The sequence below is a fragment of the Myxine glutinosa genome, chromosome 10 (genome assembly GCF_964187855.1).
Source record: "Myxine glutinosa chromosome 10, kmMyxGlut1.1, whole genome shotgun sequence".
NCBI classification, from domain to species: domain Eukaryota; kingdom Metazoa; phylum Chordata; class Myxini; order Myxiniformes; family Myxinidae; genus Myxine; species Myxine glutinosa.
The window spans coordinates 39,529,829-39,601,917 of record NC_136270.1 but is presented as its reverse complement, the minus strand read 5'-3'; positions in this window follow the sequence as shown (position 1 = coordinate 39,601,917).

The following is a 72,089-nucleotide window of genomic DNA, read 5'->3' as shown; positions in this document are numbered from 1 at the left end:
AACATGCGTGCAAACAACAACAACAAAAAAAAACTTTGAAACCACGTGGCAGTAACGACCACAGAACCCCCCCCTCTATTTACATGAATGGTTTGGTCCATTCGCAACGACCACAGAACCCCCCCCCCCTCTATTTACATGCAATGGTTTGGTCCATTCGCAACGCCAAAGCGAACGGCGAACGGCTAAATCGCCATAGCTCGGTAAGTACGTGTCCGATTAATTTCAAACCTTGAAAAGGCACATCCTCGGGTCCCCAGCAATATACCTGGCAAGTTTAAAGTATATCGGACCCGTGGTTGTCGAGAAACAGCGGTCACAGACAAACAAACAAACGTACAAACGTACAAACGTACAAACGTACAAACAAACACACAGAGATTACTGGAATTATAGATAGATGTACATTGGATTGGCAGGACAGGCCAGAGGTATGCACATTCACATCTGATCTGTCTAGCCTGTAGTGGGGCGGCTTAGCCCAAATATTCAAAAGAATTGTGCATTTTGTGAAACAAGCACCAAATTTGGCACAAATGTACATTAATATGTTGCGAACATTTTCAGATATTGGGCCACTTGAAATTCCGTAATTTTTTTTTTCAAATTTTTTCAAATTTCGTAATTTCAAATTTTTCGGGTGACACCGTCACAATTTCGGTCTTCGAGGCCGGCCGATAGGCAAAGTGTGACCGGAAGGGACGAGGTTCTCCTGACCACGTGGCCCTCGATCTGGGAAGCGAGAGGCGTTCCATTAGTGGACGCGCCCCTCACGCCCGACTTTTGGGCGGCCCCGGCAGGCCGTTTGTTTTGACGTTCCGTGACAGGCCCCGCACCCCCACCTCCGGGCCGACCGGAAGCTTGTGCTGAGTACATCATACCTGAACAACTCAGTGAGGCAGAACACAGCAGTGCACACCAGGGTGACCCCTTCAGTGCATAAACCAATTAACCTGTCCACTGCAGGGCATATAGAAATGAAGTTATTTTCTGCATATAATAATAATATAAGTTCAGTTCTATATAACAATTTCTGTTATCACCACTACCACTACAACTACCACTACTACAAGCTTTGTCTGGAATTTTGTGGACTAACAGACAAACAGACATACAGACAAGCTGGGATCAAAACATTACCTCCTTCCACCATTGAGTGTAGAGGTAAACATCATGGAAATTATATCATGCCCTAGATTTAATTCATGCTTACCCGTGTATTTGCTTCACTGGTTCACAAGGTCTTTTGCATACATGTAATTCAGACTCTCGTCTTCATTGCTGACCACACAATGTTCGCAACATATTAATGTACATTTGTGCCAAATTTGGTGCTTGTATCACAAAATGCACAATTCTTTTGAATATTTGGGCTAAGCCGCCCCACTATATCGGCCGGCCTCGAAGACCGAAATTGTGACGGTGTCACCCGAAAAATTTGAAATTACGAAATTTGAAAAAATTTGAAAAAAAAATTACGGAATTTCAAGTGGCCCAATATCTGAAAATGTTCGCAACATATTAATGTACATTTGTGCCAAATTTGGTGCTTGTATCACAAAATGCACAACAGGTTTGCTATGCAGCTACACTACTGAGTTTGAATCTCGGCGGAGCTAGATACTCCTGGTATTTCGCAGGCAGCGTGAATCATCAATGGGTGTTCCGAAGGATGTACATTAAATTTGGCATCTATCTGCCAGCATTCGTTGGTGGACTTTACAGATGCCACTTTGAAGATTTTTTTTGAAAGGCAACGTGGAATTTTTAACGTCCTCCAGTGAATGCGTCCAGGTGGGACAACTGGCAACACACCTCTTTTGAAGGATGGCGTAACTTACTCATTGATGTGCTTCCATGTTTACAGAACAGTTTATAATTGAATCGGGAATCAAATCCAGCCAGACTGGGCAGGTCAAAGACGAGTACCCTCTGATCTATCCCATCATGCCATTGCAACAAAGAAAACGGGCATCTTTAAATTGATGAAGGTGCAATATTCATTTTACTGAGATGAGAGTTTGAGGAAGAGCGACAAAGGGTGGAGGATCTGAAAAATAAGTGTGAAGATCTGAAAAATAAGTGTGAAGATCTGAAAATAAGTGTGAAGATCTGAAAAATAAGTGTGAAGATCTGAAAAATAAGTGTGAAGATCTGAAAATAAGTGTGAAGATCTGAAAAATAAGTGTGAAGATCTGAAAAATAAGTGTGAAGATCTGAAAAATAAGTGTGAAGATCTGAAAAATAAGTGTGAAGATCTGAAAAATAAATGTGACGATCTGAAAAATAAGTGTGAAGATCTGAAAATAAGTGTGAAGATCTGAAAAATAAGTGTGAAGATCTGAAAAATAAGTGTGAAGATCTGAAAAATAAGTGTGAAGATCTGAAAAATAAGTGTGAAGATCTGAAAAATAAGTGTGAAGATCTGAAAAATAAGTGTGAAGATCTGAAAAATAAGTGTGACGATCTGAAAAATAAGTGTGAAGATCTGAAAAATAAGTGTGATGATCTGAAAAATAAGTGTGAAGATCTGAAAAATAAGTGTGAAGATCTGAAAAATAAGTGTGATGATCTGAAAAATAAGTGTGAAGATCTGAAAAATAAGTGTGAAGATCTGAAAAATAAGTGTGACGATCTGAAAAATAAGTGTGAAGATCTGAAAAATAAGTGTGAAGATCTGAAAAATAAGTGTGAAGACCTGAAAATAAGTGTGAAGATCTGAAAAATAAGTGTGAAGATCTGAAAAATAAGTGTGAAGATCTGAAAAATAAGTGTGAAGATCTGAAAAATAAGTGTGACGATCTGAAAAATAAGTGTGAAGATCTGAAAAATAAGTGTGAAGATCTGAAAAATAAGTGTGAAGACCTGAAAAATAAGTGTGAAGATCTGAAAAATAAGTGTGAAGATCTGAAAAATAAGTGTGAAGATCTGAAAAATAAGTGTGAAGATCTGAAAAATAAGTGTGAAGATCTGAAAAATAAGTGTGAAGATCTGAAAAATAAGTGTGAAGATCTGAAAAATAAGTGTGAAGATCTGAAAAATAAGTGTGAAGATCTGAAAAATAAGTGTGAAGATCTGAAAAATAAGTGTGAAGATCTGAAAAATAAGTGTGAAGATCTGAAAAATAAGTGGCAAGATCTGAAAAATAAGTGTGGAGATCTGAAAAATAAGTGTGAAGATCTGAAAAATAAGTGTGAAGATCTGAAAAATAAGTGTGAAGATCTGAAAAATAAGTGGGAAGATCTGAAAAATAAGTGGGAAGATCTGAAAAATAAGTGTGAAGATCTGAAAAATAAGTGTGAAGATCTGAAAAATAAGTGTGAAGATCTGAAAAATAAGTGTGAAGATCTGAAAAATAAGTGTGAAGATCTGAAAAATAAGTGTGAAGATCTGAAAAATAAGTGTGTCGATCTGAAAAATAAGTGTGAAGATCTGAAAAATAAGTGTGAAGATCTGAAAAATAAGTGTGAAGATCTGAAAAATAAGTGTGAAGATCTGAAAAATAAGTGTGAAGGGGAACAGGTAAACAAAGATGCACAGACAAATATTGCCATAAGTGTGATTGGAGAACTTTGCATTGTCAAGAAAGTCTAATATTAAACGCAGAGGACCATGGAACGGTGACTGGTTGCATTCTTGAAGGACCAGAGGGAATAAACGTACTCAGGGAGGCAATTCCACAGACGAGAGTAGAGGACGAGGAAAAATTAAAACAGAAAACAATTCGGATAACGAGGAAATACTTATTAGAATTCCTAATTGTAATGATAGATAAAACGTTACATTACAGAGCTGCACTGAGAGCAGAATGAACGAATTGTGCTGGAACACAGAGTACTCTAATTCGCTCGCCTGGAACGAAGTTCAGGGGAGCTTATGCGATGGGGGCCTTGTCCGTCCGTCAGTCGTCCGTCAGTCCGCCAGTCCGTCCGTTCCTTCCGTCTGTCAGTCCGTAAACACTTCAAACTTCTTCTCCGAAACCGCTGATGGGATTGCGACCAAATTTGGCATAAATGATATTTGTTGTGTTGTGACTAAAGTTTGTTCACGGTATTAAAAAAATTGAGGTCTAAAGGTGTCTACCGGGGGTCAAAGTGGATCCAGGTTTGACCCCGCCCTCCTCCACCCCCCCCCCCCCCCCCAAATAGATATTTGCTTTTTCTCTGAAACTTCACGCACTATTTCGATGAACTTCACCACAACCTTCACCACCCGTGATGTACCAAAGTTTGTTCATGGCATTAAAAAATCTGCCCCTTTGGGGCCCAACGGGGGTTTGCCCCCCAAAATAGGTATTTGTTTTTTTCTCAGAACCTACACACACAAATTTGATGAAACGTCACCATAACCTTCATTATCCGTGATGTACCAATGTTTGTTCAAAGCATTGGAAAAATTTGGGTCTGAGGAGGTACACTACCAGTCAAAAGTTTGAGAACACCTCAATTTTTCCAGTTTTTATTGAAATTCACGTAGTTTAATGTCTCAGTGTACTCTGAAATTAAGCATAGAACAAATAAACAATTGGAGATGAAAAAGAAATCGTAGAATCATTTTGTTTAACAAAATTTGATTAGAATTTTTGACTCGGCAAAGTAGCTACCTTTTGCAGATATAACCGCCGAACACACTCGTGGCATTCTTTATACAATGGAAATCAAATATTGTTCGGGAAGTTCTTCCCAACACTGTTGCAGAAGTTCCCACAAATGTGTTGCACTTGTAGGTTGCTTTGCTTTCACCCTTCTGTCCAGTTCATCCCAAACCAGCTCGATGGGGTTTAAGTCTGGAGACTGTGCTGGCCATTCCATGATTTGAAGCCTACCGTCTTGTTCTTTTCCTCGAAGGTAGTTTTGATATAGCCTGGAGGTGTGTTTAGGGTCATTATCTTGCTGTAGGATGAACCCCTGACCAACTTGGCGTATACCAGAGGGTATTGCATGGCGCTGCAAAATGCTGTGGTAGCCCTTTTGGTTCAGGGTGCCAGTCACTCTGTGCAAGTCGCCGACTCTGGATCCAGCAAAAGAGCCCCAGACCATCACGCTTCCTCCTCCATCTTTGACAGTTGGTGTCACACACTGAGGAACCATCCTTTCGCCTACTCGACAGTGTACAAAAACCCTGCGTGATGAACCAAAGATTTCAAATTTTGATTCATCTGTCCATAAGACCTTCTTCCAGTCTTCAGTTGTCCACTGGCGGTGCTTCATGGCCCAGGCAAGCCTCTTTTTCTTATTTTGCCATCTTAGCAATGGCTTTCTTACTGCCACTCGACCTGTCAAACCTGCAGCTCGAAGTTTTCTCTTCACAGTTGAAACTGAGACTTGCTTACTTCGACCAGTGTTAAGCTGTGCTTGAAGCTGTTGTCCTGTGAGCCGCCTATCACGCAAGCTGTTGACTCTCAGAAACTTGTCTTCTGATTCTGTTGTGGCTTTGGGTCTACCAGACCTCTTCCTGTCAGAGTTTCCTCCAGTTTCCAATATACTACTTCCTGCAGTGCAATATTGTCCAAATAATTCTTCAGAGGGTGTAATAACAGGCTGTTCCAATACTGCTTTTATACAGACAGGGGGTTTCTAATCAAGTAATCAGCAGAGGTTGGGACACATGTAGGAATTGTTTGCATTAACTTTCCAGGCTTAATTAACTTACATTGCTGCAGAACAGCTGTAAGTTGTTAACCCATTACTTGTTCCCTGAAGAAGGCCTTTTTTTTTTACAATATAACTGTGCAATTTACATTATTTTCCCGTTTTTGCTCACCTAAACTTTTTTTTTTTTTACCTCGAGCAGTTTACTGCTTACCTTTGTACCATTTCAGGTTATTTACGGGACATTAAACTGCGTAAATTTCAATAAAAAGTGGAAAAATTGAGGTGTTCTAAAACTTTTGACCGGTAGTGTACAAGGGGTGGGAGGGGAGGGGTGGGGTAAGGGGGTTGCCCCGCAAAATAGTTTTTTTTTGTTTGTTTATTTAAAGTCTTATGATTATGTTAGTATGATTCCACATACTGCCCTGTGTTCTAGCAAACATTGAAATTGGTTTAAAATACCTTTAGGCAGTGCAGTATACTGTATATTCTTCCAGGTGAGCACCAGGGGTATTGCCGCTATGTTTTTTTTATTTATTGTGCTGGAACGAAAAATCTCTAATTTTAGATCTTACCGGTACATGCTTTGTTGACAATACCAAGGAGTTTTGTTTAACTTGAGTGACCTGATCCATGTCATATTGCACACATGTGACACCACTCTGTTTAGAGGTAGTCACACAATGTTATACAATGTCACACATCGTCACACAATGGCACACCTGAGCTCCTCACCACATACAAGGCTTTCATCTGCAACTCAATTAGTAAGGGAAACATATGAAAATCTGTTAACTAAATTGTTACCAAAAAATTTCTTCACCAATATGTTTGTAAAGGTGTGTAATAACATGTGTTAAAATGTTGAAGGTCAACTCCCGTGGGAAACCCAGAAAAAAAGCTGTTGAATTCGGGTACCGAAAAATTATTTTCGAGAATTTTTATTTTTTAAAATCGGCCCTTAAGTAACTTGTGAGGGGTCAAATAAGGGTTTTTCATGATTCTGAGTTGATTGGTAACATTTATATTTCACCACAGACACTCCTTTGTGGAAAAATAATTTCTAAATATATCTCATTTTCTACTCTGCAGGACATGGAGTCTAGCAATATGGATGAAGACGTTACTCCACCTGTGCTCAATTGCTTCATCTGTGCACGCTCGGATACACCAGCTGAAAGGCTCATACAGGCAACTCCAAAGGGATACTCAACTATATTGAAACAAGCAGAAACTGTCGAAAATGTTACTGTTGTGGAACGTATGAAGGAGGCTCAAAAGGAAGGAAAACTGAGGTACCACCAGAAGTGTAAAAATGATCTGTACAACAACTTTGTTGCAACCACCAAGAAGTCAGCTCAAGCATCAAAGGCAGAGAAAGAGTCATCAAAGTTGAAGAGAAGACGCACTACTTGTGAGTTCAGTTCATCAACTGGCTGCAGTTCTAGAAGATCACAGTCAGTTGACCTCCTGTATAAGGATGTATGCATTCTTTGCAACCAACCAGCCCAGCTCTACAAAAATAATCCAGCACAAGCTAGAAGGAAATACAGAGGGCCAGATAATTTGACTGCAGATACACTGAAGGCAAGCTTGCTGAAGACAGCACGGAGTCGCGGGGATGACTGGGGCACTGAAGTCACTGGACGCCTGGAAGGGATCAACGACTTGGTAGCAGAAGAAACACTGTACCATTTGCGATGCAAACTTATGTTTGCGAGAGGTGACAGTTTGTCCAAGACTGATGAGGAAGGAAAAAGGAAGAGAGGACAGAGGAGTATTGATGAGGAGCGAGAGGCAGTTTTTATTGAATTCTGCGAATGGTTAGACTCAGAATTAGAGCATGGGGTAATGAACATGGACCAAGTCCATGAAAAGCTGCAGGAGTTTGATCAGTCACCAGAGAAGAGCCTTTCTTATTCAAAGCATTGGCTAAAGATAAAACTTCTAGAGAAATACGAAGACACCTTGTATTTCACAACACAGGAAAGAAGGGCAGATGTACTCTGTCTCAAAGATGGCACCGACAATATTCTGCGAGGGCATCATGCTAATCTTGACCATGGAGATGAGAAGACTCAGATCATAAAGACGGCACTCAAGTTCATATCCAATGATATTGCCTTGATTGATTTAGGTCCAAAGTCATACCCCACCACACACAGTATGACTGACATCGATAGTCAGCTGACACTTGTTCCTGCAAGCCTTCAGATGTTCTTGAGACCGATTGTCAAGACAGACGAAAGAGTTGCCGTTTGGGGGCAGAATTTTATTAAGGCCTGTCGACCTCGGTCTGGAGTATTGCCACACCAAATGGGACTTGCCATACAACTTGATCATAGATTTGGGTCAAAATGGATGCTCAACAAGTTCCACCGGCTGGGATACACTGAGTCTTACACGGAGACACAAAACTACAAATACTGCTTCCTTAATAGTAGGAGTGGAGATGATGTTCCAGATACTTCTGGCACTCTTGACACCATTGTGGAGGAAACCGATGAACAGATCAATGATGAGGTTGCGGTTGATGCTGCGCTTGAGGATCAATCAGTGATGACAGCCAAAGTGCCAGCCAGTGAAAGTGAATTGTCAAGTAATGATCAGGTGGTCTTTATGGAGGTTGGGGAAACAAACAATGCAGTCACTCAGTTTGTTGGAGACAATATAGATTTAAACATTGTCTCTATTCACGGAAACACTCCCTTTCACTCAATGGGTTGGATCGAAGTCACCTCTCCGGCACCACCTTTGCCAGATCCACAGACAACAGCAGCTTTCCCCCGGGTGAAGTTGAAGGCACTCGACAAAGCTAAGATCCTGAGAGGAACTGAAGTAAAGATTATTCCATTTACGAACAGGAAACAGATAGGAACGAACGCGATCATGTTTCTCCCCCTCGCTGAGCTTTCCTCCTCCCTGGCTCATGATCAGCCACTCCTCACTCCAGGTGACACACTCTGGGCAGCGGGGTGGGTGATCAAAGCCAACGATCCTGAGTTCCCACACTCCAACTGGAATGGCTGGATGAAGAGAATCCATGCTAATGATGCAAAGCAGAGCACACAGATCGAGTTCCTCCCAGTTATTGAAGGAGACCCTAATGACCTCAACACCATCTTCACCACTCTGAAAGAGTGCATACGGCGTGCTGGGGTCGCTATAGTGACCTTTGATCTTCCGATTTGGCTGAAGGCTGTGAATATAATAAAGCAGGCAAATCTACCCGTCATTCCAAGGTTGGGTGGTTTTCACCTGCTGAAGTCTTATCTTGGATCAATGGGTAACATCATGGAAGATTCTGGACTACTAGATGTGATCCAGTTGATCTATCCGGCGATGACCGGCGATGCAGCTGCAAGAAGAATGGGGTCACGTGCATCTCGGCCTGTGGAGTCTGTAATGGCATTACATGCAGAAACTGCAGTCATGATGTTGTTGAGTCTGAAGAAGACATAGACAATGACTGTTGAAACTTCTGACATTGTGAATGAGAAATAACTCTTGAGTATATTATATATGTATGTGAAATAAAAGCTACTTTGTGTGTAAATGTAAAAGTGAAAATATAAATGTTAACAATCAACTCAGAATCATGAAAAACCCTTATTTGACCCCTCATAAGTTACTTAAGGGCCGATTTAAAAAAATAAAAATTGTCGAAAAATTTTTTTCGGTACCCGAATTCAACAGCTTTTTTTCTGGGTTTCCCACGGGAGTTGAACTTCAACATTTTAACACATGTTATTACACACCTTTACAAACATATTGGTGAAGAAATTTTTTGGTAACAATTTAGTTAACAGATTTGTGAAATATCTCATAAAATGCCCTTACTAAATGGAATACTGCTCTCCCGTCTGGGCTGGTGCTCCTGCCTCACACCGAGCTCGTCTTCACGCTGTTGAAACCAAAGCGTTCAGAATCATTGGAATCTCCCGCGATGACGCTAACTCCGAGGGCCTTTTGCTCACTCACCGCAGGCAGGTTGGTGGTCTTTCTGTCTTCTACCGACTCCTCTCCGGCCTTGCGCCTCCAGCTCTCACTGTGCTCTTTCCCCCAAATATTCCTACAGGTCGCACAAGATCTGCCAGCAACCCTCTGATGGTTAATTTGCTGAAATCTAGGCTCGCTGCTCACCTTCACTCCTTCATTCCTCTTTTCTCCCGCCTCTGGAACAAACTCCCTCACTCTCTTCAATCCCACTCCTCCCTCCAGGTCTTTAAAACTGCTGTTCACCACCATCTCTCATCTTCCCCCATCCAAAACCTCGATCTTTTCTACCCCCGTTAATTCACCCAGATCCACTTTTTTGAAATACCAACTTCTTTCCTGGAAGTCCTTGCAGTGTCCATGTGTTTCATACTTCTCCCACCCCCCCCCCCCCCTTCCCATGCCTCCTATCCCCAAGCCCTCTCCCTCCTACAGATCTCCCGATGTCCCTGCTCTCAAATGTTGTATTTGTGTGCTTCCCTCTCTCTCTCCCCATCTTGTCTCCCGCTCCCCTTATTATATGTTTCATGTGTCCGTTTTTTTTTTGTGATTAATGTTAGCTCTTTCACGTGTCTCGATCTTGTATACAAAAAAAACAACGCGGTTTTCCTTTCCTCTTCTCTCAGCCCCCTTCCTGCTGTGTTTGTTCTTGTACACAGCTTGTTCACCCCTATGTGTCCTCTCCCTCCCCTTAGACTGTCGTTCTTCTCCTCGCCCATTCCGCTTCCAAGTGTCCCTTTGTCATGTCCTCCTACCTTGTAGTCGTTGTGTTTCCCTGCTTTTCATTGTTCTTTCTGTTCCGCTCGCTTCTGTGTTCTACCTCTCCTTCCCTGTAGTCAAGTTGCCTTGACTTTGTCTGCAATACAAAATAGAATGTCTCTCTCTTTTAGAACCCATATAGATATAACGTCTCACTGTGCCTCTTCGAAAAGATTAGCCCAATGTGTGCCAATGCCCCGGCCAAATTGCAAATGTCTGCCATAATGTACAAGGGTACTACATCTCGTGGCGTAGCCAGCAGAACCTCGGTAATGATGCAATCAGCAGGGCAGTCTAATACGCTTTCAGGAAATTGATTAAAAATGAAATAATTAAGGAAGCCATCAACACCTTTTTACATGAAATTATGATTAAAATGACGTCAAACGAACAAGCAGGTGCACATAGAAAGGTTGATGATTCTGTTTAAAGGAAACATTGCACTTTGCTCAATTGATAATGTTCTCGCATTTCTAACGGACTCGAAGTAAGACCCCTGGGATAACTACAAGGGACAGACAGCTTTCCAGTAAATATACGGGAAGTCATTCATGTGTCAACACACCGTATCCATTGATGGAATGGCGGTAAAGAAGCTTTGGAACTGGATCTGAAGTTTCTTTTACAAATCCCAGGATTTCCTTACACTGTAAAAATATAACTGTAGAATGTGTATAAACTCTAATACAAATGATAGATAAGTCGAGTTTCAAATAGCTTTACAATAGGTTTAGGTTTTTACATCCTGATAGGAGGTGGCTCAGGCTTTCTATTTCTATCTTACATCTGTCTGACTCAGTCCCACCATTTTCTTAAAGTCATTAGTAGGGAGTGATTCACTCCCTCCAGTGATTCGCTCCTGTCTGACTCCAGAAGTCTGGATGCAGAAAAAAATAAAAAAACATATTTTACTTTTATACATTTCTCTGCTCTTTTATTGTTCTCCCAGTTGTTGGTGTATACTTGTTGATACTTTGTCTTGTATTTTTCTGTTGCTGTTTTTGTTTCATGTGTGACATGTAGTTTCATGTGTGCGCATTTGTTTGTGACATATTTGGTGGCCATCCTCTACTCCGAGGTATTTGTATAATGATTCATTGTCTCGCTCCTCTATTGTTGTATCTAATGGAATTTTTTTTAATGTTGTCCCTTTTTGTTGGTCTACCCTTTGTGAATGTGCATTTGGCACACTTATCTTGGCCAAATTCCATTTGAATGTCGGCAGTGTATTGTTTCATTAATTTGAGTTGTTCTGCCAATTATTTGTCGTTCATTATGAAGAGCTTTAAATCATGCATGTGCAGTAGGTGTTACCTTTCCTCTTTCTTTGGACATCCTTTTATTTGAAGGTTTGGGTGGATCCGTATCCTTGCTCATTAATGAGGTTTCCCAGTGTGTCCAGAGCCGGGGAAAGGCTGTCACCCTGGAAGATCCCACGTCATATCTTCACTCCTGGTATTTCGGTTTTTCCTTCCGAGTGCTGCAATATCAATGTTGTATTCCAGAGGTCCATTGCTTTCTCAATAAATTTGATTATTTTGGGGTTGATCTTGCACATTTGCATGCATTTTATCATCCATGAATGTAATACACGATGAAATGTTTTCATTTTTATAGTTGATCCAGGCTGTGGACAACTTGGTCATTCGCATTTTACAGTTTTTGAGTATGGCCTTGTTTAGTAGTTGGTGATCTATTGTTCCGTAGCATCCTTTCTTGCATCCAGTACGTTCTTCCTCTCGGCCTCCTTGCTGTGCTTGATGATGGCATGTCATTTATTTGACGATTCCCATTTGAACTTTGTATGTTGTTGGTAAACATGTTATTGGTCTATACTTCTGAGGTAGTTGGATTTATTCAGATTTTGGGATTAAGAAGGTGTTACCTTTTGTGAGCCACTCATCCATTACCTTTATTCTTGGATAAATTTGTGTGTGTGTTTTGTGATTGTATGTTTGTGTTATAAATCTATATCATTAAAACGCTTATTTCTGAAGTTTGTAATCGGAACTTCTCTCCAGATATTGCTCCTGTCGCCCTAAGATATGTGTGATACTATGTAGTTATGACTAACCCTTCCATATAAGCATACCTATGTCTCCAAATGTCTATAAGTGTGGAATAAATGCTGAAAATTAGTGAAAAGTTTTGAATAACCCACGCCATTTTGTTTTACGCACAGCGAGACGCTGCACTTGATACCGAGGAGAAGAAGAAGACGTCCCGATGTGTGCCGGACTCGCAGCGACTCGAGAGGCATGCTACGCCTTTTAATACAAATATAAATGCGATCAGAAATGTAAAGGGGATACTTACCAGTAACCACACGGTAAGAGACAATACTGCAGTTGAATACAAAGCGATATTCAGGAGATCCGGCAGAATGAATGTTGGTGCCAACTGACACAATTATTTTGAAAGGAAGCGGAAAGGAAGAGGAAGCGCAAGTTAGTTTGTATGAACATGAACACTATTTATGCCCGTGATTTTAACGGGTTACCGCTAGTTGGTGGATTAATCGGAAAAACCCGAACAGAGACCAACATTTTGACTTAACTTGTGTTGCTTAACATTGTAACTGATTTACATATCGAGGTGCACACAACAGTGTTGGAGGACATTATATATTATATTAATATTATCATAAAGATAAATTTTTGCTGCTCCTGTCCCATCCATATCTGTAAAGCAAACTTTATATTACCGTACACAAATGGGTTTATCATGACCAGCTGGTAAATTGCCTTTCATCAGCTCCCCAGTTAGAGCCATATCATAAACTGCAAAACAATATGAGAATATTTCTGTTCCTGGTGCCATAAAGGCTTGATTACCATTCATCCAGTATGTGCTAAGGGCATGCTCCACTGGGAGGAAAACAGAAGAGGGCGGTAGAGTTAGATGCTGCAAGACCTGGAGTATAACGTTGGAGTAAGTAATTTTGCTTTTTGAAAGAGAATGATGTGAAATAAATGAAGAACGAAACTTTTCTGGTATAGTTACTCCTTTAATTAACTAAACTCTCATTGATCCTGCATGAGATGCACATTTGACTGGTTTCAATTTGAGTAACACATCATCTGATCATATTTAATCTTTACCCATGATGGTTTCACTTCATTTAAAACCAATTAATGCAACATGTTGTAAAACTATTAGGGACTTCTCTCCCGTACATCCTCAATCAACATCCCGAACATACTCCTTCAACATCCCATACATCCTCCATCAACATCCCATACATCCTCCATCAACATCCCATACATCCTCCATCAACATCCCATACATCCTCCATCAACATCCCGTACATCCTCCATCAACATCCCGTACATCCTCCATCAACATCCCATACATCCTCCATCAACATCCCGAACATCCTCCATCAACATCCCGTACATCCTCCATCAACATCCCGAACATCCTCCATCAACATCCCGTACATCCTCCATCAACATCCCATACATCCTTCATCAACATCCCATACATCCTCCATCAACATCCCATACATCCTCCATCAACATCCCATACATCCTCCATCAACATCCCATACATCCTCCATCAACATCCCATACATCCTCCATCAACATCCCATACATCCTCCATCAACATCCCATACATCCTCCATCAACATCCCATACATCCTCCATCAACATCCCATACATCCTCCATCAACATCCCGAACATCCTCCTTCAACATCCCATACATCCTCCATCAACATCCTGTACATCCTCCATCAACATCCCATACATCCTCCATCAACATCCCATACATCCTCCATCAACATCCCGTACATCCTCCATCAACATCCCATACATCCTCCATCAACATCCCATACATCCTCCATCAACATCCCATACATCCTCATTCAACATCCCATACATCCTCCATCAACATCCCATACATCCTCCATCAACATCCCATACATCCTCCATCAACATCCCATACATCCTCCATCAACATCCCGAACATCCTCCTTCAAAATCCCATACATCCTCCATCAACATCCCGTACATCCTCCATCAACATCCCGTACATCCTCCATCAACATCCCATACATCCTCCATCAACATCCCATACATCCTCCATCAACATCCCATACATCCTCCATCAACATCCCATACATCCTCCATCAACATCCCATACATCCTCCATCAACATCCCATACATCCTCCATCAACATCCCGTACATCCTCCATCAACATCCCGTACATCCTCCATCAACATCCTGTACATCCTCCATCAACATCCTGTACATCCTCCATCAACATCCCGTACATCCTCCATCAACATCCTGTACATCTTCCATCAACATTACTGACATCCTCCTTCGACCTCCCCCCCCACCCCCTCATCCCCATCCCCCTGCAAAAATATTCTGTATAAATTATACAGAACTCAGTAATACAAATTCTGCAAGCCATTTTTCAGAGGTACCACCATTCCCTTTTCCATGTACATCTTTCGACCTCACTCACTTAAAACTGCAATCTCTCTGGTGGTGAGTCTGCTGGGGGCGCTGCATCTCCGTGCACGCTGTTTTTCGAATGAGGATGTAACGCTGGATATTCTATCTGCATATAAGGTTGCAGATGTCAGTTAAAATATTCCACCGAGTTATGAAAAGCGTAGGCCATTGTGTGCCATACGTATAGGTTATAGTGATGTGCATTTTAAGTTGGTAGCAAGAGTGGAGCGAACTATTGCATTAGTATGTATACACAAAGAATTAAGTTAAGCACCCCCCCGTTTTTTTACAACCTCGCACATTACAAGTTTGTTGTCGTCAAAACAGTGTAATATACCCATGATATTGCTATATTTTCTGGAGAAGTGATATTATGGTCACATAAAAACATAACAATCATGCCGTTTTCAATATTTTATTCTGAATAATTTAAGGTGAAATTTTTTGGGAATTTTAGGCATATTTTCACCTCAATTTAAGTATGGAGCTATAGGTCCATCACGGACAGTGTGGATGACGTTTATGTTTTCTAACATACAGTCATTGTTCTGAGAAGACCTCTAGCGATCTTTGCGTCAATAACGTGTGTAGGACCCACGTGATCGGATCACTGACTCAACCCTACGTCTCATAGACCCTGTAAGCCGTCGTATGCGTTGCTGTGGCAGGTTGTTCCATTCCCGATGTAATGCACGTTCCAATTCATCCAGATTGGCTATTGGAGGGACCATCTTCGCAATTTGTCGTCCCAACATGTCCCAAACGTGCTCGAGGGGGTTCAGGTCAGGACTGTACGCAGGCCAGGGGATGGTTGTCACAGCACCTTGCTCCATCCGATCACGTGGGTCCTACACACGTTATTGACGCAAAGATCGCTAGAGGTCTTCTCAGAACAATGACTGTACGTTAGAAAACATAAACGTCATCCACACTGTCCGTGATGGACCTATAGCTCCATACTTAAATTGAGGTGAAAATATGCCTAAAATTCCCAAAAAATTTCACCTTAAATTATTCAGAATAAAATATTGAAAACGGCATGATTGTTATGTTTTTATGTGACCATAATATCACTTCTCCAGAAAATATAGCAATATCATGGGTATATTACACTGTTTTGACGACAACAACCTTGTAATGTGCGAGGTTGTAAAAAAACGGGGGGGTGCTTAACTTAATTCTTTGTGTATATATATATATGTAATATAACAGAATCTTGTTTCTCACAGTCTGAGAATCCTTCAGGTGCTTTTTTGCAAACTCCAAGCGGCCTTCATGTGTCTTTCACTGAGGAGAAGCTTCCGTCTGGCCACTCTGCCAGAAAGCCCAGATCGGTGGAGTGTTGCAGTGATGGTTGTCCTTCTGGAAGTTTCCCCAATCTCCACACAGGATCTCTGGAGCTCAGCCAGAGTGACCATCGGGTTCTTGGTCACCTCTCTTACCAAGGCCCTTCTCCCCCGATTGCTCAGTTTGGCCGGGCGGCCAGCTCTAGGAAGAGTCCTGGTTGTTCCAAACTTCTTCCATTTAAGAATTATGGAGGCCACTGTGCTCTTGGGAACTAGTGGGGGGGCCAATGTTTTCCCGTTGAATTCAAATGTTAATTTGTGGACACTGGTTGGGTTGTCTTTAGGGATGATAGAAGTTGTAGAAAAAATATGTCTCCATTTTTTTCAAGTTCTTTATAGCGGCCATTTTGGATTATCAAAATGGCGTTTGTTGAAAACCGAAATTGTCATTATCTTGGCTTCTAAATGACCTAGAGTGTTAATTTTGGTGTCCAAATGTACATATTTGCGGATACTTAATCCAATAAACACACATTTATACACCTACATATGATCAAAAGGGTTCTTATGGCAGCCATCTTGGATTTTCACGCACTTATGCCAACACATATATATATTTTTTTCCATCATTTTCACTTCTAAATCACATAAAGGCTGGACTTTAGTGTTCAAATGTGCACTTATAATGTCTTTGTGCAGTATTTTTAGTTGGCAGTGTTCATTGTTACATTGAAGGATCTCCATCCTCCTCATCATCAGTGTTATCGATTCCCATGGGGCGCTCCTGACCCGTGTTACCACACACCTCTTCATCTGCCCCACACATACACATCTCAGAACAGTTGAGATGCTGAGACCTGCATGAGCAGTGAGACATGCATTGGGTCTTCTTGCAGTTACATTTGATTAGATGTGTGATGGCAGCTGGGGCTGGAGGGTCCTTGGTTGTGATGGGCACCAGCTGATCTCCTTCTGCTCTCCATCCATGTTCTGTTGGTTGTGGAAGCTGGGGGTCCGGTACATCAGCCTGATGCCACACCATGGCCTGGAAATGTGCACGAGCAATGGCTTCATGTAAAGCTCCCCGTGTTGGTGGCAGCTTCTGTGCCTCTAGCTGTTTCTTGGTAAACAGTCTCCACCTCAGCTTGCCCACATCCACAACTGTAGTACGAGGCTCATACAGCTGGCATACAAATGCCTCAATGTCACTTTCTGTGTCAGCTCTCAGCTCCTCAGAGGCCCCAAGGTCATGAAACGCAGATACCACCTCAACAGAGCACCTATTGAGGGCTTGCCAACATGTGAGCTTTCCCTTGCCGGCAAACCGACCAGTCTGGTCTGCTCCCGTGAATGCATGGAATCCTGGTAGGGCTGCAGCCTTCCTGACACCAAGTTCATGTACTATTGGTTCCAGTGAGATTTGCCTCTTCTTGTTCCCCACACCCGTGATGAAGTATGTGTTCATGGTACCGGTGGAGTGCTAGGCCTAGAGGTCGAAGAGGGCTTGGACAGTGGTGATGTGGGCCTCCAAAGCCCTCTTCATGTGCTTGGCTTCCAGTATTTGTCTGGTCGTTGTTGGGCCATAGATATCAGCCTCAGACCAAGCCTCGTCAAGACCACTGTCCTCTATGGCATTCCCAGCAGCCCTCAGTGCAGCCATCACAGTGTGCATCTCCCCTAGTCGCAGTACCCACTTGCCTTTGCAGTCATCTCTGGTCATCTCCAGCTGTTTGGCTCGCTCATACAGGGCCATGTCTAAGGTGATCACTGTCTTCCTATCGGGACCCATGACCATGCAGTTGATTTGCTGTGTCTGTTTCAAGACTGTTATCAGTGTTTGCCATTCATGGGCTGGTGCTGCTACCAATGGCAGGGCGTTGACCTCTGTCAGAGGCTTCGAAGAGGAGAGCAGTGAGTTGTAGGCTGTCCAAGTTGGGATATCGTGATGCTTGATCCTACTGCCAGGTGGTTGTTTTGGATCGTGGACGAGTGACCCAACAGGGTCAGCATGCTGGGGTTCTGCAGCTTGCAGCTGGTCATCTGGTGGGATGATGTCGTCTTGTACGTCCTCAGCTTCAGCTGTTCGCATGATTGTGCGTGAAAGTAGCCACACTGTGTCCGTCGCAGAGTACGGCTTGGTGACATCTGGGTTTGACCGTGTCTTGAAGCTATACGTGGTACCTGTGGCAGATTGTTTGTTTGGTGCTTGGCAAGGAACAAAGTCTGGAGCAGTCAGAACCTTGAGTGAGCGGTGTCTGGCCTTTCGGTCATGTAGTGTCAGTGTTCTATGTTCATCTGTGGAGGGTGCATGTTCCCGTCGTTGGTAGAGTGCCCAGGCTGTAGCATGGAGTGTCCGCTTCCCATCAGGTGTGTCTTCATTGAAGTCACTGTTGTCCACTGCAAAGAAGACAAACGTCCCTATGCGCATGGTTCTTGGAAAGTATACACCCTGTTCTGTCGTAGACTCTATGACTGAGTTGGCCAGCTGTGTCTCCAACCGCAAGATCCGACTATAATCAACAGACAGACCGAACCCATGCAGGAAATCCAGAAGCTTCTTGTTTCTGGTGGACTGATGGACTACAATGGCAACGGCAAGCTGCTGTGGCCATTCTAAGCGATGGCGGAATGGTGCATCTGGCTCTTTGGGCTTGTACGTGACTTGGCGTTTTGACTTGTAGCCGTACATGATGTTCTGACTGATGGTTATAACATCTCGATGAATAGTGGCTGAGCGCATAGTCTCTGGCTCAATGCTCGTGGCTGGTCCTTCCAGTAGCCAGCGGAGGAAAGCATAGAGTACTTTGGGTACATGCTTTTCAGCATCATCAGTGTTCATTTCTCCTTCAAATTGCCATGGGTGCTTGTTCTGACAAGCAATGGCACTGCGGAGAACAGAGGCACTCTCAAACAGTTGTTCGATGTTTTTTTCATTTGTCTTCGTCATTGCATCTTCGACAGCTGCATCACGCACGGCAGTGGAGAATACACAGTCTGACTCGTTTCGACGTTTTGGTTTCATGAAGTGAACGTCATCAATGTGAGAGTTGATTTTCTCCTTCATGCCTTGGGTAGTAGGTGATGGGACATTGTGCACACCATTATTGTCAAGAATCCTGGAGTAAACCGACTTCAGGTCAGACATGTTGAGAATTTCACCAGCTTGGAGTAGAGAGCGAACAAGGCTGACAAACTCAATGTCTGCGGCTATTTTGATAACATTAGTTTCTTGCAGTATGTGTTCTTTGTCATCACTTGATGTCCCACTCTTGGGAGCACGTTGGACATTCTGCACCCAGCATGGGAGATGATACTTGACGTCGATCGCATGAGCATCATGTGCACTGATGGCAGCACTCAGCTGAACTTTCCACTTGTGGTTGCTGCCTTCTTCAACAGCTTTCTTCAGCTGTTTACCTGCGTTGAATGTGCATACAACATGTACACTTTCCTTAGTGACCTCTTGACAGAAGAAACAAAGGTCTCTGTTGAATGGAGTTGATGATGAACGTCTCGTCTTGCGTAGAACCTGAGGTACTTGCAGCGGCAGGTGCAGAAGAAGGACGTCCACACCTCTTATGAAGATGCTGGGTGTCGCCATGTTCGCAGGCTTTCTGGTGGCGAACTCTAGCACGCTCCAGGTGAGCAGTGTTGCATGTAGATCCATAACATGCCCGGTGCCACTTTGCTTTATTGTTCCTCAAGTCAGTGGCAGTGAAACAGCTTAATCGTTCGCTGATCTGTTTGAAGTCGGCATCACCATATCGTGCCCTCTCCTGGATGAACTGGAGAAACTTTGCATATGAGCCCAGTGCTGGCTCAGTCACTAGTGCTAGTGCACCTTGGGGATCCTGGCACTGAATGCAAAGTGTGAAATCAGTTTCTTTGTTGGTTTTCTTGCTTTTTGGCTCCATCATAGCTCAGGGTCACGAATCTGGAACATACAAATAACAAATAACAATTAAGATAGATGTGCATTAAGTTAGATTTTGGACACTGATTCGGCTGTGCCATAAAAACCTATTTTTATCCCTTGTAGGTTATTAAAGAAGGTTTCATTCAATTCTCTATCCCCAAAAATGTACAACTGGACACCAGAATCGAAACTCTAGGTCATTTAGAAGCCAAGATAATGGAATTTTACGTTTTCGACATCCGCCATTTTGAAAATCCAAAATGGCCGCCATAAAGAACTTGAAACAATTGGAGACATATTTTTTCTAGAACTTATATCATCCCTAAAGACAGCCCAACCAGTGTCCAAAAATTAACAAGCAATTTCACCGGGCATTTCAATCTGCTACATTGGCCCCCCCACTAAACCTTCAATGCAGCAGAAATTTTTTTGTAGGCTTCCCCAGATCTGTGCCTCGACACAATCCTGTCTCTGAGCTCCGCAGGCAGTTACTTCGACCTCATGGCTTGGTTTTTGCTCTGATATGCATTGTCAGCTGTGAGACCTTATGTAGACAGGTGGGTGCCTTTCCAAATCATGTCCAATCAATTGAATTTACCACAGGTGGACTCCAATCAAGGTGGAGAAACATCTCAAAGATGATCAAGAGAAATGGGAGGCACCTGAGCTAAATTTCAAGTGTCATAGCAAAGGGTATGAATACTTATGTCAATGTGATATTTCAGTTTTTTCTTTTTAATAAATTTGCAAAACTTTCTAAAATCCTGTTTTATCTTTGTCATTATGGGGTATTGAGTGTAGATTGATGAGGAAAAAAAATGAATTTAAACTATTTCAACATAAGGCTGCAACATAACAAAATGTGAAAAAGGTGAAGGGGTCTGAATACTTTCTGAATGCAACACACACACACACACACACACACACACACACACACACACACACACACACACACACACACACACACACACACACACACACACACACACACACACACACACACACACACACACACACACACACACACACACACACACACACACACACGTTTAAAGGTTTTTTTTTTGTGGATTAATGGTTGCGGTCTTGCGGAGTTGTCACAGGCATCATTGGCCAATTGGCCTCCTCGTGTTGTACTGTCTGGTGTGGTCCTCATCATCCTTCTGGTATTGTAACGTCTTCGGCCTTAGAAGAAAATGAGAAACAGCTTTACAGATCTCTGATGTTCGTTTATTTATATGCAACTGACATATGTTCGGGTACCGTGTGAAATGAAATGGACATCTACGAGCTATTCTATAGATTTCTTATGTGTTCTGTTCCATTTTGGCCAGAAATTGGAAGCAAAGCACAGATTCATTGAGGCTCCCTTCAATCCCACTCCACCCTCCAGGTCTTTAAAACAGCTGTTCACCACCATCTCCTATCTTTCCCCATCCAAAACCTTGATCTTTTCTACCCCCGCTAATTCACCCCAGATCCACCTTGTTTGAAATTCCAACTTCTTTCCTAGAAGTCCCGGCAGTGTCCATATGTTTTATACCTCTCCCACCCCCCCTTCCCATGCCTCCCCCCCCCCAAAGCCCTCTCCCTCCCACAGATCTCTCGATGTCCCTGCTCTCCGATGTTGTGTTTGTGTTCCTCCCCTCTCGCCCCATCTTGTCTACCGCTCCCCATGTTATATGTTTTATGTGTCGGTTTGTCTTTCTGTGTGATTAATGTTCGCTCTTTCACGAGCCTCGATCTTGTATACAAAAAAAAAAAAAAAAAGCCTCAATATTTGAGGATTTCTTTTTCTTCTGATATTTATATGAATATGCAAGTGTTTTGTGAGCATGTTATGGGGGGAGTGGTTAAATCTATGGTTGTGCCTGGCTCAGAGGGTCTGCATGACTGCGGTGAAGTCTACCGTTTGGTGCAAGTGAGGTTTAAAAGAGAAAATCAATACCTAATTTTGTCCCCCAGCCAAGAAGCAGATTTCCCTGGAGATCTCTTTTTTTTTTTTTTCTAGCAGTGTACCTGGGTGGCTGCTCTGTCTTCTTTCAGGAGAAAAGATTCCTTTTTTATCTTTTATTTTCCACCTGCATTCGCTGTTGGTCAGTAAGCAGATCCATGTTTAGAAACGATGGATGGAATCAACAGAATGTTAATTGTGTCATGGTAACTGCCATAGGAAGGAAGGAGAAGCTGACGTTTCAAGTGTTAACCCTTACCCTTTGGAGGAAAAAAAGCAATAGAGACACTCCAACGAAGGGCTTTCTAATGTTTGTAAAACTGCAGTCTGTGGTGCCGAGTGCAGGATAGGTTTTATTTATTTATTTATTTATATTCAACAGTGTATATTTAAGTTTGTGTGTCCCCATTTCCCTGTTTGTGTCTTTTTGTCTCGCTTGGACTGTTCCAAACCACTTGGCCCATTCGCATTTCTCCACATATTCATTCAATAGCGAGGTACCCATGCTACTACATTCGGGTGGCAGCCCACAATCTCAAAAAACATGTTTGGAGAAATTTTATGAAAACTCCCACTCGCTTTAGGACACATGCAGAGACACCAAAGCACACAGAAAATTTGGTGGGGCTGGCCCCAAAACTTTGGGAGTCGTATTGTGAATAATCAATGCACATTTAATGATGATGAAGTTGATAACAATGACGATGGTGATGGTGTTGGTTGGGGAGGTGGATTGGCTCGTACGTGCCATGATGAAGGAAATGGGCTATCACAGGAGAATAGCAAAAAGTGTCAGGGACAGTTCGTGCATGACTTGGGGGCAAAAAATTTACTGTAGCTGATCCCACCAAAAGTTGTGTAATGTTTCTACAGACTTGGCATTTAATATGGAATTATTTTTTTTGTGGGGGTGAACTTACTTTTCAAGATGACTTAGAACCAAAAGTTCATTGGAATTATGTTGAAATTATCCGAGATTTTGTTAATGTGACCTTTAAAAGAAACAAAAACCACATTTGACATTTCGAAGCAAATAAATTGATCCTTGAAAGTGATGTAAACTGATATCGAACTCAATTCACGTACAGTACTGTGTTAAACTTCTGTACGTTTTCCAGAAGTATCTCTTTATTTTGCACATTAGCCAAAAAAAATTTCAACAAAAACAAAAGCTAAATTATGACTGGGATTACAGACAGTAAAATTACAGTTCAGTACTCTGTGTAACCCCCACGAGCATTCAGGAGAGCACGTACACGTCGAGGCATGCTGTTCACGAGATTTGCCAAGGTTTGGACAGGAATCGCTTGCCATGCAGTGACAATAGCCTGCTGCAATTCACGCACAGAGGTCGGCTGCTGGTCCAAGTGGTCGATTTGACGCGTTAATTCTGCCCACAAGTTCTCTATTGGATTCATATCCGGGGACAGGGCAGGCCACTCCATATGCTCTACCCCACGGTCAGCAAGAAAGTGTTGGATCATGCGAGCACGATCAGGCCGTGCATTGTCATCTTGGAAGACAAAGTTTCCTCGAAAGGCTGCACGAGCAAATGGAAGCAATGTTTCTTCCAGAATGACCCTGTACTTGAACTGGTTCAAGTTTCCATTCAGAACAACCAGGTCAGTTTTGCCCCCTGCATGAAAAGCAGCCCAAATGGTCACCCCACCACCTCCGGCTTGGACTCTTGGCACTATACAATCTTCGTTGTGGGCTTCATGCAATTGTCTGCGCACTCGGACGCGGCCATCTTGACGATAGACCAGAAATCTAGACTCGTCACTGAATGTCACGTGATTCCAGTGTCCTGGCTGCCATTGATGGTGCTCTCTGGCCCACTGCAATCGGCGCTGGCTGTGTTGTCTGGTCAGGCGTGGCTTTCTCAGGGGACGCCAGGCACGATAGCCTGCTTGAACCAGTCGTTGGTTGACTAGCCTTCTGGATACAGGCACATTTGTCAGTTGCTGCCACTCAGCCCTAAGCCGATTAGCTGAGTTGGTACGGCCATTCCAGACTAACCGGTGCAGCTGGCGATCATCTCTCCTTGTGGTTCTGCTTGGACGTCCTGGCCTCGGCATTGGAGTAGGGACACCCCTCTGAGCATTTCGTTTCAGGATCTTTGACACCTGACCTTGAGTGATGCCATACTGCCGAGCAATAGCACGCTGTTTCATGCCAGAATTTCGTAAAGCCACCACTCCATGACAAACAGCATTGTCAAGTTGACGGAACATCTCCAGAGGAAGCGGCAATAACTTTTGTAGACGTGCAGCAGTTGTTTTCCACTAATACAGAGCCAACAACCCTTATATACCCGATTGTGAAGCCAATCGTCAAATGTACCTGTCCTTACATTTTGTCACGCCACCTGTGATATAATCCTCTTATTGACTTCTTGCTGTGAAAGACAATCAGTGACATGGTTCTTTCAACAAAGACATCACCGAAGGGTAAAAGAAACTCACCAGATTGATATACTGAGTTCAGAAAGTAAACCCAAGTCAAGAAAAAAAAAAATTCCATATTAAATGCCAAGTCTGTATATGCGGTCAATGGCGAAACTGCAAATGCCAATCCGTGAATGTGTTTCCACGCGAAAAATTGCACCGATAATTGAAATTGCACCGATATTTTGGGTTGAAACCGATAATTTCAATTGTATGGAGAAATTGCCGAAGTTGCGAATGTGTTTACAAACAGTGAGGGAGAGAGAGAGAGAGAGAGAGAGGGAGGGAGGGGGAGAGAGGGGGAGAGAGGGGAGAGGGAGAGAGGGAGAGAGAGACTTTGACTTTTGAGGTCCTTTTATTGCAAAAACTAGCGTGACTTGGCGCGCACTGTGCGCCTCACCATACGTCGTTTCAGAGGGGTAGGCATCTTTGACCATTTCAGTGTCTTTTGGGTCTTCATGGTATTTTGGGTCTTCAGGGCCATTTCGGTCTTGAGGGTCTTTTGGATCCTCTGGGCGTTTAAGGGTATTTTGGGTCTTTGAGGTGTTTTTGGGTCATCAGGGTCTTTTGGGTCTTTGGTGTCTTCAGAGGCTTTTGGGTCTTTGGTGTCTTCGGTGTCTTTTGGGTCTTCGGGGTGTTTTGGGTCTTTGAGGTGTTTGGGGTATGTTGGGTCTTTGGGGGTCTTCAGGGTATTTTGGGTCTTCAGGGGTCTTGGTGGTCTGAAGGGTCTTGGGGAAATTAAAGGGTCGTCAAAGGTTCGAGGGGTCTCAGCAGTCTTAACGCAATTAAGATGGTTAATTAAGAGGGTGGTAATTTTATTTGACGAAGAAGAAGACGTTTTCGTCGCATATAAACATACATAGCGAACCATATACATTTGCTCTATTATAATAAGATATAAAAGTGTGTATGTACAATTTACAAATCCCAAAAAATCCCAATAAAACAGGAGAGAATAATAAAGCAAGGAAACAACAAGTATAACAATCATTCCATTTTTACAAAACATAAAATAAAGCAATACCACCAAAAATATAGAAAGACTTGATTATTTATTAAAGAGATAATACCAACTCATTTTGGCGAACTTCACAGACATTTTCCACACTATTTTTCCACAAACACATCAAGTTCAGCCATGGTCTTGGAAAAATTAAATTCAAGTTTTAACCTTGCAGAAACAAGTGTACTGAAAAACGTCATGACGTTGCATTGGTGAAGAGGTTTACCGTTACACTTCTCCTTTCTGGACAAGTATGTAGCAGGTTTTGCTGTTGCCACAAAAAAACACAACAGTTCATCTTTTTTTCTTGTGTGCATTTCTTTTTGAACCCAAAAATAAAGGAGCGAAAAGTAAATCTGAAATTCGATTTGTGTGACAAGTTTAACCAGTTAAATAATGGAAAAAGTCTTTCACACCCAATAAAAAAGTGAAATACATCCTCATTTACAGAGCAAAAGGGGCAGCATGCAGATATTGGGGCAAAATTCCTCACATATGTGTTGCATGGGATGATCCAGTGGGCAATGCGCCACTGGAGGTCTCCTGTTCCTTTGGTGATTTGTTTACAATACATCGCTTCCCATACAGCTTCAGTGGGGAGCCCTGCAGGGAGTAGTCTCTTCCAGCGTGCTACTTCGTTTAACGGAGAAACACCGAGAATTAGGGACACGCAACAACGATACAGGCTCTTGCTGCTTGCAGCTTGCAACTCATTTGTCCCTGTGCTAACAGGTGGAAGTTCTCTGGGGGAGCAGTCAAAAATCAGTTTAGGGAAGTATGACTCATCAGGATGTCCATGTGTATTCTGAGTCCATAATACCCGTAGCTGATGATCCTTTTGTACGACTTTCCTCAATATTAAGCCGATTGTCCTCTTGGACCGAATTCCTGTCATATTTGAAATTTTTTCCACAGTCTTCCACCCGACATGAGAGTCTGACCGTAGGTGCCATACTTTGTTCATGCCTGCATCAATGAAACGTTGGCACAAATCACGGCTCTTGAATACATCAGGGAAGATAGGGCTGAAAAACAGTGGTTCAACTTCAAACATCCCTGGGGAGTATGTGTCCACTTTGTGACTCACTGTAAGACCTTTCCAGGCATTGAGAAGGCTCTGGTGGAATATAGGGAGCGTTGATGTATTCACATCCTTGAGGTGGGTCAGAAATACTTCAAGACCATAGCTGAGTCTGCCCACCTGTGGCAAAATATGGCAGGCCAATGAGTAGTTTGGCAGGTGCTCAACATACAGAAGGCGCTGAATGGAGCACAAGCGAATTGCCATGAGGCGGGATTTCACGTGAACAAGGCCTTGGCCTCCTTCAGATGAAGTATGGCATATTACGTTTGGCCACAGCCAATTATGGCCTCCCCAAAAAAAGTCCACAAGTTTGGCCTGGATCATTCTAAGCAGCACTTCCTGCAATTGTAGGCAAATAAATCGATGCCATAAAGTTTCAGCAACTAAGACACGGCCCATAAATGAAAGGTGCGGTAGGGCTCTTTTCCACAGGTTCAGTCTCCTCTCCATTTCTCCAATCAAGCCTTCCCAATTCTTTTCTACAAATTGTGTGGAACCAAGGGACACACCAAGGTAGTCGATAACACCTGCCTTCCATTTAAGGTTTTCCGGAAGAGGAGGTAGATGTGTCGAGACAGGGAGGCAACTATTAAGGTAAGGCACCCAAATAGCTTTGCTTTTCCTCCAATTAACTTTCAGGGAAGAAGCCTGGAAAAAGGTTCTCAAGGATTTAACAAGAGTGTAGCGGTTACCGCTGGATGCACACAATCGCCTTGCACCGGCCAGAACACGGCCATACGCGCCTCTCCCGGGCATGCCCGGACTCACTGTTCCCGGGCACGCCCGAACCTCCCGGGCACGCCCGGTCTCGTCTTTCCCGGGCATGCCCGCTCTCGCCTTTCCAGGGCTCGCCCAGAGCGTCCGGGCATGCCCGCTATCGCCTTTTCAGGGCTCGCCCAGAGCGTCTGGGCATGCCCGCTATCGCCTTTCCAGGGCTCGCCCAGAGCGTCCGGGCATGCCCGCTATCGCCTTTCCAGGGCTCGCCCAGAGCGTCCGGGCATGCCCGCTCTCGCCTTTCCAGTGCTCGTCCAGAGCGCCCGGGCACGCCCAGCCTCGACTTGCCAGGCCGCAGCCAAACACGCCCGGGCAGGTCCAGACTCGCCTTTCCAAGGCTCGCCCTTGACACCCGGGCATGCCCGGTATAGCTTTTGCCGGGCAAACTTCCCGACATAAATGTGTATATATACTGAAACGCAAAAGAAACTTACCACCTTTGAAACCTTTAAATATCAACAATAACACTGCGTGTAGTAAATGTGTGAACTTATTTGTGGACAATAGTGTCCTCACTGTCAGACAAAACGGTCACGGATGGTCACTTGAACCTTCAATGGTCACTTCATAGCACAGCTGTTGAACAGCCGTTTTGACTGTCAGTGATTAGCCAAGGGGTACGGGATGATTTTAATGAGCTGCACGTGATGTCTTGATATTGGCTTTAAAAAGGCCAGTGCAAAATGGGCATTTCAATCAACATGCCACGATTGTCAAGGGATCAACGGCAGCGTGCCCTGGGCATGCTGCAAGGCGGACTAAGCTACCGTGAGGTGGCACGTCGCCTTGGCTGTTCACACCAGACGATATCGGCCCTGGTGGACAGAGACACCCTCCACAACTCTGCAGATGACAGACCTCGATCAGGGAGGCCAAGAGTCACCACTGCAAGGCAGGACAGGCAGATGGTCCGAAGTCACCTGCGGGATCGATTCCGTCCAGCATCCCGCACTGCGGCAGAAACTCCGGGGCGTGCAAACCCACGGATCTCCAATGATACTGCACGAAGACGACTGCATGACTATGGCCTGACTACCAGAAGACCATACAGAGGCCCCGTGATGACGGCTGCCCATCGCCGCAACCGACAGAGATGGTGCCAGCAGCATCAGCGGTGGACCTTGGCGCAGTGGAACGAGGTCGCTTTCAGCGATGAGTCAAGGTTCTGTGTGGACAGTCCTGATGGGCGTGAGCGTGTCTGGAGAAGAACTGGCGAGCGATATGCCGATTGTTGCGTGCGTCAAGCCAACAGGTGGGGTGGCCCAAGTGTGATGGTGTGGGCCGCCATATCAGGCCGGTACAGGACGCCACTGGTGGTTGTGGATGGGAATCTTAACGCCCAGCGGTATGTGGATAACATCCTGCGACCTCATCTGCTGCCATTCCTGCTAGAACACCCAGAACTGAGAACCTTTCAGCATGACAATGCTCGTCCCCATGTTGCTCGCTTTACCACTGCATTTCTCCAAGGCGAGAACATCAACACCATGCAGTGGCCTGTGCTCTCCCCTGACCTGAATCCCATAGAGCACCTGTGGGATGAGCTTGGGAGATGCGTAGTTGGCAGGGCCAGGACACGGGCAGAGCTGCTTCAGACATTGAGGACTGAGTGGGACAGAATCCAGCAGCAATCCATCCAAAGACTGGTAGGCAGTATACGCCGATGATGCACTGCCTGTATCCAAAACAATGGTGGCCACACACGCTATTGAAAGGGGACTGACATTGCACCCTGTGCTGTTCTGTACTGTAGAACAAACTGATGAGATGGTGTATCTTGGTCAAAAACTTGACATGTCATCAATAAAATGCCAATGTTTCAATTAGCAATTGTTGGTTTGTTTTATTTTGAACTGTTACAATTTTATTACATTTCAAACAAGTGGTAAGTTTCTTTTGCGTTTTCGGTCTTTTTGAAGTTGGTCAAAATGGTCAAAATGGTCAAATCTTTCGGTCAAAATGCCCATTTTGCACTGGCCTTTTTAAAGCCAATATCAAGACATCACGTGCAGCTCATTAAAATCATCCCATACCCCTTGGCTAATCACTGACCGTCAAAACGGCTGTTCAACGGCTGTGCTATGAAGTGACCATTGAAGGTTCAAGTGACCATCCGTGACCGTTTTGTCTGACAGTGAGGACACTACTGTCCACAAATAAGTTCACACATTTACTACACGCAGTGTTATTGTTGATATTTAAAGGTTTCGAAGGTGGTAAGTTTCTTTTGCGTTTTCGGTCTTTTTGAAGTTGGTCAAAATGGTCAAATTTTTCGGTCAAAATGCCCATTTTGCACTGGCCTTTTTAAAGCCAATATCAAGACATCACGTGCAGCTCATTAAAATCATCCCGTACCCCTTGGCTAATCACTGACAGTCAAAACGGCTGTTCAACAGCTGTGCTATGAAGTGACCATTGAAGGTTCAAGTGACCATCCGTGACCGTTTTGTCTGACAGTGAGGACACTATTGTCCGCAAATAAGTTCACACATTTACTACACGCAGTGTTATTGTTGATATTTAAAGGTTTCAAAGGTGGTAAGTTTCTTTTGCGTTTCAGTATATATTGCTGCCCGATAAACGGGCTTGTGAGAATACCTGAGCTGTTTTGTTTCAATAAAGCAACTCGGACGAATTCCGTCTTTGGTCGCGTCAATTCTTTCGACTCGCGTTGGAGCGCCGCTCCTTCAAGAGCATCAATATCTTGTTTGCTTCTGATCATGACGCACACATCATCTGCATACGCTGATATAGTCAGTGGTGGACTCCTTGGGAAACACGTCAGGCCAGAGATATTCTCCCTGAGCGTACAAAGTAATGGTTCCATTGCTAACGCAAAAAGCAATCCTGAGACTGGGCAACCCTGCCGTACCCCTCTCTGAACCTGTATGGGGGAAACGAGTTCATTGTTTACCTTAATTACACTAGAGATGTCAGTGTACAATAGAGATATGAAGGCTCTGAAATTAACCCCAAAGCCACATGCTTCAAGAACACGCCACAAAAAAACATTATCAATACTGTCAAAGGCTTTTTCAAGGTCTAGAAACATTATCCCAAAATCATTTTGATCGTGGTAAGTGCCCATTAAATCCCGAACTAAAAAAATGTTGCCATAAATGGATCGACTGGGGATGCAGAAAGTCTGATCGGGTAGGACCAGATCACCAATGACTTTCTTCAAACGATTTGCCATCGCTTTTGAAAACAGTTTGTAGTCCGTACACAATACTGAAACTGGTCTGCAATTCTCCATCCACCGGAGATCTCCCGACTTTGGGAAGAGACTCACCACTGCTCTCCTTAGGCTTAATGGCATTGCACCAGTTCGCAGGGATTCTTGGATTACATTTAAGAGTTCTGGACCTAAAAGGTCCCAAAATTCCAAGTAAAACTCAGCTGGTAGGCCATCAAATCCTGGAGCATTTCAAGATTCCATTTCAACCAGAGCACATTCTAATTCAGGAAGGGTTAACGGCACATCCAGCTCCAGCCGTTGAGTCTCAGTCAGGGATGGGAGATGGGAGGTAAAGAGTTTCATCCTATCCTCATAAACATCTTTTTTTGCAAACAGTTCTGAATAGTACTTTCTAATGGTATTTTTTACCCCATAACAATTTGCAATTACATTTTCACTGGGGTCCATAACTGATAAGATAAGACGAGCTGGCTTCGTTTCAGATTCAAGGTGAAAAAAGGATTTGCTAGGGCTATCTGAAACTTATTTTTTATTCTTAATCGAACTAATAATCCTGCAGCTTTCTCCTGCAATAGTTCTCTAAGTTGGGTCTTTCTTTCAAGGAGTAACTTATACAGTGCATTCAGAAAGTATTCAGACCCCTTCACTTTTTTCACATTTTGTTATGTTGCAGCCTTATGCTGAAATCGTTTAAATTCATTTTCCCCTCATCAATCTACACTCAATACCCCATAATGACAAAGAGAAAACAGGATTTTAGAAAGTTTTGCAAATTTATTAAAAAGAAAAAACTGAAATATCACATTTACATAAGTATTCAGACCCTTTGCTATGACACTTGAAATTTAGCTCAGGTGCCTCCCATTTCTCTTGATCATCTTTGAGATGTTCTACACCTTGATTGGAGTCCACCTGTGGTAAATTCAATTGATTGGACATGATTTGTGACATGAAAGACACATGAAAGCCCGCATGGAGTTTGCAAAAAAGCACCTAAAGGACTCTCAGACTGTGATAAACAAGATTCTGTGGGCTTTCATGTGTCTTTCACTGAGGAGAGACTTCCGTCTGGCCACTCTGCCATAAAGCCCAGATCGGTGGAGTGTTGCAGTGATGGTTGTCCTTCTGGAAGTTTCTCCCATCTCCACACAGGATCTCTGGAGTTCAGCCAGAGTGACCATCGGGTTCTTGGTCACCTGTCTTACCAAGGCCCTTTCCCCCCGATTGCTCAGTTTGGCGGCCAGCTCTAGGAAGAGTCCTGGTTGTTCAAAACTTCTTCCATTTAAGATTTATGGAGGCCACTGTGCTCTTGGGAACCTTCAATGCAGCAGAGATTTTTTTTGTAGGATTCCCCAGATCTGTGCCTCGACACAATCCTGTCTCTGAGCTCTGCAGGCAGTTTCTTCGACCTCATGGCTTGGTTTTTGCTCCGATATGCATTGTCAGCTGTGAGACCTTATATAGACAGGTGTGTGCCTTTCCAAATCATGTCCAATCAATTGAATTTACCACAGGAGGACTCCAATCAAGGTGTAGAAACAGCTCAAAGATGATCAAGATAAATGGGAGGCACCTGAGCTAAATTTTAAGTGTCATCGCAAAGGGTCTGAATACTTATGTCAATGTGATATTTCAGTTTTTCTTTTTAATAAATTTGCAAAACTTTCTAAAATCCTGTTTTCTCTTTGTCATTATGGGGTATTGAGTGTAGATTGATGAGGAGAAAATGAATTTAAACGATTTCAGCATAAGGCTGCAACATAACAAAATGTGAAAAAAGTGAAGGGGTCTGAATACTTTCTGAATGCACTGTAGTTTGCCTCATTCTCTTGTTTCGCTAGTTTGTTCTCCAGTTTTAGAATTTCAGTTTCTAACCGAGCCAGTGTGACTCGACTTTCATGAGTGACATATGAATTAAACTGTTGACAAAACAGCCTTATATGGGTTTTCATATTGTCCCACCACAGGTTAAAGGAAGCGAAACGGGGCTTTTTTTTCAACTTCTGCTATCCATAGATTGTGAAAGGCTTCCTTAAAAAAGGCATCATCCCAAAAGCCTCGTGTTAAATTTCTAATAGGCACTAGTATGCTTAAACTGAGGAAAGGATAGGCCCATCATGACCATGTGGTGGTCGGAAAATATAGACTGGACAATATTTGAGAAGGTTATCATATTCCTAAAACGTGGGGTGATGTACATTCGGTCAAGCCTCGCTAAGGACACTTGACCATTGGAACATCAACACCATGTGTACTTTTGGTCATTTGGGTGTATCAAGCACCATACATCAAGAAAACCCACGACGGAAAGGAAATGGGAGAGGTCAGCATGGGCTTCGGGATGTGGTTCTGGTGAGTTCCTGTCCAATTTGGGCTTAAACGTGCAATTGAAATCACCACCCATGCATATGCACTGATTGAGGTCAAACAATTTTAATTGGTTTATCACGACAGTAAAGAAAGTTTTACGGTCAGTACTTTCACTCGGTGCATATACAATAAAAATAACAAATTTTAGGTTATTAATCACCAGTTCCAGGGAAGCAAACCGGCCCTTTATCACCTCCTGAAAGAGGCAAGAGTCAGGTACAAGTCCTGGTTTCAACAAGAACCCAACTCCAGCAGATACAGACGACATGTTAGCCGGCGAAGCCGGTGTTGTGAATGAACGCGTACGTATTATGTTGAAAAGCCAGATTTTGCTGGATCCCTTGAGAATTTCGAACCTTTGACGCACCAAATCGCTCAATGGAGGCCGCCATCTTGCGGATGCGGAAGTATGCATCACAAATTGAAAAAAGTTCAATAGGAGTTTGTTTCACCCGCATTTTTTTGATTCACATTCTGATGCACCTCTAATTTGTAATTAAAACACTTTAAGACCAACCTCGTTCCCCGGGCCCTGGTTATCTTCAACGAAAATCGTCACAAAACACCGGAACCAATGAGATTCGAGCATTTGAAAAAGTATTTCAAAAAAGCTTTTTACCACATTTCGGATGCTGAAAACGGCGTCAAATATGCTAAAATTGACGAAGAATTATGTTTTAGAAATCTCGCAGCCGTAGGGGATAGTTTTTCACGGCCGGAAATATCCGAAGTTGAGACGGAATTCACCGAATTAATCAAGAAGGAAATTTTATACATTTTAATCTCATCCAGAATGCAAATGGTGTCATTTTGAACTAGGTACGGTACCTACTACACCTACCTACTACCGGACTACCTAACCTACTGATGCCGTAGTGATGGGTAAAATAGTGGCAAGAGGCTTTGGCTTCCCTGGCTCATTGCGGCTTTGCAGTCGGGAACTAGTACTGAAGAAGCATTTACCTTTAAAAATGCTGCTCCAGGCATGTTCAACCTTCTCAATGATATGAGTTTCCTGCAGTAAGATCACATCAACTTGTTTCCGTTTGAACAAACTATTTACTTGGATCTGGCGGATGTTATTCGCCCCACCACCATTTATGTTAAGAGTTGCAAGAGTGAGTGTCTTCATATTTGTTAATGAATTTTGTCTGACGCTGAGAAAATTCAAACTTTGCCTTTGTTATTATTTTCTTTAGTCGATGAAACTGTGATTTTGTTAGGTTTAGTTCCCCAGATTTCTTTAGGCCCAATTTTGCAGCCTGAATAAAGAAAGCCAAGTCGGGGAAATGATCAAAAATGACAACATTCCGTTGTCTGTACGTTTCATTGAGAAACGAGAGAACAAGATGAGGAGGGACTCGGGGCTGATCTACCATTGATTGTGATACAACAGTCACATCCACCTCCTCCTCTGATTCCGATAAGTCAGAAATTGCCCCAAAGGGGTCTGGGTCAACACCCTCAGCCATTCCTGTTTTATGAACAAGTATGCCAGAGTACTGGGTTTGGGAAACATGGGCAGCCTGACTACGACTTTCCTAAAATGGAGTCAAATCTTTGTTTCCACACTCCTGTGGATTTGCGTTTACACCCTCATTTGTTAAATGGACATAATTATGTTGGACCATAGTTTGATCATCTTCGTGTGGTCGGATCAATTCACTGATTCACTGTCAGCCATATTTACCTCATCAGTCATCACCCTCGTCCGTGGGGGAAATGGAAGTACTTTGTTGTACCGTTTGAATCCCGTTACACTTCTCCATGGGTTCTGTTTCATTTATTTGGTCCATGTTTCGCACTGAGATTTCAGGAGTATCCTGAAGAGTTTCTGCATGGAAGGTGTGCACATCGAGCACAACCTTTTTAACAGCACCTGGTGTTAACGACCCATCAGGTGCTCTTCGTTTACTGGTCACCAATTTAGATTCGGTTTCCATAGCAGCGCTTTGCCGAGGAGGAATAATATTGGCGATTGAGCTGCTGGTTTCACCCTCATTGGGAACAATAAGCCGTGGATTAACGTTTACCTCCTCCTCGTTGGGAATGTTAGTTTGTGGCGTACCGGTAACCTCCTCCTCATTGGGAATGTTGATTTGAGCACCGGTAACCTCCTCCTCGTTGGGAATGTTAATTTGTGGAGTATCGTTAACCTCCTTCCCAATAGGGATGTTAATTGGAGTAACGGTAACCTCCTCCTTACACACCGCATCACTGTGACCGTTTTCCCCACACCTGACACACGAGGCTTTGGACAAAAGCGTTTTAAATGTCCGAACGCACCGCACTGAAAACACGTTAAGGTGGCGGACGATGCATACAGCTGGTAGTCCGTGTCCTCAAAGTTGATTTTGAACGAGATATTGAGGCCCGTATCGTCCCCACGGTCTGGTAGGACCATGTACACCTGCCTTCGGAAACACATGACGTGTTTAACACGTTCATTCCGACAACCAAAAGGAATTGTAGAGATCCTAGACACCTTTTTACCATAACGTGAGAACATGGCCATAATCTTGTCATTAGAAATAAATGGAGGTGCGTTCGATATAACAACTCTCGTCGTGGGAGTCAACATCGGCGACGCCATCATAAAATGACCACTCGCTGTGCTTATACCGGCACTTACAACGTCATGGACGAGTTCATCGTCTGAAACGAAAACAACCACTTTCTGATTCATACATGATGCAGCACGAATATTTTCATCACCAATAATATTCCCAACTGAGGATAATGTCCTCGACAGGAACTCCGTTGGGAGGAACGCACACAAACGCGTGCTTCCGGGTTAAACCCTCGAAACCCTCACATCGAGTGTGCATTCGCCATGTCGGCGATATTATCGCCCCCTTCTTGTCCGAACCGGGCAAGAAGGTATCAAACCTACATAAATCAAGCTAAAATGAAAAACCAAAAACGCATTACAAGCATAAACAAGGCTTACAAAGCGTCGTCAAAACGGGTAGGCCGCACCCAAAATAGGCCCGCTCTCAATCTCTCTCTCTCGAACACAAAGGAGTCAAAAACCGAGAACAAAATGCCAGAGGCACATGGGGTGTAACAGGAAAGGAGAGAAGGGATGGGGGGGTGCGGGGGGGGGGGGGGCTGTAAGGACAAAACAATACACTGACGACTCACCACACTACAGAGCAGCTGCATCCAGCGGCCATGACGCCACACCCAAATCACAACAGCCAGCAGGGAGAGAGAGTGAGAGAGAGAGAGAGAGAGAGAGAGAGAGAGAGAGAGAGAGAGAGAGAGAGAGAGAGAGAGAGAGAGAGAGAGAGAGAGAGATAGAGAGATAGAGAGAGATAGAAAGACTTTCAAGTCCTTTTATTATAAAACTACAAAAACAAGCGTCAACAAGAATAAACCAAAAAACAGTTTTCAAGAGAATACAACAAAAGTCCTAGAAAATCAAATAAAAGGAGAAACAATCAATGTAATGTACTACATTCCAAAACAAGGGATTGCAAAGACAAGGAAACACCTACGTGTAAATCTCTAATACATTTTCATTTACTCCGCATATTTTTCCCACATACCATGTTTCAACGAAGGCCTTAATATTTGCATTGCTACTATAATACTTAAATTCCAGTTTTAACCGAGTTGAGACCAGGGATTGGAAATGCAGGATCACATTACATTGCTCGGGTGGCTTGCCCTTAAGTCTTCCTTTTCTCGACAAGTAGGTAGCCAGTTTAGCCTTTCACAATAAATAATTTAGAAACATTAACAATTTTTCCTTTGCTGAAGTGACCCCAAGTCCAAAAATAAACAACCGGAGCGAAAAAGGAACATTAACTTAACCAAACACGTTGTTCAGTAAAAGAAAAAGAGGACACAATCGTATGCAATCAACATACCCATGAAACAAATCTTCAATATTATTACAGAAGGGACAGATCACCGATACCATGGCATCCAAATGGTTTATAAAAGTGTTTGTTGGCAATACCCCGTGAGCCAGTCTCCATTGTAAATCACCCGACCTTTTTGATATGGGTGTGCCATACATTGATTTCCATTCAGGTTCAGAAGGGGTGGCATCAGGTAAAAGAGCTTTCCATCTCATAACTCCTGCTGCAGAGGTGTTTACATTAATCAATGAAAGACAGAACTGGTAAATAGATTTACTCTCAAGACTACTGAATAAACAAGAGCCAGTACTGACTTGGGACAAAGTGGAACCGGTGAAAGCAACAAGTAAGTTAGGAAGCAAAGGATTATGGGATGCCCATTTAACCCCAGTACTCCACTGCAATCCAAGTCTAAAGGCTGTACGAATGACTTCTACTAGTACCTGACCTACAGCTCTCATTGATCTGGTACCAGTAATCTCAGCGACTTCCTTAGCAGATCTTCAACAACAATTTGCTGAGTCACGAAGATGCCAGACATTTCTGATGGCACCTGAAATGAATTTTTGGGCAAAACAACGGCTTTTGGGAACCTGGGGAAAGAGTGGGTTGAGGAAGAGGTTCTCCCGCAAACATTTTAACATCATAGGACTCCTTTTGGCAGCTCACCACTACGGCTTGCCAAGCATTCAACAAGCTCTGGTAGAACAGAGGAAGGTGGGACACATCAACTTTTTGGGATTCGATCAAAAGTTTCTCAAGGCCGTAGCCGAGCATTCCAGCTTGCCTCAATATTCGTTTTTGCTACAGGGCGCCAGGGCAATTTTTCAACATAGATCAGACGTTGTATTGACTTCAGCCGAAATTCCATCAGCCGACACTTTACGTCAATGAGCCCTTGGCCACCATCAGACAAGGGGTGGCAAAGTACGTCCATCCGCAACCAGTGGTAACCTCCCCAAAATAAATTTACCAGTGTCTGTTGAATAGCCTTAAGCAAGCCCTCTGGTGGCTGCAAACAAATAAATTTATGCCACAGGACAGAGGCGTCTAAGGTGTTAATATAATCAGTATTCGGCCTTGAAAGGACATTTATGGAAGGAACCTTTTCCATTTGTTGAGCCACTTGGTTGCCTGTTCTACTACTCCTTCCCAGTTAATATGGGAGTACTGATTGGGTCCAAGACAAACACCTAGGTATTTAACCCCTTCTCTTGTCCAACTTATGTCTTTTGGAAGAGACTGAGGGGGAGTGAAAGGAAGCCTACCGGATGTACCGTGAGCTGAGGACACCCACAAAGCTTTGCTCTTTTGCCAATTGCACCACAAACATGAAGCAAGATAAAACCTGTGTAAGGACTCAACAAGAATAGTTAGGTCCTTATCATTCTTAATGATTACACAAACATCATCAGCATATGCTGATACCATGATGTGGTTCTCTTCTGCATAAGGCACAACGCCAGAAAGAGAGGCTCTAAGACTTATGAGTAGTGGCTCAAGAGAAAGGCTAAACAGCAACCCTTACAAAGGACAGCCTTGCCGAACACCCCTCTGAACCTGAATGGGTGAACAAAGACGATTATTTACTTTGCACAAACTAAATATATTGTTGTATAACAATTTCACAAAACCTATAAACTTTTCACCAAAACCAAACTTTTGCAGAACGTGAAACATGTAAGCGTGATCAATGCTATCAAAAGCCTTTTCAACGTCTAGGAAAATCAACCCAAGCCCCTCTTCCTCCTTAAGGCCACAGTCAATCAAGTCTCTAATTAAAAATAAATTATCAGAGATTGATCTTCCCGGAATGCTGTAACTCTGATCAGGATGGACAATAGCGCCAATGACAACCTTTAGCCGATTGGCCAACAATTTGGAAAAAAGTTTGTAGTCAGAACACAGTAATGAGATGGGGCGCCAGTTCTCTATCCGACGGAGATCACCACCTTTTGGGAGAAGGCATACAACTGCTCTTCTACAGCTGAGTGGTAGCATGCCAGAGCGTAGGCTTTCTTGTAGCACCAGCAGTACTTCTGGACCTAAAATGTCCCAAAACGCTGCCAAAAATTCCACTGGAAGGCCGTCGATCCCAGGGGCTTTTCCGTGTTCAAAGCTACGCAGAGCTATGCTTAGCTCCTCCATAGTAAACGGCTCTTCAAGACCTGGACACTGGTCACAACTCAACGAAGGCAGGTAATTCATCACATCATCAACCATATCTTTACACACAGCTTTCTCCGCAAATAAACCAGAAAAAACCTATTCACAAGCATCTTAACATCACTTTCATTTTGTGTAATATTCCCCTTAGTGTCTAACAAGGAAAACATTTGCCTTTGGGACTTCTTAACCCCTTCTAACTGGGAAAAACTTTTATTTGGGGTGTCAGAGAACTTCACATTTTGGATTCTGAGTCTAACTGACATCCCCATTATTTTTTCATGAATCAATTCTCTTAAATAAGCTTTTTTCTCCAATAATAACTGAAGTTTGCAGCCATTTTGAGACTTAGCCAAGTCTTCCTCTAAGTGTAAAATTTCAGTTTCTAAGAGTGAAACAGCAATCTTACTCTTGCTTGTGGAAAAGGACTTAAAATCTTGACAAAAGATGCGAATCTGGGCTTTCACGTTATCCCACCATAACTGAACAGAAGAGTAACAAGGTTTTCTTTGGATGAGTGTTTCCCAAAAACTATGAAAAGCATCCTTAAAACAGCAATCCTCCAACAAGCTGGTATTGAAAGTCCAATACGCACTTTTACGAATTGACTGAGAAAAAGTGAGACAAAGTACAACCAGGTGGTGATCAGAGAAAGTAGAAGGGAAATGATTACAAGACACGAGTACGTTTCTTAAAGTGGATTTAATATACCATCTATCAAGCCCTGCAAGTGTTATTAACCCACCAGCACAACGGCACCATGTGTACTGAGATGTTGTAGGGTGCTGTACACGCCATGCGTCAAGTAGACCAAGTGATCAAAAACAATTCAATAAATCTTTATGAGATTCTGGATGTGGTTCTGGTGCATTTCTATCTAAACTCGGTTCAAAGGTGCAATTGAAATCTCCTCCTATAGGCCTACAGATACAATGATCAAAGGCTACTGTGTGAAGGTAATTGGCCAGACGTGTGAAAAAATCTTTACGAGCTAAGCTGCTGCTAAGGAGCATATACATTGAGTAAGGTGAGGTGAAATCCTTGATAGACCACCTCTAAGGATGCTAAGTGTCCTATAACTATTTCATTACAATTACAAGAGTCAGGAACAAACCCCGGACGAAGCAAGAAAGCAATTCCCGCAGAAACAGAAGACAGATTGCTAAAGAAGCACTGCCCAGTATTAAGGCGAAGCCAGTCAGGCTGTGAAGTCTCTGTTGTGTGTTTCCTGCAATAAACATATATCGATATGTTTCTGAAACAATAAGTTTTTAACTTGGAGCTGATGTAAATGGTTAGCACCACCGCCATTCATGTTTAAGGTGCCAAACAGCACTTCCTTCCTCTTCATGCCTTATCAAGGGGGGTTTAGCTGCTGTTGAGACAGTTCCAACCTTGCTTTTGTAATGAATTTCCTCAGTCGATGAATTTGTGCTTTTGTTACTTCAAAATCTTTGAATTTCTAACTATACACTTTGCAGTCTGCATGAAGGAAAGCAAGTCAGGAAAATGTTTTTGAATCATGACATTTCGCTGCCTAAATGTCTCGTTTAGAAAGGTCACAATAACCTCGGGGGGTATTTGTAACTGCTCAGATGACAACTGTGATGGCTCAGTCACCTCCATGTCATCCTCTGAAGCAGACAGCCCAGATAGCATTCCACCAGGTTCGTAAATTTCAGTTTGGACCTTTACCAACTCGTTTATGGACTGGTCTTGGGTCTGGGGGTGCCTGGGAAGGTCTACTTCGACATGAGATGGGGCTGTTGCACCACCATCTTGTACAACTACGTCGGGCACCTCCGTCGTGGCCACACAAACTGTATTTTGATCATTTGTTGCAGTGGGAACATTAGGAAGGATTGACGCACTATTTTGTTGAGGCTCAGGTAGTGGTGGTGATGATGATGATGGTGATGTCTCCTGACATTCAACCAACGTCTCATGAATAATAATAGACCCTTCATTTGTACAACTATTTGATGGAACCGTACCACCTTGTGCGCTTTGGATTAAAATGCCATCATTGGAAAGTAATCCATCTTTTTTCTCACTACCTTGAGGTTTCTCAGCGACTGCACCACTCGTATCCAGTACAACTACTTTGGGGGCACTAGTGGGGCCACGAGGAGCGGAGGCTCTACGTTTTTTTTGCCACAGCCACAAAACCCTCCTCACTCTGTAAGGACACAGTGTCAGCGGAAACATTTGAGACACTGGGTGTCACCTCCTCCACCACACGAGGTAGTGGGTTGTTAACCGTTTTACAATCTTGATCAACGTGGCCTGATTCCCCACACGTTGAACAAGCAGCTTTCGGACAAAATCTCTTTAAATGCCCAAACGCCCCACAAAGAAAACATGTTAAGGTCACTGATGAAGCGTATATTTGATAATCACGGTCATCAATTTTAATCTTAAATGAAATCTTTAAACCCGTATCATCCCCAAGGTCTGGAAGAACCATGTGAAGCTGCCGTCGAAAGCTCATCACGTGCTTCGCTTTTTCATGGTGGCACCCAAGGGGGATCATCGAGATTCTCGAAACGATTGTACCATATCGAGACAAAACCGACACGAGTTTTTCATTGGACACGAAAGGAGGACAATTTGAAACGATTATTTTCATTGCAGGAACATCCATCGGGGAGACCATAACAAAGTGACCACTCTCTGTGGTTAACCCGGAACTCACGACATCATGAACTAGATGCTCATCCGCAACAAAGACCACAACCTTCTGGTTCATACATGATGCAGCACGTACATGTTCGATTCCGATAACCTCTCCAACCACCAAGACGATCTCTTCGGTCAGAATCCCTTCAGGGGGGACACAAACCAGAGCATGTTTGCGGGTTAACGATTCGAATGCAGCGTCTTGCTGCGAACGAGTCATCGCCATAACTAAAACAAAAGAACTCCGTTTTACCCGAACAACTCGGGTTGAGGAGATGAAAAAGAAAAAAAGGAAAGGTAGTAATAATTAAACCCAACGAAAGAAAATAAATATGATTTAAAGTGGAACGTCGATACTCCGGCAATATGCCGGATTAACGACAAAGAGAAAAAAACGAAACCAAAATTTTATCGCGATAACCAACGCCCAGAATAGGGAAAGGCCTACCGCCATGCCTCCAAATAGCTGCTCTCTCTCTCTCTTTCTCTCTCTCTCTCTCTCTCTCTCTCTCTCTCTTGTCTCGACAAAGAGAGGAAAACACGGGGAAAACTCCACAAACACGTACAAGACACAAGGGAGCGAAATGGGGATGGGAAAGATGCCAACAAAGCACAGTACTCACAGCTCAGCGCACACAGCCGCCATGACGCCACACCCAAATCGTAACAGCCGGCAGGGGGGCGGGGGAGAGAGAGAGAGAGAGAGAGAGAGAGAGAGAGAGAGAGAGAGAGAGCAATTTCGTATGAGTGGAAACTCAAAATCATAATTTTATTGAGAAATGTATGCAACCACCCACCCACCTTAGGACGCCCGCTGTGGCTCCAAAAGGTTCCACAGAAAGCTTGGCAGGGCTTGCCCCAAAACTGAGGGAGGAGTTTGGGGATGGACAGACAGACAAACAGACAGTCCTGCTTTATTGTGTAGATTATATACATCCATCTGCTTCCCATGCTTGCCGCTAGTCCAAATTTAGTTCATTTGGGTGACTTTGGGAATGATAAAGTAGTAGATAAATTTCACTGAACACAGTAGTAAGAAACCGTTCAGCCGTTCCCGGGACAAAATATCCCGGCGCTGAGGCATACTGTGTTTGCAAGCCTCAGACGTGACAGTACTTTCATGATTTATCGGTTGGCATCAGCATTAGATCACAACTCAGTCAGCACAAGCTCATTTGTGAATACATTTTGGGAAGATAATTTCACTGTTGGGATCAAAGTCTTCCTTCCATGGAAACCTCCTGGATTAGGATATCATGAGAAAACAAAAAAGGTTAACTGCTTTTGGGGTAAAATAATTGATGGATGTTGGAATCTACACCAATCCCAGTTTACCTGCATAATTTACATTCCTTACCATTTACAAGATCGATATGTATATATCTTTAATCCGTTTGCTTGACTCCTTTCATAAAAATATTTTGGTTCCTTTATGCTCGCAGCCTCCTCCCCCGGGATCACCTTTGTGTCTCGGGCACCTCCGAGACACAAAGGTGATCCCGGGGGAGGAGGCTGTTTCACAGCACCACATGGTTGTCTGCGACGTAAGGGTGAAAGGTGCGAGGAGAGCTCGGCGGGTGAAGTACCAACCGAGAATGAAGGTGTGGAGGTTGAAAGAGGTGACAGTAAGGGAGGCATTAAAAGAGAGGCTGAGTGATCGAGGATGATCGAGGATGATCTGGTTGAGCTTGAAAGATGATCGATGATCGAGGATGATCTGGTTGAGCTTGAAAGTGGTTGGATGTCAATGAAAGCTAGTCTGTTGGGAGCCGTTGGTGAGGTATGTGGATGGACAAAAGGACCACCGAGGCACTCGGAAACATGGTGGTGGGATGATGAAGTTGGAAAGAGGATTGACGAGAAGAGGAAGAAGTTCAAGGAGTGGCAGAAGGCGAAGGGTACGGGAGCAGAAACAACAGAGCATGAAAGTTATAAGGCAGCCAGGAAGGCTGCAAAGAAAGAGGTAGCAAAGGCGCAGGAGGCATGGAGGAAAATGTTCGGAGAACGCTTGGATTCGGAAGAGGGTCAGAGAGCGGTATTCAGGATTGCAAAGCAGATAGCGAAAGAGAGGTGTGATGTGATGGGGGTGAGCTGCTTGAAGGATGAAGTGGGACAAATCGTTGTCGACCCAGATGGAATTAAAGGAAGATGGAAAAGATATATGGAAATGCTGTTGAATACAGAGAATGAATGGGATGGCAACATAGAGAGTAACCCAGTTTTAGGACCGGCAGAGAAGATAACTGAGAAGGAAGTTGAGGAAGCGATAAAAGCAATGAAGGGTAGAAAAGCGGGAGGGACGACGGGAGTTGTGGGAGATATGTTGAAGGCAGCAGGAAGTTGGGGTGTGAAGAGAATGACAGAGATCTGTAATCTGGTGGTGAAAGAAGGCCGCATTCCAGTGGATTGGGAACTGAGTACCCTCGTCCCTCTATACAAGGGGAAAGGTGACCCTCTGGAGTGTGGCTCATACCGAGCGATAAAGTTATTGGAGCATGGAATGAAGGTATTGGAAAGGGTGTTGGAGAGGAGGATAAGGAAGAAAGTGAAGGACGACGAAATGCAGTTTGGATTTATGCCAGGAAGAGGAACGACAGATGCGCTTTTCATTGTGAGGCAGTTGCAGGAGAAGTACATGGAGAAGAGGAAGAAGTTGTTTCTTGGGTTTGTTGATCTGGAGAAAGCATTCGATCGGTTTCCACGCAAAGTATTGACATGGGCATTGAGGAAGTTAGGAGTGGAGGAATGGTTGATCAGAGTAGTGATGGCAATGTACAAAAGAGCGCGCACAGCTGTAAGGACGAAGGACGGGAACAGTGGTGAGTTTGAGGTGAAGGTGGGAGTGCATCAGGGGTCGGTACTAAGTCCACTACTATTTGTAGCTGTGATGGAGGTGCTGGCTCAGAACGTAAAGGAGGGTTTACCATGGGAGTTGTTGTATGCAGATGATCTGGTGTTGATTGCGGAAAGTATGGATGGACTGAAGGAAAAGATGAACACGTGGAAGGAATGTATGGAGACAAAAGGTCTGAAGGTGAATATCGGAAAGACGAAGGTGATGGCAAGTGGTAAAGCATGTGGTGAGGTGGAAAGGACTGGGAAGTGGCCTTGTGCTGTGTGTAGGAAGGGTGTCGGAGTGAACTCCATTCAGTGTACAATGTGCGCTGAGTGGGTTCATCAAAAATGTAGTGGTCTGAGAGGGTCATTAACCAGTGTGGTAGCTACATTCAAATGTAAGGTGTGCACAGAGGGAGCTGCAGATGGAGGAAATGTTGAGTTGGATCTTGGAGACGGTGTGAAGCTGGAAGGTGTGAAAACATTTTGCTACCTCGGAGACATGCTGAATGGAGAAGGTGGATCAGACTCGGCAACGGTTGCTCGAGTGAGATGTGCATGGAAGAAGTTTCGGGAATTGAGTGGCGTGCTGATGATGAGGGGAGTGTCGTTGAAGCTGAAGGGAAAGGTGTATGCTGCATGTGTGAGAAGTGTTATGATTTATGGGAGCGAGACAAGGGTAATGAATGTAGAGCAGCAACGAAGGTTGGAAAGGGTGGAAATGCGAATGGTTCGACGGATGTGCGGAGTATCGTTGAGAGAGAGGAAGACAAATGATTAATTGCGAAAGATGATGGGAATAGAGCCTGTGATTGATGCTGTGAAGAGGAACAGGTTGAGATGGTTTGGTCATGTGTTGAGGAAGGATGAAAGTGACTGGTTGAGAAGAGTGATGGAAATGAATGTAGAAGGAAGTAGAAGACGGGGAAGACCGAGAAAGACTTGGCTAAAGATGGTGGAAGAAGAAATGCGGGCAAGGGGGTTAACAAGGAGAGATGCAGAAAATAGGGCAAAATGGAGAAGATTGTCATGGGGACCGCAAGGCTAACCCCCGCTCTAGCAGGGAAAATGGCCTTTTAAAATGCATGTTGTTGTTGTTGTATGCTCGCAACTTTGTTCCAAACTAGAATCAATTCTTTCTGTAACCTTTACAAACTAGATGGTATTCATAGAATACTTACCCAGTGCAGTCGACTTGGTGTGAGCCAACTCTCCCGTTTTTGAAGGGTTTTTTCTTTGATCCAATATGGTTTCCAGACGATGTGAGCGATGACATCATAAATTAATATTCTCTAATTTAATTGTTGTGTAGATCAATAAATTTGAAACTGATCAGACTAAGCGTTGTCCCTGTTGAATGATTGACATCATAATGAAGGCCCCAATGACATCATCATTAACATATCTTATTCCCTATGCGGAGTTCTTTACAATGAACCTCGTTTAAATTTTTTCCATGGAGCGGTTTCGGAGATATAGAGGGGTAACCTTTTTTCCCAGATGGCGTCCGTACCACGTGTCCGATGACGTCACAATTATGAATAAATAATTCTACAGGCGGAGGCGCTTCTATGGTATATTTTTTCTGTTAATCTGACCAATTGTTGCCAAGAAAATGAATTTTAAAAATGCAGACTCGCACGAACGCCACACATACACACATACGCTGCGCACACATCTGCACGCATGCACCCGAATGCCTAACCCTGCTTTTCACTTTGCGAGTGCTGGGTAAGAAGGAGTATTAAAAAAAATCTGCTTGCCTTAATTGATGCAGAAAGGTCTCAATAAATTTTATCAACTTCCTTTCTCATTCCCTGAAAATCTGCATTATTGGCGTCGAACATCCATACCTTACTATGCCAAGAGTGATAAAAGTGACTTACTATGCCTTATTCCTAGACAAAAGCTTATAGCTTTATATTCACTTGTATTATGACCACTGGCTCTTAAATGCATCAAAATTAAAGTCCCCCAAATTATTGATCTCTCTCTGTCGCTCTCAATTTTTAAATCCTCACGCTAGAGGTTTATTATGAGCTGATAAGGCAGTTTCAATGTGTTGATGACAAATTATCCACAATTTAGACAAAATGTCAATGGTTTATTTTTACTTGATTATGGGCAATCACTCAAGCTACATATTACAACCGCAAAATGGTCAAATTGTTGACCTGTCGATGAAAAAATAGTGATGTTTGGATCTGCAATCTTCCGACAGCAGGACATACTCATTAGGGGTGAAACGTTTGCAAATTAAAAGGTTTCAACATGCAGGAATCTTTTACCCCTTCATGATGGATGTGGCAGATTGGATGGTCATGGGATCGATATGTAGAATTGATGGAGGAGTTGTTTTGCCTACAGCACCGCAGGCCTGTTAGGCACTAATGTGATCCGCAACTGAAATTGATTTGGCTTCTGTCTTGAAAAATGAAAACAGGCCCTTTTGCTGGTGTGTGTTTGTATGTGTTTGTATGTGTGTTGTGTATAAAATTTAAAAATACACATATTTTGATGATGCATCACCTGTATGAGAAGGACCTGGTGACATTTTTAACATACAAGGACAAGGCTCGTGTAACAGCGAGAACACTGAACAGCTCAGGACGCAACAGAACAAAAGGAACAGTAGAAAGAAGGGGGAAACACCAACAGCAGGGTTGAAGGATAAAATTGAGTGCGACTTGGACAAATAAGACAAGTTGAGAGGAAACGGGGAGGATGTACAGCATGGACAAGTTGGATTTGAAAAAAGCAAACTGTCAAGAAGGAAAAACTGGAAATTTGGAAGGAGGTGGGCTTTGGGCTGGGAGTATCATGGCAGAGTGCCATGGGGTATGATCTGAGATGGTGGTGCACAGCTGTTTTGAAGACCTGGAGGGAAGAATGAGATCTAAGAGAACATGTAAGTTGATTCCATCGGCAGGAAAAAAAGAGGAACGAATGAGTGAAGGTTGAGCAGTGATTCAGGATTTTGGGAGATTCATCCAGGAGGGGGTTTATGGTGGACCGTGGACCATACTTGAGGTGGGGGGGGGGGGTGGTGGGAGGGTGTGGTACATGGGACACCCTGCAGAAACAGAACATGTAAGTTGATTCCATAGGCAGGAAAAAAGAGGAACGAATGAGTGAAGGTTGAGCAGTTAGGTAGGAATCCTGATACACCCTGTCCTTCCTTTCCTACCTGGGAATTCCAATCCTGTACTCCAGGTAGATCCGCTTCTCTGAAAATTCCTACCTGCCTTCACACCTGGCCCGATGCTGTGGGCCGTCCTTTTTCCCTCGAGATCACCTGTCCTGTCGCGAGATCTACCTAATGAATCAATGGCATTAATCTCTGCCGATGCAATTCCTGCATAGTTTTTTTTCCTGAACTCTGTCTGCCTGTTCCTTTTCTCCTTTAAGTTGCAGCACTATCCCTGCCAAAACTGGCCTGTTTAGCAGTATTTTATCGCTTCACTGCTTCATCCTTCCTTCTCCTGACCCTGGTCTCTACCTGACCTGAACTTGTAGTTTCCACAACCCTACCAAGCCTACCTGGTAGCTGCGCTTCTGGTGCGAGTTTCATTCCGCCACCAGGAATTCCTCCCTTCTGGCCATTTCCCTCAGGGTCTTCGTCAGTTTAGCCCAACTCTTTCCTGGTTTAACTGCAGTCTTCCCATACTTATTAAGCATATAAAATGCTGGAGTCTTCCTGAGAGGCAAGCTCTCCTTGCTTGGGGCCTTCCCCATTATTGGGCTAACCTTCCTGGGATAATCTCAGTTCTTACCCGCAGCGCCCTTAGGCGCCCAAGACCTCACAAACCCCCCTCTTTGATGTATCCCCCTACCACTTGGTTGAAAAATAACTCCAACACTGGGTGCTTTTACACCCGCTTTTACAATTTCATAATTCTCTTTTGGGCTGGAGCACAGACAACCTCAGATGGACAAGTCTAAACTCGAGGGATGAGTTGGACAACATTTAGGACAACCACAAGCACAAATGGCTTACCTTTAATCAAATGAGTGCCTGGCCGTGGCCTCTCCTGCCTCCGATCCCTCGAGGGCTAGTCCCGCTGAAGTTTCTGAGTCTGCCCTGCTCGCTGCACCAAATCGAGGATCCGAACGGTCCCGCTCTCCCAGAGACGGTAAGGCCATTTCAGTTCTCAAGAAACAGTGGTTTATTAGTCAACCAAGTACACAGCCGTGGAGAGGTTATCACAACGAGACGGACAAACCCATGACCTCACCGAGAACAGCTCTAAATGAAACCGTGCCACGCACGGATATACAGCAATACCCCGTTTTACGCCATTTCGACCTACATCAAATCTGACTTTACGCCACTCTTCTAGAGTAAATTTAAGTTCAGCGAACGTCATTATGTGCAACTTTACATCACTCCTACATCATAATAGGAGGACGTGAAAAAAATTAATTTTTCCTTAAAAATATATTTAAAATAAATAAAATAGTACATAAAAATTAACAATAAAAGAAGCCAAAAAACAATTTAAAATACAATAAAAAGCACATTAAAAAAATATAAAAATGTACGTACAGTATACGTATGCGTAGCTGCTTGTTCTCATTCAAAACAAAGGTGACAACATATGCATTTTGTCCTGTGCTGCGGTCGCGTGCTTGCTTTGCCTTTCGCTGTTATTTTTGTGATTATTCCTTTACTGTATCTGTGTTAGCCATGGGTCCTAAGAAGGATAGTGCTAGTGTTTCCAAACGTAATGTGGTTACGATGGAAGATAAGTTAAATCTGATTAAAAGGTATGAAAAAGGTGAAAAGTGTCGGTGATAGCGCATGCCTTAGGGCTGCCATGGTGGACGGTATCGACCATCATTCATGATAGGGAACGTATTCTCGCATACGTCACTGAAAAAGTGCCGTCGGCGAAGACTGCTGTCATGAATGTGAAGAGGGGTCAGATTTTCGACGAGATAGAGAGACTCCTTTCATTGTGGATCGAACGCCAGACCCATGAGCGCATACCAACGAGCCAGCTGCTGATACAGGAGAAGGCGAAGTCTTTGTTCCAGGATCTTCTGAAGAAGTACCCGAAGGATAAGGACACAACCTTCGTTGCAAGCTCTGGATGGTTTGCACACTTTAAACGGCGCTTCAGCTTGCACAACGTCAAGATTCAAGGCGAAGCCGCAGCTGCCGACACCGTAGCCGCCGAGGAATGTCCTGCCACATTGAAGAAGATCATTGAGGATGAGGGATTCTTGCCCGAGAAGATCTTCAACGTCGACGAAACGGGCCTTTTTTGGAAGAGGATGCCCGACAGATCCTTTATCTCGAAGGAGGAGAAGACAATGCCAGGCTACAAAGTTGCGAAGGAGCGGCTAACGCTAATGCTTGGGGGTAATTGCACCGGCGACTTCCAGCTGAAGCCGCTCTTGGTGTATCATGCGGCGAACCCCCGGGCACTTAAGAACATCCCGAAGGCGTCTCTTCCCGTCATTTGGATGAATAATATGAATGCATGGGTATACTTTCGCGAAGGTTTAGCAATAGTTATATACTTTCGCGAGTGATTTACTCTAGTTTTACGGTGTTTGTCTTCATTTTAAGGCATTTTTAAGGCATTACGCCCGGTTTACGTCAAAACCCGAGTTACGTCACGGCTTATTGAACCAATTAATGACGTAGGACGGGGTATTGCTGTATGCAAACCAAAATCAGATTACGGACTGGGCCAGCGAGGCCATAAACCTTTGATCAACCATCTGTCCCGGAACCTGCGATAAACTGGGATGAGAAGACAAAGGCGGTAGAGTTTGTTTACTTCAAGCATAAGATGTTTTACAATTCTGTTTCGGTGTTATCAGTCTCCGGGCCGAATTCCAGCCATTCGCACAGAAATAACTCCCAAGATAAAGCAACTTTACAAGGTATCTGACGGGAAGCAGAAATTTGTCCGAGGCCATGCGGAGCCGCATTTAATTAATTATGTTCATTCGAGCAAAGTCGAAGCGCTCCAGGAGTGGAACTGAAAGACATGAAACTTAAAGGGATTACAGCAAGCTAACTAAAAAAATACTACAAGTTATAATTCCCATATATGGAGCCATTTCCCAACAAAGAATGAGGTTATAGAAGTTACAAGACCCATAATGCCGATATATTTCCCAACATAGGTACCCCTCGCACCAGCCATGGCATCTCAGCAAAAGGACATCTGTAACAGCAAGAACAGCAAAAGGTCTTCAAGCAGCCATCAAACTTCGAGACTGGTCTCCAATTTCTACTGTCTTTGACATCAACTCATCCTGGGAATTTTTCCAAAGAAAATTGCTCTCTCTCATGCACAGATGTATCCCATCTTTCTTCAGTTGTCATACGCTTCCTCCCGTCAATGGTACACAAAATCTTGTGGTGAGGCAGTTGCCCTGAAACAACTTGCCTTTACATCATGGAAGGCAAATCCAACTGAAGGCAATCTCGGTTCCTTTCACAAAGCTCGGAATAAGTGTGTGTCTACCCTCAGGCGAGCCAGGAAACAATATATCTCTACTCTCAAGACTGAACTCTCAAACCTGTCTACCTCCTCCAAATCATGGTGGCATCTGGTCAAATCTATCACAGGTGTTTGTTGTTCCTCCATCCCCTCCCTTACCTCAAACGGCGAAACAGCTGACTCCGCACGTGAAAATGCTGAATTCCTCAACTCTGTGTTTGCCTCAAAATGTGTCGAAAACCCGTCTCTCTCTGTACCCACCTTATCCAGTCATACCCAGCTGCTACTGAACTCCATGTACTTCTCTGGAGACGGTGGAGAAGTTTCTATCAAACCTCGACTCTGATTCTGTAACTGGACCAGAGGGGTCCTAAAATCATGCTCTGCCGCTCTATCTCACATTCTCTCTGTTCTCGTCACCCTCTATTTTGCTCAACGTCATCTACCATCTGCTTGGAAATCATCCAACATTACCACTTTACATAAAAAGGTGCAAAAGCAGATCCTTCCAACTACAGACCAATTAGCCTGCTCCCAATCATCAGCAAAGCATAGAATCTATCATCGCTTCTAAGATGAAATCCGTCCTCTTATCCAATGGCTTGATCTCTGATCATCAATTTACAGTCACATGAAAAAGTAAGTACACCCCATGTAAAGTTTTGACTTTTTCAACATATTTCAACATACAGCTATTTGATCTTCATTTCAACAATATTGATAGCGAAAGGTGATATAATATAACAAATATCATGAAACATTTACATTTTGTAGTCCATTGTATAATTTAAATTATCATAAATGCAAATTTCGCAAATGGAGAAAGTAAGTACACCCTTACAGTTTACCACTACTTCAAATACCTAAAATTAGAATCAGGTGCACCAGCTCAGTGGCAAATGATTAGAACATCGTTAGAGAGGATCTTGGAGGAACCTGTCTTATTTAAACATTGGACATTTAGTTTGGTTTGCTCTTTGTTGTTGAAGTGTGCGGCGTCACCATGCCGAGATCAAAAGAGCTCTCTGAGGCCTTCAGAAAGAGGGTTATAGATGCCTACGAGTCTGGGAAGGGATTTAAAAAGATCTCCAAACAATTTGAAATCAATCATTCGACTGTCCGGAAGATCATCTACAAGTGGAGAAGATTCCAAACAACTGCCAACTCGTTCAGGCAAGGCCGCCCCAGCAAGTTCAGCCCGAGAGCAGACCGCAAGATGCTGAAAGAAGTCTCGAAGAACCCCCAGAATGTCATCACGGGACCGACAGGTAGCTCTTGCCACTGTTGATGTCAAAGTGCACGAGTCTACCATTAGAAAGAGGCTGCACAAATTTGATCTACATGGGAGGTGTGCCAAGAGGAAACCTTTGCTGTCCAGAAAGAACATCAGGGGAAGACTAAAGTTTGCCAATGAACACCGAGGCAAAGACCAGCACTTCTGGAACAATGTGCTCTGGACAGATGAATAAAAGGTAGAGCTATTTGGCCATAGTACCAGAAGACATGTTTGGCCAAACCAAAGACAGCATTTGACCACAAGAACCTGATACCAACTGTAAAGCATGGTGGTGGAAATATTATGGTTTGGGGCGGCTTTTCTGCATCAGGGCCTGGGCAGCTCACCATTATAGAATCCACTATGAATTCTTCATTGTACCACAGTGTGCTTAAGGATAATGTGAGGCCATCTGTCGGAAAGTTGAAGATCAACCGAAGGAGGACCTTGCAACATGACAATGACCCTAAACATACCAGTAAATCCACCAAGGAATGGCTGAAAAGAAACAAGCATTCTGAGTATTGCGCTGCAACGCACGTCCCCTACCAAAGTTCAAAGTGCCATAACTTTGTCAAAAATGATCGAATATGCAAATTTTTGAACGGTTGATGCTGGTTTTCAAACTTGATCTGAGGTATGCTGAGACACATGTGTGTCACGCCTCGCCTCGTTGATAAGCCCGCAAGGTCGCTCTGTGCAAAGTTTGGCCTCGATCTGTTCAGCCGTTGCAGAGAAAAAGGGGTTTTTGTGTTTTCACGAAAACCAATATGGCGGCCGAACCACGTGACCTGTGACGTCATAATTACCAGTAAAATATTCTGCAGACCGAGACCCCCCATGGTGAAAATTTGATCTCAATCGGTCCTATTATTGCAGAGAAAATCTTTTTTAAAGGAAATTAAAACTTAAAATGGCACTGAGTTAAGGATCATCAGAATTATTATATCAGAATTCCCAAAGTTCAAAGTGCCATAACTTTGTCAAAAATGATCGAAACGTCGTGAAGTTCGAACTTGATATGTAACTTATGAGGAAACCATGTAACAAGTTTGAAATCATTAGCCTTAAGAGTTTAGAAAAAAAGTCCGGAAAACTGTTCTTTGCGTGACGGACTGACAGACTGACGGACTGACAGACTGACAGACGGAGGGATGGAGTGCAAACCTATAGTCCCCTCCGGTGTACACCGATAAGGGACTAACAAGCATTCTGAGTACTGCGCTGCAATACATGTCCCCTACAGGCAGTCTGTCGTCCGGAAAACTGTTGGGGAAATTACCAAAGTTCAAAGTGCCATAACTTCGTCAAAAATGATCGAAACGTCGTGAAGTTCGAACTTGATCTGTAACTTATCATGAGGAAACCATGTACCAAGACTGAAATCATTAGCATTAAGAGTTTAGAAAAAAAGTCGGGAAAACTGTTCTTTGCGTGATGGACTTACAGACGGACAGACGGACAGACAGACAGACTGAGGGATGGAGTGCAAACCTATAGTCCCCTCCGGTGTACACCGGTAGGGGACTAATAAATGGAGGGTTCTGGAATGGCCAAGTCAAAGCCCGGATCTAAATCCCATCGAGATGTTGTGTGGGCGATTTGAAACGAGCTGTGCATGCAAGAAGCCCCTCAAACATCGCACAGCTGAAAGAATTCTGCATGGAAGAGTGGGCAAAAATTTCTCCCAGTTGATGTCAGAGACTGGTAGACAGTTATAAGAAACGCCTACTTGAGGTTGTTTCTGCCAAAGGGGGCAATACCACCTATTAGAGCCAAGGGTGTACTTACTTTTTCCACATGCAAAATTTGCATTTATGTTTATTTAAATTATACAATGGACTACAAAATGTAAATGTTTCATGATATTTGTTATATTATATCACCTTTATCTATCAATATTGTTGAAATGAAGATCAAATAGCTGTATGTTAAAATATGTTGAAAAAGTCAAAACTTTACATGGGGTGTCCTTACTTTTTCACGTGACTGTACATACAGACCAGGTCAATCTACTCTGGACATGCTGCTTCTGCTAACTCAACAATGGATGGAGGTCCTCAATACCAAACAGGAAATCAATGCTGTCTCCCTTGACATATCTCGTGATTTTGATACGGTCTGGCACACCGCCCACGCTCACCAAACTCTCCTCTTATGGTATCCATGGAAATATCCACGCATGGCTTGCGGACTTCCTCACCGGTCGCAGTCAACATGTGGCCCTGAATGGAATTCTCTCATCTCCCCCTTCATGTTTGGCTGGAGTTCCTCAAGGTAGTGTTCTGGGCCCTGTGCTTTTTATGGTCTTCATTAATGATCTCTCCGACTCTCTGGAAAATCCTCTCTAACTCTTTGCTGATGACTCTACTCTATGCCGCTCCATATATAAACCCTCAGATCGGCAGGCAGCAGGCTCATCACTCTCTGCAGACCTGGACAATATCACAAACTGGTCAAAAAAGTGAAACATGTCTTTCAATCCTGACAAATCTAACACTCTCACTTTGTCTCTCCGAAAAGACAGTCTGGACAAATCTCCCATCTCGTTTCTGAACAATCCTCTTGAAGAAGTTCTGTCACTTAATCTTTTGCGTCTCACTATCTGCCATGATCTTTCCTGGGAAAACCACATTTCCAAGCTGGCCTTCAAAGCCTGTCTCTGACTGCTACCTTCCTTGGCACACCTGAGCTCCTCACCAGATACAAAGCTTTCATCTGCAGCTCAATGGAATACTGCTGTCCCCTCTGGGCTGGTGCTCCTGCCTCACACCTTGCTCGTCTTCACGCTGTTGAAACCAAAGCTTTCAGAATCATTGGAATCTCTCGCGATGAAGCCGATTGTGCGGGCCTTTCACTCACTCACCGCAGGCAGGTTGGTGGTTTTTGTGTCTTCTACCGACTCCTCTCTGTCCTAGCCCCCCCAGCCCTGTCTGTGCTCTGTCCCCCAAGTACTCCTACAGGTCGCACAAGATCTGCCAGCAACCCTCTTCTGGTGAAATTGCCAAAATCAAGACTCTCTGCTCACCTTCACTCTTTCCTCCCTCTTTTGTCCCACTTCTGGAACAAACTCTCTCACTCTCTTCAATCCCACTCATCCCTCCAGGTCTTTAAAACAGCTGTTCACCACCATCTCTTATCTTCCCCCATACAAAACCTTGATCTTTTCTACCCCTGTTAATTCACCCCAGATCCACTTTTTTGAAATACCAACTTCTGTCCTGGAAGTCCTTGGTGGCCTTGTGTTTTATCCTTCTCCCACCCCCCCCCCCCCTTCTCACGCCTCCTCCCCCCAAACCCTCTCCCGCCCACACATCTCCCTGCTCTCAAATGTTATGCTTGTGTGCTTCCCCTTCTCTCCCCATCTTGTCTTCCGCTCCCTCTTTTTATATATTTTGTTTGTCTGGTTGCTTTGTTTGTGAAATAAATGTTAGCTTTTTCACGAGCCTCGATTCTGTATACAAAAAAAAAACAACAAAAAAAACAACAACCCAATAAACCCTTTGTGCGACGAAGGCATCTTGGGCGAGGATTTCATGACAAATGGATAAATTGCCATACTTCAAAATGAGTCTTTTGAGAAGTGATCCAGGCTATCCCACATCCTGAGCTAAATTGAGTGAAGTGCACCAAAAGTAATCTTTGGAGGTCACCACACCGTTGCTATTAATGCCATGTTCTGGAGAAAATGTATGAAGCTGATAGTGCTTCAATTCAGGAGTTCGAAGGGCTTCTAAATGGAATCCTGACGTTTGAACCCCCACTTTTTCTCAGAACTTATCACTTTGAATGACCAGCCAGTTTACTTCTCAGAGGCTTTGGAGATTTTTAGATGAAATCTGCTAAATATTGCGAAATAAAATAATAAATTCTGAATTGGAATTTTGTAGCGATATAACCAATTACTCTTTTATGTGAGTCATTAAAATTGATGTAATGTGAGCACCTGTTCGTGTGAACGTTTATTCCACCCAAGATGAGACATTCCTTATGTCGGATTACAACTGACACTCGCTCTCAAATTCTCTCACCACAGACGTTTATAGACTTTTTTCTTGCCGTCTTATTACCCTATGCTCGCGAAGCGAAAAGCGGGGTTAAGCATTCGGTTGCGTACATGTGCCGTGTGCCGTACGTGTGCCGTGTGCGTACGTGTCTGCATTAAAAAAAAATCATTTTCTCGGCAACCGTTGGTCCGATTGACACGAAATTTTACGATAGAAGCGCCTGCGCCGGCAGCATTTTAATTCATAATTATGACGTCATAGGTCACGTGGTACGGCCGCCATCTTGGAAAAATGTTACACCTGTATATCTCCCAAATCGCTCAATTGAAAAAAAACTTAAACATGGCTCATTGTCAAGTACTCACCATGGGGAATAAGATATGTTGATGGTGATGTCATCGGTGCCTTAATTATGACGTCATAATTCGACAAGTACAACGCTTGATATGATCAGTATGTATAAAACAAAAATTCCTCTGCAACTGTTACACTGATGGACACGAAATTTTTAGAATCTGTGTGGCTCCTGTAGAATTTTTGAATGATAATTATAACGTCATAGGTCACGTGGTACCGGCACCATCTTGGAAAAACCGAAAAATGCACCTCGATATCTCCAAAACCGCTGCATGGAAAAAATTGAAACATGGCCCATTGTAAAGAACTCCATATGGGGAATAGGTGTTGCTAACGATGACGTAATTTGTGCCATAATTATGACGTCATAATTCGACAGGGACAATGCTTAGTCTGATTAGTTTGAAATGTATTGAGCATGAACTATGCAACAATTATGTAAGAGAATATAAATTTATGATGTCATTGCTCACATGGTCTGGCAGCCATATTGGATCAAGGAAAAAAAATGTTCAAAAATAGAAGAGTTGCCTCGGCACAGGTTGACTGCGCAGAGTAGGTATTGTTTGAATACCATCTAGTTTCGTTATTATTTTATCTCAAAGCAAACACTTGCAGATGAAGGTGAGGTTTTCATCTTGGTGTTTTTCGATTTCCACTGATCCTAACTGTTATGACCCAAAAACTTTTGTATTCTCCACGTTGCATGGGTGTGACTCCACTAGGCAAAACACATTGCACAGCATGTACAATTTTAGATATAGATCATATTCTTTACTTTGGGTGAAAGAGTCCTAATACTATGACGATTACATTAGAGCTCACAATTATTCCCACTCACTTGGGGGTCAGCAGGGGAGGGTTTTTGGCCCGTCATTTCCAAACTACGTGGCCAGGCCTAACAGTCGACTAAAGGTGGTTTTGGCAGGAATTTTTTCCAGGCCTAACAGTCGACTAAAGGTGGTTTTGGCAGGAATTTTTTCCAGGCCTAACATTCGACTAAAGGTGGTTTCGGCAGGAATTCCACGCCTTACATTCGACTAAAGGTGGTTTCAGCAGGAATTTCTTCCAGGCCTTACATTCGACTAAAGATGGTTTTGGCAGGAATTTCTTCCAGGCCTAACATTCGACTAAAGGTGGTTTTGGCAGGAATTTCTTCCAGGCCTAACATTCGACTAAAGGTGGTTTTGGCAGGAATTTCTTCCAGGCCTTACATTCGACTAAAGGTGGTTTCAGCAGGAATTTCTTCCCGGCCTTACATTCGACTAAAGGTGGTTTTGGCAGGAATTTCTTCCAGGCCTTACATTCGACTAAAGATGGTTTTGTCAGGAATTTCTTCCAGGCCTTACATTCGACTAAAGGTGGTTTTGGCAGGAATTTCTTCCAGGCCTTACATTCGACTAAAGGTGGTTTCGGCAGGAATTTATTCCAGGCCTTACATTCGACTAAAGGTGGTTTTGGCAGGAATTTCTTCCAGGCCTAACATTCGACTAAAGATGGTTTCGGCAGGAATTTATTTCAGGCCTAACATTCGACTAAAGGTGGTTTTGGCAGGAATTTCTTCCAGTCCTAACATTCGACTAAAGGTGGTTTTGGCAGGAATTTCTTCCAGTCCTAACATTCGACTAAAGGTGGTTTCGGCAGGAATTTCTTCCAGGCCTGACATTCGACTATAGGTGGTTTCGGCAGGATTTCTTGAGGTTGTAGCCCCACTTTTAACATCTACCAGGAAATATGAGGAGACGGGATACTTGGCTTAAGGTCCATCTGAGGGACAGAGCACTTTGTGATGAAATGTGCTGTCTGCAAAGCACCTATCTGCCAGCTTAGAGTCACGTCGGGAATCAAACCCGGACTAGAGCGCTTAAAGGCTAGTGCCCTACCATTGCATCGGTTTGATATGAATAGTGGCTTACGCTACTATGATGTACATTTAGGCCTCGGTTATTCTGTAGATGCACCAGGGTAAAAATGTACATATCGGTTTGTGGCCTAAAGCAGGATCACGTTCCAAGCATTAGAGATGCCGATTCACTTGTGTTTCCATCTTGCTATATTTGTCAGTTGCTAGGAGCTAGGAAGCACGGGATTGCTAATGTGGAAGTGTGCAGCACCATCTGCAGAGAGCTAAATGGTGTGATCATTCACTCTTATTGGTTCACGAGTTATCAAACAGAGTGACCACTATATTCGTCAAAATGTTTAGCATTAGTGTCTGTCTGTCTGCCTGTCTGCAGCATAACTACCCGATGATATCATCCAATATTGATGAAACTTGGGGGGGAGGTTGATATCATGATCTAGTTGTGTCCTGCCTAGAGTGGGCGTATTGCGCCCATTGTGGGCGGAGCCACGCCCGAAGAAGATGTCTTTTTAGGGGGTAATCGAGTTCAAGCTACATTTTCTTCGAGGGGTTTGGTGGAATCTGACAGGGGTTTCGGTATTTGGTTAGGCCAATGTCATGTGTCTAGCCCCACGGAGCTCGATTTTTCATTTTCGTCCCAAGGTCAAGGTCACAAGGTCACGAAATTTAGAAAAGTCGATTTTTGATGGTTTTATTACACTGTTCGCTTCCTGATAGGGTGAAATGTCGTACATGATCTTATATTACCACATACATCATGAAATACAAGTTTTCCAACAAATTTCAGAATCTTTGACCTTTGAAGGTCACAAAGGTCAAATTTTCAAACTAGTCGGAATCGAACCGAATTTTCAGTATTGTGTAGCTAACTAACCTCATAACTGATTATACATTATTTTCTATCTCATTTCAAGGTCAGTAACCTTCATTTTGACATTTCAAGGTCACAAAGGTCAAATTTTCAAAGTTGTCGGAATCGAACCGAATTTTCGGTAATGTGTAGCTAACTAGTCTGATAACAGATAATACATTCCTATTTATATATTTTCAATGTCGGTTTTCACCTTTGTCATTGAATATCGCTCACTCGTGAACCATCGTCGTCTCCTGACTTGTTCTGTTTAGCATTAGTTGTGTATTTTAGTTTGGAATTGCTTTCGGTTCTCTGCATTTTATATAATTTCATTTATATCAACAGTCAAGTTTTTTTTCCTTTTTCATCTTCTGCAGTCTCTAATATAAGAGCCGTTTGTTTGTCTGTGTGTGTGTGCATGTGTCGTCATTTTTCCAGAGATGGCTGACCGGAGTTTCGTCAAACTTTTAGAGTTTCATCAGTGAGAGTTGGAGAATTTTTAGGAAAAAATGTTTTTTTTCTTTTTTTTTGGAGAATTTTTTTTTTCTTTCATTTTCGTGGATTTTCTTTATTTTAATCGCTCTGGCGTGGGTGTGTACGGACGACCCCATTCCTTAGTCACTTAGTGGGTGAAGAGAAGTGTTTTAGGCTCCCACAAAAATAGACTGGGCAATGCTGGGTACCCCTGCTAGTGTTAGATAAACACAAGTAAACTAGTACAAGTGCTGAGTTAATGGGCACTTTTTTTTTTTTTTTTTTTTTTTTTGTATACTGAATCGAGGCTCGTGTATCAAACCAAGATATTCTAGTTTTGTATTTTTAATTAATTTTCTGAAACTTGTTGAATCTCTTTTTCACTTGTAAGTTGTGGGATACGATGTGTAAATAAAGGTGGAAAACGTCTGATTTAATACAATTTAAATCCAGGCTATAAGGCAACAAAAGGTGAAAAATTTGAAAGGGGGTGTAGACTTTCTATGGGCTCTGTAGTTCTGCAGTGCAAGCGGTTGTACGAGGCGGCGGCGATGTCGCCATTCTCAAGTTGGTAGTCCGTGGTGCAAACAGATAGATGTTGCAGCTCCAACAGATGGAGAAAGCCATCACTGAAGAGATGGGTTGTGGGAATTTGGGAATTATCTGTGCTTCTTCCATCGAGTCTTAATTATTTTGTTATTCGGTCACAATTTTGGGTTTCCCCAATAGGCCCTTCTGCAAAGAAAGAGAAAAATAAGCTCAGAAAATGAAAGTACGTTCTATACACACTTGTGGTTTAGCCAAATATACCACACCATTCACTTCTCATTGAGCAAAGTTGCATGGAACAACTTCACAGGTATCACATCAATAAGAAGAACATTGCAATTGGGGATATTGTGAGATAAATAATGATTGGACTCAGGATGACAGATCGGCCATCCTGAGTCCAATCTGGAACCCTTGTGCACTTGTTAAAAGCCGCACCGTGCTATTCTTCAATCTGCCCAATACCTATAAAATTACGTCTTGGTCATGGTCAGACCACAATATAGATTTTGTGCTAAAGTGAGAGAAATTCCCTGCTCGGGGGTTCCTCTAGTATCGATGTATAGCCGATGTGGTAACGAAAATGAATTCAAAATGGCGGCTTCTCGAGCCATGTAAAAGCCACGTGGCCATTTTACCAACCTGTCATTGTGATTAGTTACTTACAGGAAGTCCTTATTTTATCAAACGACACATTTTTATTTTCCACCAGTTATTCTGTTGTTTTTTTTGTATAAAATATCGAGGCTCGTGAAAGAGCTAACATTAATCACACAAAAAGTGAAACCGACACATAAAACACAAAAAACAAGGGGAGCGGAAGACAAGTTGGGGAGAGAGGGGTAAGGACACAAACACAACAATTGAGAGCAGGGACATCGGGAGAAATGTGGGAGGGAGAGGGCTTGGGGGGAGGTGGGAGAGGTATAAAACATATGAACACTGCAAGCTGTTCTTTTTTTTCTTTTTTCTTTTTTTGTATACTGAATCGAGGCTCGTGAAAGAGCTAACATTTATTTCACAAACAAATCAACCAGACAAACAAAATATACAAAAAGAGGGAGCGGAAGACAAGATGGGGAGAGAAGGGGAAGCACACAACCACAACATTTGAGAGCAGGGAGAAGTGTGGGAGGGAGGGGGCTTGGGGGCAGGAGGCGTGGGAAGGGGGGGGGGGGGCAGAGGTATAAAACACAAGGGGACCGAAATTAGCGGGGGTAGAATAGATCAAGGTTTTGGATGGGGGAGGATAAGAGATGGTGGTGAACAGCTGTTTTAAAAACCTGGAGGGTGGAGTGGGATTGAAGAGAGTGAGGGAGTTTGTTCCAGAGGTGGGAGAAAAGAGGAATGAAGGAGTGAAGGTGAGCAGAAAGTCTTGATTTTGGCAGTTTAACCATAAGAGGGTTGCAGGCAGATCTTGTGCGACCTGTAGGAATATTTGGGGGACAGAGCCCAGAGAGAGCTGGGGGGGGCAAGGCCAGAGAGGAGTCGGTAGAAGACGGAAAGACCACCAACCTGCCTGCGGTGAGTTCTCCATAATTATGTTTGATAACCCGGTAATTGACGATAGTCATGGCGTCTCTAAAATTCTGACATTCCAATTGAACATTTTTGAGAGAGTATATTGAAGGTCTTTATTATTTATATCTGGTATGTAGTACTAGCGTGGATAATATATCTTTAAATTATTTACTTTTGTAGTGTGTTACTTTGAAAGTCATTAAAAATTCAATTATCATGAGAGGACAAGCATCTCCGTCCAATTCCTCACTTGCTGACAGGTACTGATAGGCTATCGACTTAGCCGATCATGCCAAGGTTATAATGAGCTGTTTTTCTTGGCACACCTTATTTTACTGTCCGAGGTGATTTATCAGCGCAAATTCGTGCACCCAAAAGTGTTGTGCGGCCATCTGTATGTGGCCTTTCCTTTGCATTAAGCAACTTTAAACAAATGAAGCACATTTTGGTTCAAAATCTTATGCTTGTTCCTTCAAATGACGAGATAGTGATGACGATGCAATCTGTGAAACAGCTTTCCCAAAAGATTGTCCCCTTCGGGTCTCCGCTGTTTACAACACGTTACTTCTGGCATTACTCACATTTTTATTCCATTTAGTTTTCTTTGTGTTTTCTTTTGTCCATATGCGTCTATTTTGGACGCTCTATTGTTCAAGTTGCTCAGATTATGATCATTATCATGTTTTTTTTGTGGTTCAACAGACATGGACTATTTACTTCCAAGAGACAGAGTACTGTTTGTACATTTGTAATTGTGTTTGTTTTAAGAATTTGTCCTGATGGTGTCAATAACCAATATAATATACCCATTGGCCATAAACCACTTTTAATGGAAATCAAGATAGCTGGAATTGAGATATCTGTGCTGGAATAAATGTGATGGAAATCAAGATGGCTGGAAATGAGATATCTGTGCTGGAATAAATGTGATGGAAATCAAGATGGCTGGAAATGAGAGATCTGTGCTGGAATAAATGTGATGGAAATCAAGATGGCTGGAATTGAGATATCTGTGCTGGAATAAATGTGATGGAAATCAAGATGGCTGGAATTGAGATATCTGTGCTGGAATAAATGTAATGGAAATCAAGATCGCTGGAAATGAGAGATCTGTGCTGGAATAAATGTGCTGGAAATCAAGATGGCTGGAAATGAGAGATCTGTGCTGGAATAAATGTGATGGAAATCAAGATGGCTGGAATTGAGATATCTGTGCTGGAATAAATGTGATGGAAATCAAGATGGCTGGAATTGAGATATCTGTGCTGGAATAAATGTAATGGAAATCAAGATCGCTGGAAATGAGAGATCTGTGCTGGAATAAATGTGATGGAAATCAAGATGGCTGGAATTGAGATATCTGTGCTGGAATAAATGTGCTGGAAATCAAGATGGCTGGAAATGAGAGATCTGTGCTGGAACAAATGTGCTGGAAATCAAGATGGCTGGAAATGAGAGATCTGTGCTGGAATAAATGTGCTGGAAATCAAGATGGCTGGAAATGAGAGATCTGTGCTGGAATAAATGTGCTGGAAATCAAGATGGCTGGAATTGAGAGATCTGTGCTGGAATAAATGTGATGGAAATCAAGATGGCTGGAAATGAGAGATCTGTGCTGGAATAAATGTGATGGAAATCAAGATGGCTGGAATTGAGAGATCTGTGTTGGAATAAATGTGATGGAAATCAAGATGGCTGGAAATGAGAGATCTGTGCTGGAATAAATGTGATGGAAATCAAGATGGCTGGAATTGAGATATCTGTGCTGGAATAAATGTGCTGGAAATCAAGATGGCTGGAAATGAGAGATCTGTGCTGGAATAAATGTGCTGGAAATCAAGATGGCTGGAAATGAGAGATCTGTGCTGGAACAAATGTGCTGGAAATCAAGATGGCTGGAATTGAGAGATCTGTGCTGGAATAAATGTGCTGGAAATCAAGATGGCTGGAATTGAGAGATCAGTGCTGGAACAAATGTGCTGGAAATCAAGATGGCTGGAAATGAGAGATCTGTGCTGGAAATCAAGATGGCTGGAAATGAGATATCTGTGCTGGAATAAATGTGCTGGAAATCAAGATGGCTGGAAATGAGATATCTGTGCTGGAATAAATGTGCTGGAAATCAAGATGGCTGGAAATGAGATATCTGTGCTGGAATAAATGTGCTGGAAATCAAGATGGCTGGAAATGAGAGATCTGTGCTGGAACAAATGTGCTGGAAATCAAGATGGCTGGAATTGAGAGATCTGTGCTGGAATAAATGTGCTGGAAATCAAGATGGCTGGAATTGAGAGATCAGTGCTGGAACAAATGTGCTGGAAATCAAGATGGCTGGAAATGAGATATCTGTGCTGGAATAAATGTGCTGGAAATCAAGATGGCTGGAAATGAGATATCTGTGCTGGAATAAATGTGCTGGAAATCAAGATGGCTGGAAATGAGAGATCTGTGCTGGAACAAATGTGCTGGAAATCAAGATGGCTGGAATTGAGAGATCTGTGCTGGAATAAATGTGCTGGAAATCAAGATGGCTGGAATTGAGAGATCAGTGCTGGAACAAATGTGCTGGAAATCAAGATGGCTGGAAATGAGAGATCTGTGCTGGAAATCAAGATGGCTGGAAATGAGATATCTGTGCTGGAATAAATGTGCTGGAAATCAAGATGGCTGGAAATGAGATATCTGTGCTGCAATAAATGTGCTGGAAATCAAGATGGCTGGAAATGAGAGATCTGTGCTGGAATAAATGTGCTGGAAATCAAGATCGCTGGAATTGAGAGATCTGTGTTGGAATAAATGTGCTGGAAATCAAGATGGCTGGAAATGAGATATCTGTGCTGGAATAAATGTGCTGGAAATCAAGATCGCTGGAAATGAGAGATCTGTGCTGGAATAAATGTGATGGAAATCAAGATCGCTGGAAATGAGATATCTGTGTTGGAATAAATGTGATGGAAATCAAGATGGCTGGAAATGAGAGATCTGTGCTGGAATAAATGTGCTGGAAATCAAGATGGCTGGAAATGAGATATCTGTGTTGGAATAAATGTGATGGAAATCAAGATGGCTGGAAATGAGATATCTGTGCTGGAATAAATGTGATGGAAATCAAGATCGCTGGAAATGAGATATCTGTGTTGGAATAAATGTGATGGAAATCAAGATGGCTGGAAATGAGATATCTGTGCTGGAATAAATGTGCTGGAAATCAACATGGCTGGAAATGAGAGATCAGTGCTGGAACAAATGTGCTGGAAATCAAGATGGCTGGAAATGAGAGATCTGTGCTGGAAATCAAGATGGCTGGAAATGAGATATCTGTGCTGGAATAAATGTGCTGGAAATCAAGATGGCTGGAAATGAGATATCTGTGCTGGAATAAATGTGCTGGAAATCAAGATGGCTGGAATTGAGAGATCAGTGCTGGAACAAATGTGCTGGAAATCAAGATGGCTGGAAATGAGAGATCTGTGCTGGAAATCAAGATGGCTGGAAATGAGATATCTGTGCTGGAATAAATGTGCTGGAAATCAAGATGGCTGGAAATGAGATATCTGTGCTGGAATAAATGTGCTGGAAATCAAGATGGCTGGAAATGAGAGATCTGTGCTGGAATAAATGTGCTGGAAATCAAGATGGCTGGAAATGAGAGATCTGTGCTGGAATAAATGTGCTGGAAATCAAGATGGCTGGAAATGAGATATCTGTGTTGGAATAAATGTGATAGAAATCAAGATGGCTGGAAATGAGAGATCTGTGCTGGAATAAATGTGCTGGAAATCAAGATGGCTGGAAATGAGATATCTGTGCTGGAATAAATGTGCTGGAAATCAAGATGGCTGGAATTGAGAGATCTGTGCTGCAATAAATGTGCTGGAAATCAAGATCGCTGGAAATGAGAGATCTGTGCTGGAATAAATGTGCTGGAAATCAAGATCGCTGGAAATGAGAGATCTGTGCTGGAAAAAATGTGATGGAAATCAAGATGGCTGGAATTGAGAGATCTGTGCTGGAATAAATGTGCTGGAAATCAAGATCGCTGGAAATGAGAGATCTGTGCTGGAATAAATGTGCTGGAAATCAAGATCGCTGGAAATGAGAGATCTGTGCTGGAATAAATGTGATGGAAATCAAGATGGCTGGAAATGAGAGATCTGTGCTGGAATAAATGTGATGGAAATCAAGATGGCTGGAATTGAGAGATCTGTGCTGGAATAAATGTGCTGGAAATCAAGATCGCTGGAAATGAGAGATCTGTGCTGGAATAAATGTGATGGAAATCAAGATGGCTGGAATTGAGATATCTGTGTTGGAATAAATGTGCTGGAAATCAAGATCGCTGGAAATGAGAGATCTGTGCTGGAATAAATGTGCTGGAAATCAAGATGGCTGGAAATGAGAGATCTGTGCTGGAATAAATGTGATGGAAATCAAGATGGCTGGAATTGAGATATCTGTGTTAGAATAAATGTGCTGGAAATCAAGATCGCTGGAAATGAGAGATCTGTGCTGGAAGAAATGTGCTGGAAATCAAGATGGCTGGAAATGAGAGATCTGTGCTGGAATAAATGTGCTGGAAATCAAGATCGCTGGAAATGAGAGATCTGTGTTGGAATAAATGTGCTGGAAATCAAGATCGCTGGAAATGAGAGATCTGTGCTGGAAGAAATGTGTTGGAAATCAAGATGGCAGGAAATGAGAGATCTGTGTTGGAATAAATGTGCTGGAAATCAAGATCGCTGGAAATGAGAGATCTGTGCTGGAAGAAATGTGTTGGAAATCAAGATGGCAGGAAATGAGAGATCTGTGTTGGAATAAATGTGCTGGAAATCAAGATCGCTGGAAATGAGAGATCTGTGCTGGAAGAAATGTGTTGGAAATCAAGATCGCTGGAAATAAGATATCTGTGCTGGAATAAATGTGCTGGAAATCAAGATGGCTGGAAATGAGAGATCAGTGCTGGAATAAATGTGCTGGAAATCAAGATGGCTGGAAATAAGATATCTGTGCTGGAATAAATGTGCTGGAAATCAAGATGGCTGGAAATGAGAGATCTGTGCTGGAAATCAAGGTGGCTGGAAATCAAGATGGCTGGAAATGAGAGATCTGTGCTGGAATAAATGTGCTGGAAATCAAATTGGCTGGAAATGAGAGATCTGTGCTGGAATAAATGTGCTGGAAATCAAGATGGCTGGAAATGAGAGATCTGTGCTGGAATTAATGTGCTGGAAATCAAGATCGCTGGAATTGAGAGATCTGTGTTGGAATAAATGTGCTGGAAATCAAGATCGCTGGAAATGAGAGATCTGTGCTGGAATAAATGTGATGGAAATCAAGATCGCTGGAATTGAGATATCTGTGTTGGAATAAATGTGCTGGAAATCAAGATCGCTGGAAATGAGAGATCTGTGCTGGAATAAATGTGCTGGAAATCAAGATGGCAGGAAATGAGAGATCTGTGCTGGAATAAATGTGCTGGAAATCAAGATGGCTGGAAATGAGATATCTGTGCTGGAAATCAAGATCGCTGGAAATGAGAGATCTGTGCTGGAAATCAAGATCGCTGGAAATGAGAGATCTGTGCTGGAATAAATGTGCTGGAAATCAAGATGGCAGGAAATGAGAGATCTGTGCTGGAATAAATGTGCTGGAAATCAAGATGGCAGGAAATGAGAGATCTGTGCTGGAATAAATGTGCTGGAAATCAAGATCGCTGGAAATGAGAGATCTGTGCTGGAATAAATGTGATGGAAATCAAGATCGCTGGAAATGAGAGATCTGTGCTGGAATAAATGTGATGGAAATCAAGATCGCTGGAAATGAGAGATCTGTGTTGGAATAAATGTGCTGGAAATCAAGATCGCTGGAAATGAGAGATCTGTGCTGGAATAAATGTGATGGAAATCAAGATCGCTGGAATTGAGATATCTGTGTTGGAATAAATGTGCTGGAAATCAAGATCGCTGGAAATGAGAGATCTGTGCTGGAATAAATGTGCTGGAAATCAAGATCGCTGGAAATGAGAGATCTGTGCTGGAATAAATGTGCTGGAAATCAAGATGGCAGGAAATGAGAGATCTGTGCTGGAATAAATGTGATGGAAATCAAGATCGCTGGAAATGAGAGATCTGTGCTGGAATAAATGTGATGGAAATCAAGATCGCTGGAAATGAGAGATCTGTGTTGGAATAAATGTGCTGGAAATCAAGATCGCTGGAAATGAGAGATCTGTGCTGGAATAAATGTGATGGAAATCAAGATCGCTGGAATTGAGATATCTGTGTTGGAATAAATGTGCTGGAAATCAAGATCGCTGGAAATGAGAGATCTGTGCTGGAATAAATGTGCTGGAAATCAAGATCGCTGGAAATGAGAGATCTGTGCTGGAATAAATGTGCTGGAAATCAAGATGGCAGGAAATGAGAGATCTGTGCTGGAATAAATGTGATGGAAATCAAGATGGCAGGAAATGAGAGATCAGTGCTGGAATAAATGTGCTGGAAATCAGGATGGCTGGAAATAAGATATCTGTGTTGGAATAAATGTGCTGGAAATCAAGATGGCTGGAAATCAAGATGGCTGGAAATGAGAGATCTGTGCTGGAATAAATGTGCTGGAAATCAAGATCGCTGGAAATGAGAGATCTGTGCTGGAATAAATGTGCTGGAAATCAAGATGGCAGGAAATGAGAGATCTGTGTTGGAATAAATGTGCTGGAAATCAAGATGGCTGGAAATGAGAGATCTGTGCTGGAATAAATGTGCTGGAAATCAAGATCGCTGGAAATGAGAGATCTGTGCAGGAATAAATGTGATGGAAATCAAGATCGCTGGAATTGAGATATCTGTGCTGGAATAAATGTGCTGGAAATCAAGATCGCTGGAAATGAGAGATCTGTGTTGGAATAAATGTGCTGGAAATCAAGATCGCTGGAAATGAGAGATCTGTGCTGGAATAAATGTGCTGGAAATCAAGATGGCTGGAAATGAGATATCTGTGCTGGAAGAAATGTGCTGGAAATCAAGATGGCTGGAAATGAGATATCTGTGCTGGAATAAATGTGCTGGAAATCAAGATGGTTGGAAATGAGAGATCTGTGCTGGAAATCAAGATGGCTGGAAATCAAGATGGCTGGAAATGAGAGATCTGTGCTGGAATAAATGTGCTGGAAATCAAGATGGCTGGAAATGAGAGATCTGTGCTGGAATAAATGTGCTGGAAATCAAGATGGCTGGAAATGAGAGATCTGTGCTGGAATAAATGTGCTGGAAATCAAGATGGCTGGAAATGAGAGATCTGTGCTGGAATAAATGTGCTGGAAATCAAGATGGCTGGAAATGAGAGATCTGTGCTGGAATAAATGTGCTGGAAATCAAGATCGCTGGAAATGAGAGATCAGTGCTGGAACAAATGTGCTGGAAATCAAGATGGCTGGAAATGAGAGATCTGTGCTGGAATAAATGTGCTGGAAATCAAGATCGCTGGAAATGAGAGATCTGTGCTGGAATAAATGTGATGGAAATCAAGATGGCTGGAATTAAGATATCTGTGCTGGAATAAATGTGATGGAAATCAAGATGGCTGGAATTGAGATATCTGTGCTGGAATAAATGTGCTGGAAATCAAGATGGCTGGAAATGAGAGATCTGTGCTGGAATAAATGTGCTGGAAATCAAGATGGCTGGAAATGAGAGATCTGTGCTGGAACAAATGTGCTGGAAATCAAGATGGCTGGAAATGAGAGATCTGTGCTGGAACAAATGTGCTGGAAATCAAGATGGCTGGAATTGAGAGATCTGTGCTGGAATAAATGTGATGGAAATCAAGATGGCTGGAAATGAGAGATCTGTGCTGGAACAAATGTGCTGGAAATCAAGATGGCTGGAAATGAGAGATCTGTGCTGGAATAAATGTGCTGGAAATCAAGATGGCTGGAAATGAGAGATCTGTGCTGGAATAAATGTGCTGGAAATCAAGATGGCTGGAAATGAGAGATCTGTGCTGGAACAAATGTGCTGGAAATCAAGATGGCTGGAATTGAGAGATCTGTGCTGGAATAAATGTGATGGAAATCAAGATGGCTGGAAATGAGAGATCTGTGCTGGAACAAATGTGCTGGAAATCAAGATGGCTGGAAATGAGAGATCTGTGCTGGAATAAATGTGCTGGAAATCAAGATGGCTGGAAATGAGATATCTGTGCTGGAATAAATGTGCTGGAAATCAAGATGGCTGGAAATGAGATATCTGTGCTGGAATAAATGTGCTGGAAATCAAGATGGCTGGAATTGAGAGATCTGTGCTGGAAATCAAGATGGCTGGAAATGAGAGATCTGTGCTGGAATAAATGTGCTGGAAATCAAGATGGCTGGAAATGAGATATCTGTGCTGGAATAAATGTGCTGGAAATCAAGATGGCTGGAATTGAGAGATCAGTGCTGGAATAAATGTGCTGGAAATCAAGATGGCTGGAATTGAGAGATCAGTGCTGGAACAAATGTGCTGGAAATCAAGATGGCTGGAAATGAGAGATCTGTGCTGGAAATCAAGATGGCTGGAATTGAGAGATCTGTGCTGGAATAAATGTGCTGGAAATCAAGATGGCTGGAAATGAGAGATCTGTGCTGGAAATCAAGATGGCTGGAAATGAGAGATCTGTGCTGGAATAAATGTGCTGGAAATCAAGATGGCTGGAAATGAGATATCTGTGCTGGAATAAATGTGCTGGAAATCAAGATGGCTGGAATTGAGAGATCAGTGCTGGAATAAATGTGCTGGAAATCAAGATGGCTGGAATTGAGAGATCAGTGCTGGAACAAATGTGCTGGAAATCAAGATGGCTGGAAATGAGAGATCTGTGCTGGAATAAATGTGCTGGAAATCAAGATGGCTGGAATTGAGAGATCAGTGCTGGAACAAATGTGCTGGAAATCAAGATGGCTGGAAATGAGAGATCTGTGCTGGAAATCAAGATGGCTGGAATTGAGAGATCTGTGCTGGAATAAATGTGCTGGAAATCAAGATGGCTGGAAATGAGAGATCTGTGCTGGAATAAATGTGATGGAAATCAAGATGGCTGGAATTGAGATATCTGTGTTGGAATAAATGTGATGGAAATCAAGATGGCTGGAAATGAGATATCTGTGTTGGAATAAATGTGATAGAAATCAAGATGGCTGGAAATGAGAGATCTGTGCTGGAATAAATGTGCTGGAAATCAAGATGGCTGGAAATGAGATATCTGTGCTGGAAAAAATGTGATGGAAATCAAGATGGCTGGAAATGAGAGATCTGTGCTGGAATAAATGTGATGGAAATCAAGATGGCTGGAAATGAGATATCTGTGCTGGAATAAATGTGATGGAAATCAAGATGGCTGGAAATGAGATATCTGTGTTGGAATAAATGTGCTGGAAATCAAGATCGCTGGAAATGAGAGATCTGTGTTGGAATAAATGTGATGGAAATCAAGATGGCTGGAAATGAGATATCTGTGTTGGAATAAATGTGATGGAAATCAAGATGGCTGGAAATGAGAGATCTGTGCTGGAATAAATGTGCTGGAAATCAAGATGGCTGGAAATGAGATATCTGTGTTGGAATAAATGTGCTGGAAATCAAGATCGCTGGAAATGAGAGATCTGTGCTGGAATAAATGTGCTGGAAATCAAGATCGCTGGAAATGAGAGATCTGTGCTGGAATAAATGTGCTGGAAATCAAGATGGCTGGAAATGAGAGATCTGTGCTGGAATAAATGTGCTGGAAATCAAGATGGCTGGAAATGAGATATCTGTGCTGGAAAAAATGTGATGGAAATCAAGATGGCTGGAATTGAGAGATCTGTGCTGCAATAAATGTGCTGGAAATCAAGATCGCTGGAAATGAGAGATCTGTGCTGGAATAAATGTGCTGGAAATCAAGATCGCTGGAAATGAGAGATCTGTGCTGGAATAAATGTGATGGAAATCAAGATGGCTGGAATTGAGAGATCTGTGCTGGAATAAATGTGCTGGAAATCAAGATGGCTGGAAATGAGAGATCTGTGCTGGAATAAATGTGCTGGAAATCAAGATGGCTGGAAATGAGATATCTGTGCTGGAAAAAATGTGATGGAAATCAAGATGGCTGGAATTGAGAGATCTGTGCTGGAATAAATGTGCTGGAAATCAAGATCGCTGGAAATGAGAGATCTGTGCTGGAATAAATGTGCTGGAAATCAAGATCGCTGGAAATGAGATATCTGTGCTGGAATAAATGTGATGGAAATCAACATGGCTGGAATTGAGAGATCTGTGCTGGAATAAATGTGCTGGAAATCAAGATGGCTGGAAAT